We start from the raw sequence: 72089 nt of genomic DNA, 5'->3' as shown, positions 1-72089 counted from the left end.
CATTCATGAGCCCTTGATCAGGTGTGAATTCTTAAATACTGAGTAAAAGACAATAAATTAATGAGTGATAAGATAATAATCACCTATTCCTTCATACCTAGTAACCACACGCTTACCATTTTAAGACACATCTGTCCTCAGTTTCTGTGCCTCAAAGTCTGAGCCCATGCTTAGAATCTCCAACAGTTGCAGTCAAGGGATCCCAAGTGGATCATAACTGAATCTCTTCTGCAGACTCAACAGAAAATCAGCTTAAGGAGAGAGAACAAAAGGGAATGACCTGCTGCAGAGGCAGGGTGGGGTGGTGGGGGATGCGGTGGGGGTGGTGAGAGGGATACTGGGATCATTGGTGAAAGTGAATAGGCACTGGTGAAGGAATGGGCAAACGATCACTGTATCAGTGAAATGCAAACACAAAAGTTCATAAGTTTGTAACTATACATCACAGTGAATCTCTAATAAATTTTTTTTAAATAAAAAAAACTCACAAGATTGTTGTGAGAATTCAGTTGTTTATAGACTATTGGATGATCATCTGTGCCTTGGTGATTGTTAATTTAGTTCCCTGAAAATTAGTCTCTAAAAATATGGAAGGTTATTTCATTAAATATATCAAAGAATTGATCTACTTATCTAGCTAGGAATCATAGTCTTATAAGCCAAAGACGATATAGCTGAGTGTCACCCCCAAGCTCTAATTTATATGTTTAAACACTAAGATCAATAGGCAGGTGTATTAGAAGGGTGATTTGGGGACAGATGTTTAAGCCAGGAGAGTGGAGACTTCATAAATAAGATTATGTAATATCAGCAGAGACCATGATGAGAGATCCCTAGCCCTTCCACCACCCCATTTTGCCAAGTGAGGAAACAAGAACTCAGACTTAGAAGGAAGTTTACCTGACCATGCTGGCAACTTGATCTTAGACTTCCAGCTTCTGGAACTGTCAGAAGTAGAGTTTGTTAATAAGCAAGAGTCTGATATTTTTATATAACAACCAGAACTAAATCATAGAAAGTAATATCCTATTTTCTTAGCCATATTGTATTGATTAGAAGCAACTCATTAGATTAAACCAAACCCGAGGGAGGTAATTACCCCAAAATTTAAATGCCAAAAGTGGGAGCACTTATAAGTACATCTGAGAATTTTCCTGTCTCATGTAAAAACAAATGATATTCCCACATTTTTGTGTATATACATATAGTATTTCCAATGTAATCTCTGACATGTGCCCTAGCAAATAAGAAGCAACAGATAGCTGCCCCATATTCTTTGCATTACTCTACACTGAGTACTCATGGGAAACCTTAAGTATGAAATATAGGACCAGAGATATGTCTAGTAATGCTTTTAAGGCATTTGCATTGCGCATAACTGACTCAGGTTTGATCCCTGGCATTCTATATGATTCACTAAGTCCCTCTAAAAAGTGATTCCTGGGCACAGAACCAGGCTTAAGCCTGGTATACCACCCCAAAAGGGAAAAAAATAATAGCAGACTTTTCCGTATTCCTTACACTTGTAGGGGTTGTGTCCGGATAAGATCTTAGGCAATTCTCAAGATTTCCCATAAAGCTATTTATAAAGACTTCCCATTCTTACCACATTTTTTATTTTTACTCTAATAAAACTAATATTTAGTATGGTAAGATTTGAGATGAGGTTAAAGGTTATTCCATATTACTTACAGTTATTTCATTCAGTGAATCCTTTTGACTTTTTGACATTCTCTCTTCAAAAAGTCCTTGTGTTTAAACTTTAATGGCATGATATTCTCAGTTTTCTCCTAAAATGAAGAATCATAAGTCATTCTGATTCCTTCTCATTTCTGTACATTTGCCCTTTTTCTCCATGAATACCCTGTCAAAAAATTGATTCAAGAGTTCTAAGTGAATCACAATCTATTTAAGCCAGGCTCCTGAAGATTTTTTTCAAGTACTCATCTCTGTGGGTGTCCTTTCAGTAGAAATTAGCAAAGCCTATTATCTTTAGTTTAATTTCACAACCACATCCTCAAAGACCAGTAAGACAGTTTTCTGGCTCAAGTTTCTCGAGGTTTCTATGTATATCAGACATCTAATCCAAGGGGTAAGAGGAAATATAAAAGAATTGGGGACACCTGGTACAACTTGAAGCCAAATAAAAAATGTTTGGTTATTTAGCAGAAAATCTGAAGTTCTTATTTATAGTAATACACTTATATTCTCTTTAAACCATCAGATACAGAATTGTAAGATAGTACAGAGGTTAGAACACATATCAGGATCAAAGTCAATCCCTGACACTGCAGAGTCCAAACAGGACCACATCCTCAAATCCTAGCATTAAACCACTGTGTTGGCTGAGAATCACTGGTGGGGCCCATAGGCCCATAGGCCCCCTGAGCACCCTTCAGGAACCTCCATACCCATCAAATAAAATCAATTTTTTAACTGCAGCTTATTTTTTCCCTAACGATGCATGCTTCTTTTTCTACCACATTTCTAACTTCTATATATATTTATGCTTTTCATAACCCTTAAAATAATTCTGTTGAGCTATAAAAATTTAGTATATTAAAGAATCTGGGCAATATATTTCATTCTTTTTAGTAGGAACCTTCTTTTTATGAACCTTTTTTATATGATTTGCTTTGAGAGAATGGATATGTAAACGACAGTGGTAGAACCATATGAATCAGGAGAAGTGACCAAACCAAAAGCTTTGCAGCAATCATTCCAGTAAACTAATCTTAACTTCTCCATTGATTTGCCCATAACAGTCAGAATTGGTCAATGACTGGTTCTTTTGTTTTAATCTCTCTCCCTTTCCAATTCAAAATCAACCAAAAGAAAGCCAAAAATGCTCGCCAAGCTCATCAAATAGGTCCTACCTTTAGGAATTCTACTTCCATACTCCTCAAGCCAATGACCTCCTGTCAGACTACTTGAAGACATAATTCATTTATTTTTCACTCTGCAAATTATCTATTCCCAGAGAATTGATAGATGTCTTTCTTATAAGAAAGACTTGCAGAATTGTGTTTCTTATAAACTCAAGGCCTTGAGCCTAATCCCTAACATCTCTGTATACTACTATCTCTTCTATTTACAGGTGAGAAAATAGGAGCACAGAGAAGTTAAATCAGTTGGTTGGAGTCTTGCTTTGGAAGCAGAGAAGTAGGATAGGACCATGACAGTCACCCATCCTTGGAACTTTGCCTTATGCCACTTTCTGTGTCTCAGGCAAAAGGAATGCTGCCACTTATATACTGATGTTAAATTAATCTTTGTTGTGTCTGGGAGGAAATTTTTAGAAAAGAATAATTTTCTTTCCTAGGTTTTCATAGCCTCACTTCTAGACATAGCCCCAGTAACTCTTTATAATCAGTTACTCTCTTGGAGTTGTAGTAGAAATGTATTTCATCTACTACTGTGTCATCTCTCTCTCTCTCTCCCTTCACCTTCACCATTTCTCTTGCTCACATTGTGCCTATCTTCATATTTGTTTCCACGAAAATGACTGTTAAACCCTCTTATATGGAAATTTTTCAGTTATTCTATAATCCTCAGTGATTTCTAAAATCATCGACTAAAAAACTTGACTGAGTCTGTAAATGTCCCAGATAAAACACAAATGAAAATCTAATCATTTATGTTTATGGTTCTCTTAACATTTCCCAAACATTTTTGTTTGTCCTTAAAATGTTCATGCTCAGTGTTTTCCTCCTGACTCTATGTTGAGGGATCATTCCTACCTTAGAGAAACATAAAAGGTGTCAAGGATTGAATCAGAGTTGGCCACATGCAAATCAAGTGCCTTAACTCCTGCACTATTTCTCCAGCCCTCAGTTCCTATTTTGAAGCTATTTACAGTGACTATTTCTCCTTGTCCCAAGATACTTTTTTAGAGTAAGTTTTCAGTGACAGGGATAGGGATGAGAAGTTAGACCAAGAGTGAGGTTGTCTAGGTACAAATTATTATTGAGGGTATCAATTCCTCCAGCAGAGTAGGGCTTCAATAAGCAAATGTTTTGATAAATGTAAGTTTTACAAGAAAAGGAACGTTTTTACCTTGGATTGAACTTGGACTAAAGGAGCCCTTGGAATTAGGGGGTTGCCTGCCATTGAATAGAGCCCATCTGAGCATAGACTGGCATCTTTGCATCGTTTGTTAGGGCTAAGAATATCACAGGAGAGGCTATCTGTTGGACATGGGGTTCTCTGTGATCAAAGGAGCTTCAGAAGCTTTCCTTTTATGACTCAAACTAGGTTAGTTGCCAAACTAGTGGCTGGAATTGGCTGACTGCACTATGAAATTGGCTTAGAAAGCAGCTAGAGTTCTCACAGGTCCCCTGCAAGGTCTGGATGCATCACAATGGAACAGCTACGTCCTGCAGACACAGAAGTTCCAGAAGTGCATCCTTATGTCCCCAGCCTTCAAAGTGCCCTCAGTGAGTATGCAAGAGAGAAAGCAGAGAGTGATCGCCCCTCACCTGATCCAGCTGCACTAATCTTGCTGACAGAGAGCTTTGGTGCGAGGCAGGGCCAAGCAGGCAGTTAATTATACCTAGAGTTAATTGAATGGTCATATTAACTGCCTAATCTCAGGAGCTCTAAAGGAGGATTCCAGAAATTTAGGTGTCTAAGACCCTCAAGATGAAGTCGAATGAGACATCATGTTCTTTTTGACCTTCTCTTTCAATTTGGGATGATGATTTCATTAATCAGAATTCCTTCTCCCTGTCATTCGTTTTTAATTGACAGATGCTAATTAAAATAGCAAATGGGATCCTCACGGGCAGTTTCTAGTTTTTCTTCAGTGACCATTCTGTTCTTGACTGATTTAACTTGACTCTTTCCCCTCAATTAACAGGCAAGTTAAACTTTATATTCCCTTAAATTTTTATCACTAGTAATTAGGAAGTGAAAAAAATCATTTTGCAGTTTATAACTTTATAAAAGTAAAAGTAAATTGGGTAGTCAAATAACGTGGGGCTAATTGCCTAATATGCCATGAGCCAGTAAAGGGATGTGCCAACATCATTCACATCCTCAATATCTGCTGGCTGAGCCATTTGCCTCATCATCCTAATCCAAGCCAACTTTCACAACAGAAAAATATTCCCTACTCACTTTGAACATGCCTCACAGTAAAAGAAGATTCCATGCACAAAATCATTTCATGACAAAAACTTGGACTTCCATGGTGCATTATTTTTGTTCCTGCTACAGATCAACATAGATATACATTAAGCATCTTGGACCCAAGTTTTATTTAACTCAGTAATCCTGTGGAATCTGAAGGCAGTTTGTTGCAACCAGTGTACACTCAGTGACTGAATGAGTCAACTGCTTCACCTCTTTCTAGCACTTACCCTTAACTTTGTTCCATGCTTCTACATCTTTTTTATTAAACCTCATATACATTTCACATGAATAATTCAGTCCCTGAGGATGGGATTGTAGATAAACCCTTGTACTTGCTTTTTTAGAGGGGCCTCCCAGCTCTACAGAGGAGGGAAGGTGGACATGAGCTACCACAACTAGAGTGTAAGGGGAAAATGATACGGCCTGTAGCATGGGGGGTTGAGCAAGGCACACATTCCAATCCTGTCAACTATCTCTCCAGCCCCTGTAGTTGTCTTCCTTAAAATTGTCGAGTGAGTATTAAATTCTAATTATTACCTTATAGCAAAGTCAAGAGGAAAATAGCCCACAAATTAAAAAAAAATACATTAAAACAAAATATGTTCAGTAATTACCTTTAATGGTATTTTTAAAAGTTTTTATGTTAAAATTTTTACATAGATTCTGAATAGAAAAAACATTGGTTTCAACTAGTTATATCTTGACTCTTCATATAAAACATAATAATGTTATTTGTCTTAGAAGTGAGATTTTTCTAAAAATTGCCTTTGTGGGGCTGGAGATTAGCCTTGCACACAGTTGACCTAGGTTCAATCCTTGGCATCTCATAAGGTCTCCTGAGCACCGCAAAGAGTAACCCCTGAGTATCGCCAGGTGTGACACAAAAAGCCCCAATCCCCCCAAAACTGGCTTTAAGTTGGATCTAGGAAACCATTCTTTCTTACCTAATTCATAGACAAGCCAGAAGGGAGACTACATCAGAAATCCCTCCAGAAACAGATGGAATTTCAACGAGCATTTGTATCTCAGTTAGAAATAACTTCAAATAAATTGCAACAAGTATTTTCTCCTATCATGGAGCCCTTCTTCATTGGAGTCCCAGAATAAAAGAAGATGCTATAATGGGGTGACCAACAAATTCCCCGGACTTCCTGAGTTTGCCTCATATTGGGGTATTTATCAAGAAGTGCAATGTTCAGGGCTAAACTGCAAACCATGAACTACTCAGAGCATCCACCATCCTAACTGGTGATGAGAATTACCCATTCCTGACTACATCAAACTAAGAAGCTTCTGCACTTCAAAAGAAACAGTGACCAAAATACAGAGAGAGCCCACAGAATGGGAAAGTATTTACCCAATACCCATCTGATAAAGGATTAATATCCACTAGTAGAATTATATAAGAAAAAACTCCAAGCTCATCAAAAAATGGGGGAAAGAAATGAACAGAAGCTTTCTCAAAAAATAAATACAAATGGCCAAAAGGCACATGAAAAAATGCTCGTCACTAATCATCAGGGAGATGCAAATCAAAACAACAATGAGATATCATCTCACACTACAGAAACTGGCACACATTCAAAAGAACAAAAGGAACCAGTGCTGGCGTGGATGTGGAGAAAAAGGGAGACTCTTTCACTATTTGTTGGAATTCCGACTGGTCCAGCCTTTTATGGACAGTCCTTCAAAGACTAGAAATTGAGCTTCCATATGACCCTGCAATACCACTACTGGAAATATATCCCGAGGCTGCAAAAAAGCACAGTAGAAATGACATCTGTACTTATATGTTCATTGCAGCACTATTCACAATAGCAAAGTCTGGAAACAACCCAAGTGCCCAAGAACAGATGATTGGTCAAAGAAACTTTGGTACATCTACACAATGGAATACTATGCAGCTGTTAGGAGATATGAAGTCATGAAATTTGCTTATAAGTGGATAGACATGGATAGTATCATGCTATGTAAGAGAGGCGCAAATATAGAAGAACTGCACTAATTTGTGGAGTATAAAATAACAACACAAGACTGACACCCAAGAACAGTAGAGAGAAGGGTCAGGAAAATTGCTCCATTGTTGGAAGCCTTCCTCAAAAGCAGGTGAGGAGAGGACAGCTGGAATAGAGAAGGGATCACTAAGAAAATGATGGTTGGAGGAATCGTCAGGATGGGAGATGTGTGCCTAAAGTTGATAAAGGACCAGACATAATAACTTCTCAGTATCTGCATTGCAAACCATAATGCCCAAAAGTAGAGAGAGTATGGGGAATATTGTCTGCCATGGAGGCAGGGGGAGGGTGGAAAAGGAGGGGATATTGGTGGTGGGTAATAGGTGGTGAGTAATTTTCATCACTGGTGGAGGGATGCGTGTTTAATCATTGTGTGATTGTAACTCAGACATGAAAGCTTGCAACTATGTCTCACAGTGGATCAATAAAATTTTTAAAAATGCATGGCAAAGTTCAATTTTAATAAATAAATGAAATGTAAACTTATTATTAAGCTAATAAGTTATTCACTTGATAATATTTTCTCAAATAACAGTAAATTCTTCTATGCTGCTAAAAAAAAGAGAATTACCCATTTCTGATTACATATGTGCTGGTCCCTCACAGGCTTATGTAGACATAAAATAACTTCTAGTATAGAAAATGGGGAGCTGGAGCAATAGCACAATGGATAGGGCATTTGCCTTGCACGCGGTCGACCCAGGTTCGATTCTTCTGCCCCTCTCCAACAGCCCAGCAAACTACCGAGAGTATCTCGCCCGCACAGCAGAGCCTGGCAAGATACCTGTGGCGTATTAGATATGCCAAAAACAGTAACAGCAAGTCTCACAATGGAGACACTACTGGTGCCTGCCCAAGCAAATCAATGAGCAACAGAATGACAGTGACAGTGACACAGTGATAGAAAGTGGGGACATTTTAGGATCCCAAATCCAAAGTATGGTATTGGGATTAGAGCTGAAGAGTACAGTTTGGGGAAAGATAATAGTACTAGGCTCTATTTCTATAAGAAGAGGTAGTGCTCAGTTTAAAAACTCAAAAAGCTATTAAAGTGCAATCTGTCCTAATGCCCAGCAACCCACCCTCCTCTCTTTATTCCAAGAAAAAAGATAAACTCCTTTATTCCACTTACCTCTTTATTTTCTTTTTCCCATGAATTGTCCACCCTTTTCCTCCCATAGGCCTGATTTTAATGCCTTTTCCAACTAAGCTTTTTTTTTGTTTTTGCTGGGAAAAGGCAGCTTCCCTCAGCAATGCTGAGGGGACCTGGTGTCTCTCCTGGTGATACCTGGCCTGGCCATGTGTGCTGTTCAAGGCACAAGCCTGGTGATATATGATGCATGAGTCCAGCCATGAGTGGGTCAACAAGGAAGTACCTGAAAATTCTGGGGGCGTCATGTGGTGTAGGGGATTGAATTTGGGACCTCAGACATGGCAGATATATGCTATAGCCTTTTGGGATACTTCCCTAACCCCAAAACTAAATTTTAAATAACAATTTTGAAGAGGTGCATGAAGTGATTTAACTGGTACCCTATGGATGATTTTGGGGGTTCTCCCTAAGTGAACTTCTCTGAATTTAGTCGTCTGACACTGACCCGGTCATAATATACTAGGCAGATGGATTCAAAGCTCTTAGGTTAAGATGCTTTTCCTTTGTTATTTACATAAAGCAGTGACTGAGCCCATGGTCATCTTGTACTTCCATAACAAATCAAACAAAAGGGCTGGGAAAATAGTACAGAGGTTAGGTAACCTATCCTGGTTTTATCATATGGTCCCCTGAGCTAGCTCTGCTAGGAGTGATCCCTGAGTGCAGAGCTAAGAGGAAGCCCTGGAAACTTCCAGGTATAACCTTAAAACAAATAGATTTCCTTGTGGTCAAGACACTTACAGAAACCAGGATCTAGCCTTAAATATTCTAGTGCTCTGGTAGGTGCTGCATGCTACAGAATCATTAAAACTCAAAGGACTAATAAACAGAACAGAGATTAAATAATATAATAATTCACTGTCATCACTGTCATCCTATTGCTCATTGATTTGCTCGAGCGGCACCAGTAACGTCTCCATTGTGAGCCTTGTTGTTACTGTTTTTGGCATATTGAATTCGCCAGGGGTATTTTGCTAGGCTCTGCTGTGGGGGCGAAATACTCTTCAGTAGCTTGCCGGGGTCTTCAAGAGGAGCGGGTCGTCTGTGTGCAAGGCAAATACCCTACCTGCTGTGCTGTAGCTCCAGCCCAATATAATTAATAATTAATATTTAAATAATGTAATAATAGAATAGAGATTAAATTGCTTCTGTGTATCTTCCCACTCCTTGCTGTGTAGTGGAAAGATTTGGAAATTGTGAAATACTGCATTGAAGACAACTGATAATGTAAAAGTCTCATTTTAAATTTCTTTGGCAATAATCAGAAATATATATACATATGCATATGTATGCATATGTAGTACCATTGTCCCATTGTTCATCAATTTGCTCGAGAGGTCACTAGTAATGTCTCCATTGTGAGACTTTTAAATTTTTGTCATATTCAATACTCCATGGGTAGCTTGCCAGGCTCTGCTGTGCCGGTGGGATACTCTCCGTAGCTTGCGGGGCTCTCCAGAGGGACGGAGGAATCAACCCAGGTTGGCCACATGCAAGGCAAACGCCCTACCCGCTGTGCTATCTCTCCAGTCCATATGCATATGTATATGTATATATATATATACACACACACACATATACATATATATATATGTATATATATATATTTATGTTTTGAGATTTCAAGTTAGGCCACAGAAGATTCTAAGGTTCCCAGGCTATCTAGACAAGGTCAGAATTCTAGGATCACAGCATTCAATTTGACCCCACCTTGAGCTAAATTTTCCATGTGAACTTCCCAAAGCAGAGCACAAAGCTCTTTGAGCCCTGAAAAAAGAAAAAGTGGTTGCATTTAAGAATTGTCTTGGTTACTCTTCAAGAAGTTTTTCAGGTCTCCTTTTGGGAGACTTCTTCATTGGGATACATAAAATGGGGGTGCTAAATTTAGCATTCTGAAGTTGAGTTCAAACTGATTTACTTGTTCTCCCTAGACCATAAAGGAAAACACCAAATGAGACACCAACAATTAAGAAATCGAACCCAACTCAGCATATCTAACTATGAACAAAAGAACTCCTTTTTGATCTCCAAAAGGCAAAAATTGTTCTGATTTTTCTTATAAATTTACAAAACAACCTCTTAAAAGCTATCACATGGCTTCTGGGAGCTTATTTAGCTTTTATAGATTAATGTGGTTATTTGGATTGACATTAAGCTCTCACCAGCATGCTAAAGCAGTGGTATTTATTTAAGCAATTCTATGGACTTCGGTCTTTCCAACTTCAAAACAGGAATAGTAACACCTATCCCATACTTTCCTCAAAGGAAATTCCTGATGATAAACATAAAACTCGGGTTGAGCTTTTAGAAATAGGTGCACCTTAAAATCGGAATAATAGTGTTATAAGGAAAATACTGGAAAAAGTTCATATTTTTTACTGAATTACTGTCTTTCTGGGCAATGCACAAAGTTTCCTCAGCAGAGTTTTCTCTCAAGTATTATCCAGTAAATCCCAACATTCCATTGCTTCTAATGAACAACACGTAGAAACTTGCTGCCAAGACATATAAAGCACCCAACAATAGTAAGGCAATCAAAAAAACTTTATGTTAACCTTAAAATGAGCTCCAATCTGTTCCCTGACATGTTTAATAGTGTTTCTCGTCTCCTTCTCCGCTTTGAAGTAAATACCTCATTGAGGTGTGCTGTGTACATTTCGCACATTTGTGCTTGCTATTATTTTTTAGGCCACTGACACTTTTCTCCAAGGCTAGTTTAACAGCCTCATGGGGGTTTTGATTAAAGAAAATAATGTTGACTCTAGCCTTCCTAGCTGAATCTTAAATACCTTTTTCTTCTCCATAATGGATTGTCTCAGTATTAGTAAACCCCAACTATTTTTTTAGCTCTTTTCACATCTCTTTGAAATTCATTTTTTTCCTACTTTAGCTCACTATTTCTTTTAACTAATTCTTTTTTCCATAGACTCTTATTAGCATTTCAAACCTGATAATATATTACAGCTCTGAGGCACATAAGATCTTTTGTACAACCTGTCTCCTAAAATGTTTCTAAGAATTAAAATAGGAGAACAAACAATGCACTCTAATTTTTAAATTCCCTTCTACAAAATTTAGGTATGCAGTATGACATAAAGCTGCAGGGGCGGGAGAGGCAGAAGTGTGAGAGAGGGATGAAATGCAAGTGATTTTAAAGAAATAAGAACTCAGGTTGGTGAGAGATAGTAGGCAATCAAGTAATCTAAGTAAAAATTACTTGAACACAATGCTCTTTTAGTAGGATGATTAAAAGATTATCAGAGGCTGGAGCTGAAGTAGAGTGAATAAGAAGCTTACTTTGTATGTGGTCAACTTGGGTTCGATCTCTAGCACCACATATAGTCCACTGAGCACCCCTGGGAGTGATCTTTGAGCACAGAGCTGGGAGTAAGACCTGAGCACTTATTTCCAAGCATGGCACCTAAAATAAATAAATAAAAATAATATGATTATCAACTTCACCTTTAATGTAGGCTCATGTAAGCAGATGGCAATCCACTGATCTATACATTGCTCCTCTTTCCTTTTGCTTTTCTTTACAGTGTCCTAGTAAAAGGTTAATGGAATTGGCAGGTACTCTGTCCACTAGGATATATAAATTTCAAGGAATAGTAAATGGAAATCTTGTGTTCAGTTGCCAGTCATCCTTTGACAAGTTGTTCCAATTTTCTTCCAAAGACCTACTTATGTACTCACATGTTTGGGAGGGAGATGAGTGAAAATACTACATGTTCCAGGAATGGTGGTATATCCTAATAATAGACAAGGATATCATCACATTCTGTTGTATCTTTCATTTAGGATGCGTTGAGTCAGTGGTGCCATCTATAATGACAAGAGCTTTCCCTACAAAGAAACTAGAAACCAGAACTAAGATAGGGAAAGGATAATCTGGGACCTAGAACTCAGTCACTGGAACCCAATCAACCAGTACACTCAACTCTTAAGTTATAGGCACCACTATATTGAGTGTATGTTCAACTCACTTCACATTGAGACTTTGATAGCTCATGATGAAAAGAGGCCACCTATGGAGCTGGAGTGATAGCACAGCGGGTAGGACATTTGCCTTGCACTCAGCCAACCCGGGTTCGATTCCCAGCATCCCACATGGTCCCTTGAGCATGCCAGGAGTGATTCCTGAGTGCAGAGCCAGGAGTAACCCCTGAGCATCGCCGGGTGTGACCCAGAAAGCAAAGAGAAAAGAGGCCATCTAATATAGGCAAACCTGTGTTTTGTTTTCTCTCTTTGTCCAGACCTAACCTGGTAGCTAGCAAATCAAGGAAACTCAATAAATTCTGGGATTTCTTATTACAACCTGGTTCTGTTTTAATTTTCCAAACAATTAAATGAGAGAAAGAGCACGCATTTTAAAATAATAGAACATTTATTTCTGACTGGAATGGGAAAATGAACTCAAAATCAAAATGTGGACTTAGTTCTTGCCTTTGCCAATGACCTTCAGCATAACTTAGGAAAGTCATCATTTCATTTGGTTTTATTACCTTCCACACCCATCAAGTGTTGGAAAGACAAAGCTAGAAAGTTCAGAGTATGACAGTCACACAGAATCTGCAATGGGAGACTGCTACATGAAAAAAAGATTTAAATATTAGGACATATGATCTATTAAGTATGGTAGTGGAAGAATTGAAACTGATTTGTTTATTAAATCTTAGGGCCCCAGGAAACAAATATTAAATTTGTAAGGATACATTAGGTATAGAAAAAGTTATATTTTATTTGGCAAGAGTAAAGTTATTTTTTAAAATTCCTGAATATGAATCCATAAATGGATTAAGAGGAACTATGGTGATTTGTGCTATGTTTTGCTGAGGAAGAAAACTCTGGATTTTATTAATCTGGGTTTGACCCATAAAAATCTTTTATTTGTGCTCTTTATCTGACTATAAAATAAATTCAAGAAGTCTCCTAAGGATTTTGTTGCTGGTACCCTAAAATACTCAGCGTAAGGAAGACATAAATAGAAATGTTTTTATCTTAATGAACTGGCTTTGAGAGTTGCATGATATACTGCTACTTACTAGCAGCAAAGCATGGAAAAGTTCATTTTCTTATCTATGACTCAATTTCTCCATCTAAAAAATGGGAAGACAAAAGTGATCTACAATGTTAAATCACTATTGTTGCTTTAACAAATTACCATAAGCTCATGGGCTGAAAACAAAACGAATTTATCATTTTGCCATGTTAGAAATCAGAAAAAAGTTTGAAAGAGCTAAAATCAAATATCTGCAATGTGAATTTCTTCTGGAAGTTTAAGATAAGAATTTCATTTCCCTACATTTTCTACCTTCTAGAAACTGCTGGATGAATACCTTAACTGACAGCCCCCTTCTATCTTTAAAACACAACAAATACTTCTGACCCCTAGTTTTGCTTTTCCATCTTCTATTCAGTCTGACTTTCCTGCTTCTTTTATTACTAGACACCTGACATAACATGGGTCCACCCACATGGCTCAACAGAATTTCCCACATAGTCTCACCAAGAAGGTTCTTTTGACCCTCTATTTACAAGTTCCAGAGATTAAAGATATAGTCATCTTTGCTGGGATACATCCTGCTATTCACCATGTATTACGAGGGTAGGTAGAATAAATGAGAAAAGTTTATGGCAAATTTAGAACTATTTTTAATGCGATCTGTGTTATGTATTTTGGAAGTGCCTATTATTAGTCTCAGGATTTTTCATATATGAACAGATAACCCAGATTGTATGCTTGAAGTCAAAGTTCACTTGTTTTTTTTCTTTACAGTGGCAGGGGGGCTGCTTGGCCACACCTGGCAGTATTTTGCAGCCACTTCTCATTATGCTTAGAGCATCATATCTTACTGGGACCAAATTCAGGCCTCCAGTACAGACAATATGAACTCAGCCTTTTGAGCTATTTACTTGGCCCCAAAGTTCCCCTTTCTATATAATCTGTTGCGTTTTTTTCTTAGTGTTCAAATTTTCCAAAAATAATCCATAAATCTCATTCTCTGGCCAACCCAATCGCCATGATAACAAGAACCACATTAGTTGTTTGTTCTTCTATATTAGCTTCCTCATGAAGAGGCCCTCGGAGTGTGATAAGTCACACTTAGTTCTTTTCACTGAGGAATTGTTCTACATGTTAGACCTTGTAAAAAATACAAAGGCAAGCGTGCACAGGAGGGGTTGATGTGTGTTGTGTTTTTCTGGGGCTATCGGGGCGGCGCTCTCTTGAGTTCATGCTCTTGAGCCGCTGTGTATGGACCGGATTGGGATGGCTCCTCCTTTTGCTCTGCTTCTGTGTGTGCCGCTGTGCTCTTTTATATCTGTCTCTCTATCTCTGACTCTGTCTCTGTAGTCTCTCCTCTGGTCTCTTCCAACCTCTATTTTTCTGTCATCTTTCCCCTGGTCTCTTCCGATCTCTCTTCTGATCTCTCTCTCCAGAGCCCTTCTGCTTCAGTCTCTGGAGCCTCATTGGCTCTCACTTCTCACTCACTTTGTGCTTTTTCTTTCCCCTGCTTCTAGCTCCAATGATTCTCTTTCGATCTATGCTCTGCTTCTGACTCTGCTCCCTGCTTCTGTGTCTTCTCTCCCGCTTCTGTGTCTTCTCCCTATTCTGTTACAGTCTAAGTTTATATAGCAATCACATAGGGTGGTGACACAAAAGTGGGTTGAACATTAACAAATCAACAAAGAGGGGTAAGACCACTTCTCCAGGAGATTAACAAAATCTCATCTAAGAAGATTACTCCAGATTACTAGGAGATCCGCTCAAGGGTGGGATCCCATTCAGGGTGTGTCACTTTCTTCTTTCCTCAACTAGTAATCCACTTAAATAGTTGTAGTAAATCTACTTCAAATATTTCTAGCAATGTCATTCTCTTTGAGCACAGTAAGAGATATATCAAACTTACAGTTTGGTTGGGCTGGAGTGATAGCACAGTGGTAGGGCATTTGCCTTTCACTCCGCCGACCCATGTTCGATTCCTCCGCCCCTCTTGGAGAGCTTGGCAAGCTACCGAGAGTATCGAGCCCACACTGCCGAGTCTGGCAAGCTACCCATGGCGTATTGGATATGCCAGAAACAGAAACAATAAGTCTCACAATGAGAGACGTTACTGGTGCCCACTCGAACAAATCAATGAGCAACGGGATGACAGTGACATTGACAGTGACAGTTTGGTTCTTCCTGAGGACATTCACTATATATTCCAGACTACAGTCCTCAGGTCAGGTTAGTCTTCCTAGCCCCAGCAGGGTCCTAGGTTCGTTGTTACTTTTGGATCATGACAGCATTTGTCTATGACCATGCTCTCAACTTATAGTTGAGTATTGTGGTGCTTTGGCCTGGCCCATTTTGATAACAGGGTAGTTTGCCCTGGGCCCATTCCGTCTCTTGTCAGGACCCAGCTTTTGGGGTGCTAGGGACTAAGGGCAACTGAGTTAAGAAAGCAAATGCCTGGGAGTAAATATTATTGGAATCAATCAGCTCCCAAGTTACAAAGCATAATATTAACTGTCTTCCTGTGTCCATACAGAAAGGACATTGCTTTAAGGTAAAATAAGTTTCCTGCAGCAAGGCTGAAAGACAAACCCAATGTTATCCTACAAGACCTCTCTTGAATTTGAACCCAGTTAATCTCAATGTAATTTTTCTACAGGTTCAGGATCTGCAGCCTTGCCAGATTCACTTACAATCTAAGGACTGTGTCATGTCCTGACTCAGCCTCCTCTTTTCTAGGCTAAGCATACTCAGGGCCTCATTAGTACATACTTGTTATTGAAAATTTGAACTTAGAAATGCTTGTGATACTCCAGTTTTTCTTAACTAGTCACCAGTATCTCACTTCCTTCATACTTCCCTTAGCTTCACTCCCTAAATTTATGAGCAATCTTCTTACTAAAATAACCTCTTCTTAAATAATGCTTATCAAAGTGCTGTTATGATATTAGTAACCACCATTAAATGCCTGACTCTTGTTTCTTTAAAAAAGAGTTTTAAAAATATTATTTTTGCAGTATTTTCTACCAACATGAGAAAGTCAGGTTAATGTATTCTAGCAAGTTTGAAAATAAAAGTGACTAAAAACAGAAACTCAGACACATTGCTGGTAAAAGTATAGCAAGACACAACCTTTCTAAATGGCAACAGAAGAAGAGTCTTTAAAATGTCATAACTTTTCTCATAAATTCTATTTCCCAGAATTTATCCCAAGAATATGACAAAAAGGCACACATATATTTATGGGAAAGGATGTTTTTTATAACATTATTTATATAGCAAAAGGATGAGCGGAAATAACCCAAATGTCCAACAACAGCGAATTGCTTAAGTAAATTATACCATGTCATATGAACAAGCACTGCTTTTAAGTATGTTGAAGAACACTAAAATAGTCACAGTATTAAATGAAAATGGAAGGATGTAAAAGAGAATGCACAGACTGACCACAATTTATAAAAAATTGAAGAAAAAAAAAACCACCACGAACAAGAAGTGTGTGTGTGTGTGTGTGTGTGTGTGTGTGTGTGTGTGTGTGTGCATGTATGCACAAATACAACAGCACGGGTGTGGGGGTGGTGAAGGGGAACCAAATAGCTTTAGGTTATAACCCAGTGGTAGAATGTTCACTTTGCATGCATGAGGCTTGGAGTCAGAGTTATTCCGAGTGTGACTGTGATCATCAGCACTGACTTTGTGATCCCTGGCGCCACAAGGGTAATCCCTAATACACTGTAACCAAGTATATGATTTCACACACTGCAAAAGCGGCAGCAAAATAAGTGTGGGGATGAGGGAAAAAAATAAGATAATGGGTATCACCCAGGATATTCACAGTAATTATCTCTACCTAGCTTCTATTGTATGACTTTTAAGTCTACATAATGATTTTTATTTACGTAAGTTATTTTTAATACCATTTTAGGCTCATAATAAAGTTGAGTGGCAAGTAGAGAAAGTTCTCATATTCTTCATGTTCATAGCAGTAGCTACATTATAAGCATCTGTACCTGGAAGGACAAAATGGAGAAGAGATGGGAGAAGAGCCCTAAGAGGATATATAACTATGGTCACAAGAATGGCACCACAAGAGGAAAACTCAGGTACAGAGCTATGGAAAATACTACTGGGAGGCTATATCCTCAGAGTAACTGTCAGTCCTGGGGGTCTGCAGACAAGCACCTGGTGGAGGTTCATGAGACCATTGGCAGTATTTCCAGGGGTCAGATGATGAAAGGCATACAGAATCAAGAAGTCAGGGCCCACTTTGTACCTTTTGTTTGATGAGCACAGTTTTCTGATCAAGAGGAGTTTTCTGGAGGATTAGCTTCCGCTTCTTTTTTGCTTCCCATAGATCATGCAATATCCTTTTTTGGTCAACCTGGAATTCTATAAGAAAGGGAGTTTTGATAAACCTAGTCTTGTCCAAGTTATTTAGAATCCATTATACAAAATAAGAGAGGTCTATCTTTTATTTATTTATTTTTGATTTGTTGGTGTTTGTTATACATAGACGTCATACAAATAACAGTTGAGCTCAAGAAGCTTCTAGAATTCCCTGGTCACTATTTGGACTCAATTCTATGAGACAATGGGAGCTACTTTTAAAATTCTCATAACTGAAGTCAACGTTAAAATGGGTTTTCAGAGTCCGAGAGCTACACATATACACCTTCATCTTTTTCCTTGGCAGATATTTCCCTCCAAATAAGGCCCTGTCCTCTATTGGAGCACGCATTTCCACACATGAATTTCCTGAACAAGGAAATTATTTTTGTCTCTTCTGTTCAAAAATTTTCCTCAGGTTCTAGTGACATCCTGAGTGGATTCTTGCAGAATATTCCTTTTACTTCATAGAATAATACATGAATACAAATCTTGGAAGTCATGATTTTATACCTGACCAATTTTCCCACCCTCTTTGACTCATTGTACTACTCAAGCCCAGACAGGGAAGTTAAACATTCGGAAAATACTTAGTCTTTGAAGAACTGCTTTTGTAATTTTACACTCACTCCTTCTGAATCACATAATTTTCATTTGTAAAATGAAGTTTGGATTTAACTCTTAAAAACTCTTCCAGCTCTGAAATTATGTAAACTAAGCTGGGAACCTTGTATTAGAGACAGTCGGGTTTCATTTCTGATAAGTTACAGAGTGGGAGAATTCTTAAATGTCTTTAAATCTTAGGTGACTTGTACATTATTAAAGAATAACGCACAGGTTTAATAAAAAAAAAATATGCAAGCAACACTACTCTGCCATGCAGACTCACAGAGAAACTAGGTGCTTCAAAGATTAGAAAAAGGAGGGTTAACGCTGCTCTTTTGTGACTGACAGTGCCGTAGGCTATGACAGGCAATCTTTCATGACAAGAATAGATAACAATGGAAATAAGACATCTATTTTTTATATCAAATACAATATTTGCCATCACTTGTTAGGGAACATGATACAATTAAACTACCAATCTTACCCTCAATGTTCCTCTCTCATTCACAACTTAAACTAAATGTTGGCTGATACTGGAGAATCTCTCAGGCAACAAAGTTAAAAATGTTTGCCTTATTTATTCTGTTTTGTGTCCAACTTCCAGTTTAAAAAAAACAGATTAAAAGAAAAATCAAGTTCTTCTTGATTGCAAATTCATATGGGAGGTTTTAAATTTTTTGCAGACAAATTTCTCTGGGTACATTGACTTCATAATTTGTGTGTGGCTAATTGGATTGCTTGATTATAAGACATGGCCAGTGTTCCAAGATAGAAATTACTTGTCTGGGGTCCTCTGGTGGCTGGAAGTGTCTCTGGTGTGTAACCCTATACCTCTGACTTTAAATGACTAGTGGTCTCTAAAGTCAAAGGAAAACCTTGAGACCTTTCAAAGTGTGAGTGGACCGGTGTGGACCTGTCCTGATGAGTAAAGTCTCCCTGCAGGATTCTCAAGAGTTCAGCAAGCTTAGATCTAAAGTCTTCCACATGGCTTCCCAGGGTGTTCTTCCTTCATGCAAAGGATCCCACTCTATACAATACTAGGAGCTAGTTAACCCTGTCATGCTGGAGCTATAGCACAGTGGGTAGGGCGTTTGCTTTGCACACAGCTGTCCCGGGTTCGATTCCTCCATCCCTCTCGGAGTGTCCGGCAAGCTACTGAGAGTATCCTGCCCCAATGGCAGAGCCTGGAAAGCTATCCATGGCATATTCAATATGCCAAAAACAGTAGCAACAAGTCTCCTAATGGAGACATTACTGGTGCCCGCTGGAGCAAATCGATGAACAACTGGAGGACAGTGCTACAGTGCTATGATTAGGCTATATGCTTAGCCACTAGGGGTCCCAATTGCCTTGAGGATGTGGCTACAATCATTGTACACCAGCCTCTATTAATTGGACCATCATCATGAAACTTTAAAGTGTTGAATATATTGAATATATTGAAACTTTAAAGTGTTAAATATACTGTTTTACTAACAGTTTCACCACTCATGCTTCCGCATGGCAGAGCGTGGCAAGCTCTCCGTGGCATATTCGATATGCCAAATACAGTAACAATGATGGGTCTCATTCCCCTTACCCTGAAAGAGCCTCCAATGCAGCACCATTGGGAAGAACGAGTAAAGAGAGGCTGCTAAAATCTCAGAGCTAGGAGGAAAGGAGACATTACTGGCACCTGCTAGAGCAAATCGATGATCAATGGGATGATAGTGATACAGTGATAGTGATGCTTGGATAGTATGGAATGGCTTCTCATCCTAGATCTGTTTTAGGCCTTCAATATACCACACAAAAGAAAAGGTAATAATCTATCTCTAAATAACAGCTCAATGCATCTGATTTTGAATTTATCCTATTTTTACCCTAATTTCTGGGGATACCAAGTTAAAGTCAAGGAGATACAAAAATATTACCTAAAGCAAAGATAAAATTGAATGTTTTAAATTTTTATGTCAAGAAATGCAAAATTAATACTCTCCTTGCAATATTGCTCATTAATACTGTACTTAGGCTAAGCTATAGTTTTAATGGCCTGATTCAAAGGAGTGGAAAATCTTATTTTACTTAATTTAAATCATTTAGATAGATGAGCTCTTTTATTTCCACTGGCACCTTTTCACATTAAGTGTATTAGTGAAGAAGTCGATCTCAAACTCTTCTCATAGAACATAAACTCCTGATGGACTGAATCGAAGTTGAGCTTCTGAATACTTATGACATAGTGAACTGCTATATCAGAAGATCATACTGTTTCGGACTCTAGAAATTGAGACAGTGTTTCAGACTCTACACATTGAGAAGGTGGCAATGTGATTGGGCCAGAGAGAATAGCCAAAGTGAGTTAGATATTTTTCAATGGGACATAGTCATTTAAAGTAGCTGTGAAATGGACCATAGTTTGTTAAACTATGATTTTCATTTTGACTAAAAATATAAATTACATTTTACAAATTCCAGGAGTCTCATGGTGATCACATTATTCAGACTTTCCATTAAGTTTGGCAACACAATAGATGGACTAGCACATGAGACAAGGCCCTGCAAGCAGCAAGCCAAACTTCTGATCAAAGGTAATCCATAATGCCACAATACAGCAAGTCCTTGTCTTAGGGATTCAGGACTCTCCTCCCAGTATTACCGCCAGCTGTCCTCACTCATTTATTATGAGTACACTGGGCTCACTCTTCACTTTGTTACATTTCAGTTTTAAAGTCTAGGGCCAAGGGATTGCAATTATTAGCTAGATTCCATTCCCTATAGTTAACTGTTCTTAAATTTTCTAATGAATACTCTGTCCCACTTTTAGTGCCAATGAAACAGGTCTCACTTGGTGTCAGAGCAATAATACTGTATGCTTATTATAATACAGTGGGTAGGGGGCCTGCCTTGCACCTGGCTGACCTGTGGTCCATCCCTGTTACCACAAATGATTCTGCAAGCCGCACCAGGAATGATCCCTGAAAGGAGAGCAGAAATAAGCCCTGAACACCAATCACCAATGCATACAGCTCTAAAACAAATGCAAACACACACACACACACACATATTGCAGAATTTTAAGGCAGTCCAGAAATATCACTATCACTATCATCCCATTGGTCCTCGATTTGCTCGAGCAGGCCCAGTAACATCTCTATTCGTCCTAGCCCTGAGATTTTAGCAGCCTCTCTTTGCTCGTTCTTCCCAACAGTACCTCATTAGAGGTTCTTTCAGGGTCAGGAGAATGAGACCCATCATTGTTACTATATTTGGCATATGAATATGTCCACCGGGAGCTTGCCAGGCTCTCCCGTGTGGGCAGAAAAACTCTCAGTAGTTTGCATCTTCTCCGAGAGGGAGAGCTAGACTTAAAGATGTTTGCTTCTGGGAGCTTGGTTTTACAGTTCAGAAATAAAGGATAAATATTTATGATTAACTTGTTGAGATATTCTTCTCTTTATTCTTTCTTTTCAGTGTTATTCTATTGTCTGAATGTACCAGTTTATCTACTCACCAAGAGCCACCTTGTTGCTTTCAAGTTTTGGCAATTCTGAAACAATCTACTGAAAACACTCATGTTAGTTTCTTGTTTACTTGGGTAAATACCAAGGAATGTTTTATTTTGCTATATTATATAAGAGTAATAAGCCACCAAAGTCTTTTCAAGGTGCCTACACCAATTTTCAGTCCTACCATAAGTGAATGAGAGTTTTTATTGCTTCCCATACTCATCAGCTTTTAACATTATCAATGTTTTGGATGTGGGCCATTTTAGAAAGAGATAGTAGTATCTCATTGTTATTTGTGTTGCTTCAGTTTACACAGTGCAAATATATTCAGTGTAGCAGAGTCCAAGAGGATGCATTATATAATCATTGTAAGCTCTTCATACTATTTTAAGATAAAATTATTCCAACAGTACATCAGCAATGAGAAGAGAGAACAAATATCCTAAGATATTCTATTACTCACCCTACTCTAGCCATACTGACCACCTTGCAATTATAAAGACAATTCAACAAAACTATTCAAAATGCCCTACTTTTCTAGAGATGTTTATAGGCAAATTATTTTTTCAAAATTTTGCTCAGATATCACCTTTTATTTTATTTTATTTTTTCCTTTTTTGGGGGAGTCACACCAGGCAATGCACAGGGATTACCTCCTGACTCTGCATTCAGGAATAACTCCTGGCGGTGCTCAGAGGACCATGTGGGATGCTGGGAATCGAACCCGGGTCAGCCGCATGCAAGGCAAACGCCCTACCCGCTGTGCTATTGCTGCAGCCCCAAATATCACCTTTTAGAGAGGCTTCCTCAACTCTGCTATATAAAACACTACCCCACTCTCTTAGCTTATCCCATCACTTCTTTCTATACATCTTATCACATTATCTGATGCATGCACATTTATTATCTACCTATAATCCTTCACTAAGAAGGTTTATCTCCATGAGCATAGGAACTTATTAGATTAGTTCACCGCTATTCCCCAGTACATAGAATGGTAACTTTTCACTATGTTTCAGTGATTGAATATATAAATATCAAATAATAGAATAAGATTATTAAAATATGAAATATCAAAATACCTACAACATAGGGTTTTATGCATTGTGAACAAGAAAAAGATGTAAAATTATCAGAATTAAAGCCAAAATATTAGCAATATATATTTGTAAGTGAATTTGTTACACTATGTAAGAGGTCTAGAGGTAGGGGCAAATCTTAGAGTAGTAGGAAACTCAATGGCATTTGGGTCATAGGAAATTATCTTATGAGGAATTAATCAAAGATGCAGCAATACTAAGTAGGTGAATAGGAAAGTGCTGAAATTGATTTCAGACAGAGAAATCTATCAACAGACTATGTTTGTGTGGTTGGAAGGGGTTGAAGTCTAGCATTAGGAAGAAGGTAGGTACAGTGGTGATGGGTGTGGTATTTATGTATATATGAAATCATAATTTAAAGTACTATAAATCACAATATATCAATAAAAAACTAAAATAATTAAGACTTTATGGTGGTTGGAGCCCAGCAAAGGCGACAGGTTTCAAGATTGAACTCCAGAGCCACTGTAATTTTTTTAATATGATGAGATAATTGAGTCTTGCTTCACACACCAGAGAGCACTGAAGTGTTTCCTTTTTTATTTTCTTTCTCCCTCACTCTCTGGGAAGAGGAAGGACAAAAGCTGCAGAGATTCTCTCCAGGACATGGGCCAGATGCCAGACTGGTCATCTTGGAACGTTGCATCTAAAGGTACAGCACAGAGGGAAATGGATGAGTGGAAAAGCAGGGAGGATGGCCAACTTTCTCTATTCAACAGTAGAGAATGCTATTGGAAAAAGGAACTCTTCTCATTCATCTCAGAATCTTTTTTTAAAAAGAATTTTATTTTATTGAATCACCATGTGGAAAATTACAATGCTTTCAGGCTTAAGTCGCAGTTACACAATGCTGAAACAACCATCCCTTCACCAGTGCCCATATCCCACCACCAAACAAACAAACAAACAAAAAACACAGTACACCTCCCATCCCGCCCCCCCTCACCAACTCCCCTGCCATGTAACTGATAAATTTCACTTTACTTTATATTTACATTGGTTATATTCAATATTTCAACACAAACCTCACTATTATTGTTAGGAGTACCCCACTAGTCAGACCTGTTGTGAAGAGGTATAAGGTCACTCAGCCGCTACTGCGGCTGCGCGGTTTTGGATTTCTGTACTTTAGCAACTAAGTCCAGGGAGATTTCTTCCAGATATTGGATCATTGCAAGCTTGTAAACCCCATCTATGGTTGTCATAATATGGTGGTCACCATGTCCTTCACCCCCGGCAAGGAAGAGGCGCGCGAGAGAAATACATTTCCCCTCCTGGGCAGGCATCAGGCCACGGCTTAGTTCTCAGTCTGGAGACATTCTGCCAGGAGCTGCCCATGCCGAAAAATTTAGCTGGCATCTGGAGTCATGCTCGTGCAGCTGCGGAGAAGCCGCACACATGTGCGGCCCCCGGGATCACATCTTGGCAGCAGCTCATCTCAGAATCTTGAGGGGGTCTCAAGCTATGGCACCTCTCTTAGGACAATGTTGGGCAAGTGTATTGGTTTGCAAGGGCTGCTAGAACACAGTTTTACAAATCAGATGGTTTGAAGAATAAAAAGTCTTTTTTTTTTTTTTTTCAGAATTCTGCGGTCTAGGAGTCTTAGATCAATACATGACCAGGATTGGTTCCTTTTGAAATCCTAAGGGAAACTCTGTGCTTCTAATTTAGAATCTGATGGTTAACTAGCAATCTTCAAATCTCCTTGGCCAAGAGTGTAGACTCTGCCTTCATCTTCACAAGGCATTTTCCATGTACACATGTACATATGAAAATATGTCATGTATATGAGGTTTTGGAGATTGTCTCAAGTGGTGGAGTACAGTCCGAGCATGTGTGAGGCCCTGAGTTATAGACCCAATATAAAATAACTTCCTGAGAACTACCAGGTGGAGCCCATGACCCCAAAGCACCACAGGGGGCTAAAGGCCAAACACAGAATGTGCATACTAAGAATGGTCCCATTCTATCTATCGCCAACTGGGATTGGCTGTTTAAAGAAAATAAATTGCAAAAAATGTATATTCTTTTTATAGGAACATTAATGTTACTAGATTTGGGCCTATCCTAATGATTTCATTTTAACTTAACTCTCTCTGTAAAGACCCCTATCTCTAAATATGATTACATTCTAAGGTACTAGGCATTAGGACTTTTACAAGTAAATATTTGGAGGGAAGAATTCAACTTACAATAAGAAAAAGCTGACCACAACACACATATACATGTAAAAGAGAGGTAATGCATATAGACAAATAAGGGATATTGGATACCCAAAGTTCATTAGTCACTGACTCAAGAGATAAAATAATTTTAAATGTTTCAAGATGTGGCGAATAGAGTTTGAGCAGAGACGGAGTAGGAATAGAGCATGATTGTCGACACTGAAGTGTTCCTAGGTGGGAACGATAGAGAAACAGAATCAGATAATCCAGGATGAAGGGAAGTATTCTCTGGGGTACAGTAGGATAGGCTTTGGAGACTCCAGCCTTGATTTGAATCCCGGTTCTACCGCTTGCACTTAAACTGTAATCAAGTGATATAAACTATAGCTTTGCATAGAACTGAAAAAAAAATGAACGAAGTTTTGCCATTCTCATTAGATGGCTGAGATATTTCAACTGGAGGGAGCATGTAAACTGTCTTTCACTATTCCCTACACACAGTTAGTGCTCAAACTGCACTAGAATTTATGTGAACTTTATCCCAGGAGCATATCCAATGTAGGACTTTTCCCATACATAAATAAGAGAAAGTGATTTTCAGGGTATCTAAGTGAAGACAAGTGACCCAAAACAAGAATATTTATCTTAAGGAAAGAGAAAGATATTCATCCCAGTTATGTTTCTAAAATTCATCTCCATATGGTTTTGTTTTATTACTATTTCATTATTTAAGTCAGATTATACTCTTTCTTAACTAAAAGATAAATTCTCCTTTATTTAAAAAATTTTGCTCTTTTTCATTCTTGACAATGAGAAGTAACCCTATGTTACATGAAAAACGAATTAGTTATATGTTGCATCATAGATTTAATAGCATTTTAAGAGGATTTATGGTCTATTTTCTATTTTGTCTTATGAAAATGAATAAAACTGACTTTTTACCTTTGAATTTTATTTCTTTCTACATCAAGCAAGGATTCACCTAAGTTTCTGTTCTTCTGATATGTGCAAAATTTAAAATGTGATGTAAAATTTTTTACTATGCAGAGCAATCAGTTCATACACATAAAGAACAAGTTACTATAAAGATGAGTCTTGGAATCTAATCACTTTATTTGTTAAGGGTGTTACTTTTAATTATGCCTCCACTTAAATAGAAAATAGAAAATATGGTAATTACCATATGGAATGTCCAGTGAAGATTTATCATGGAAGTAATTTGACCATACAAACCCAGATTTCCAAGTGATTTTTGGCCTTAAATTTTCTGTTAATCTTTCAGAATTATATAAAACTCTTTGAGCCTGTGCTTCTGAAGTATGCAGAAGATTTGTGGAAATGTCATATAAACTCTTTTTTCCTTCCTCTTTATGCAACAATTTTTGGCACATAAGCAGAAATGGATCATGAATTAGAAACACAACTATCTAAATCCTGTTATTTACATAGAGCTTAACAATTTTTAAAGAAATTTCAAAAATACTTATCCATTTTTTTCTTCTTGCTCCAATTTACATTACACTAGGACTTGACTCACCAAGGACTCAATGATATTAAATCTAATAGACCGTTTACAGACTTTTTCTGAATATATCAGTACCATTCTGTGTAAATATGCTCTCTTCTTGATTTCCAGAGGACCAGTTTTTGTCCAATTTTAATGACTTCTACCTGGCAATTATTTTTTCAGTCCCATTTCATTTGTTTCATTTTTATTTATATAAAATTATATCCTAAGAGCATATGATGGAAAAACCAGCCTCCAATTCTACGTTTAATTTCTTCTGCCCCCTCTTAATGGGGTTTGTTCTCATATTTGTCTATTTCTAAATTACATGCTATCATATTTTAAATTTCCAACTTAGAAAAATCAGTTTTTAAGTCTTTTATACTTTCTTCTTTCATAATTCCTCTTCATCTATGTTTCTTCTTTCTCTTTTGTACCTCACCTCCTGAAAAATAATAGCATAAATTTTGGAGTGATTCAGAGACCTATTTAGTGCTCTTGTATCTGCTGGGTCCTAGGAACCCCCGTGGGCAAGATTATCTAAGGTGAAGCAAGGCTAGACAACTTAGAATTTCAGCTCCTGAGTATTAGTATTTGGCTTTGACAAAACTTTTGTTCTATTTTCCCTAAATTACCTCAATCGTTATCTTCTACACTGGCTTCTGAACCTGCCCTCTGAGAAAGTTCTTCCTGCTCTATTATTTCTCAATGACAAATCTAAAGTGGATGTTCATGGCATGTCTACCTGTGAAACTGTATAGGTTTTACAGAAACTTTCTATGTGAGGGTTGTTTCATGACTTATAAATCTAGTCTGAAAAGGGCTATGACTTTTTGATATCTTTGACACTGTAATTGCCTCCAAAAATGTATTAGATGTCTAATCTATTTGCTGCCAGTCATTTCCACGTGTTTTTAAAGTGTATTCCTAGCTCTAGTTCTCAGTTGTGAGTTTTTTTGTATCTTGCCTTTCATTCTTTCTCTCAGCTCATCATGGTCAACTGGAAGTCATCTGAAACCAGAGGTTGAGGTGGGATGAAACACCTTTAAAGCTGTCTTTTGTTTTTACCCTTTAACACTAAAACTTCAGCTGGGAATTCTTAATCTCATGAAATTTTAAATACTTTCTCCTCAAACTACCCATTGAAAGTGTAAATCTCCTGTAGGAATAAGCACATCCTGAACCTTTTTTTTTCGTAAAGACATCAGCCATGAAACCATGTTCTCTCACTTCATTTGAAACAGATTATTCCCTGGACTGCCCGGAGCACACTAATAGAACCCTCATACCCACACTGGAAACCTTCATTTCTTGTTGGTGTTTTGAATTCTCTGTGTATCAGATTTCTTTGAAAATTTGCTGCATTCATTTTCCTTGTCAAGTCCCTCATATTCCAGTCTCCAAACCTCTCATTTAACAGACTCTTTGACTCAGTGAAATAAGTTTATTTTGGAACCCAGTTTGCCTCACTACAAAATCGATGTGCCTTTTTAACCACATCATTTTGTCTATTGTCACATTTTGAATGACAAACTACTAAACCTTTTTAATTTCTAGAATAGTCCTAATGATCTAATATAGTATGTCACAAATAAGTAATTTTGTCCCTCTGCCTCCATTTCCTCATCCCCATAATGGGACACTTGGCAATGTCTGGAAATGTATTTGGTTGTCACAATATGGAAGGCAGGTGTTACTAGAAACTAGTGGGTAAAGGTCAAGGATGCTGTGAAACATTCTACACACATGGCAAAGCCCCTGCTAACACAGAAGCACCGAGTCTAAAGTATGAATAATTCCAAGCTTGAGAAGATCTGCTCCATGTGTGGCTGGGAGGAGCTTTTTTCATACCTGAAAAGGTACAGAAAAATTATTATGCCAAATGTATAAAGATCTGTTTATTTTCCCAATTTCCCCCCTTAATTTAGTATTTAAAAACTTAAATTTCTTTTATTTAAATATAATATCATTGGGGGCTGGAGTGATAGCACAGCGGGTAGGGCGTTTGCCTTGCACGTGGCCAACCCGGGTTCGAATCCCAGCATCCCATATGGTCCCCTGAGCACCACCAGGGGTGATTCCTGAGTGCATGAGCCAGGAGTGACCCCTGTGCATCACCGGGTGTGACCCAAAAAGAAAAAATAAATAAATAAATATAATATCATTGTCATTGTAAATAACTTTTTTTTGTTGTTTGGGGGCCATACTGCGCAATGTTCAGGATTTATTTTTGGCTGTGCACCTGGGTATCATTCCTAGCAGGCTTGGCCAACCACATGTTGTTCTGGGGATCACATCTGAGTCAGACATGTAAAAGGCAAATGCCCTTCTTACCTTGTAAATGACATTTTTATCATTATTTAGAAAAAAATTATAAAAGAATATAACTCTTTTTTCACTTGAGGCCTGTAGTCAGGGATGCTTAAAGACTACTTCTGCTGCAGTGCTCAGGATCACTCCTGGTGTTGTTTGGGGACCATGAAGGAAAGATTGAACCAAGGACTTCTTCATTCATTCCAAACCTTTGAGTGATTCTCCCTGAATTAGAGGTTCATTACTATCCACAGATCCCTGTGACCATCTTATTCCTGCCATTTAGCCACACCTCACTGTGTGGTCTGATGTATTTCTCTCTGATATTTGAGTAACAAAAGCACAATAAGTTTTATATGTCTAGAGTAGAGAAACAAAATCTGCAATTATTTTCAATGAGAGCTAGCCCGCAAATTTTTACCCTTTCCCCAAATACTGGCTCTAGTTGAGCCCAAAGTCCTTAGAAATTTAGAAGAGCTAACCAAAGTAATTTGATTAAATATTTCTGGATATATATATATATATATTATATATATGGGCTGGAGCAATAGCATAGTGGGTAGGGCATTCGCCTTGCACATAGCCGACCAGGGTTCAATTCCTCCGCCCCTCTCGGAGAGCCTGGCAAGCTACCGAGAATACCTACCTGCACAGCAAAGCCTGGCATGCTACCCGTGGCGTGTTCAATATGCCAAAAACAGTAACAACATGTCTCACAATGGAGACGTTACTGATGCCCACTCGAGCAAATCTATGAGCAATGGGATGACAGTGATAGTGACAGTAATTTATATATATGTGTATAATATATATATGTATATATATACATATATATATAAATCTGTCACCAGATAACTTTGCACAGCAATCTGACCTGACCTAAATCTAAATAAGGATGAAATAGGTAAATCAATACAGGGAAGTCTGGTGTGGACTTAATTTCCAGACTAAAGAGATTAAAGATGAGTTTAGAAAGACACAGGCCTATAAATGTCTACAGATTGCTTTCAACCCACCCCACAGATAGAATTTCTTTGCCCTATCAGCTTATTTGCTTGCCTGACAACCGAAAGATTGCAGTTTGCAGCATCTCCTGATTTAAAAGCATTATAACCCTGGAATTTTCAACTTATCAATAATATTGGAAATTAAACAGCTACATAGATGGCTGGAGGTTCTCTCCCAGAGCAATCTAAATCTCTTCTGACTTACTTCTCTCCATGTTGCTTACATATTCTTCCCTTGGCTCCATTACATTTCTGCTTTTCTTAAACACTGTTCTGGCACATATTTCTAGCAAACCTTCTCCTTCCTTGCAGCTGCCAACTTTGTTCTCCTACTACCACCCTGATTCCTGGCTCCAAAGTGATCTATTCAGCAGTGATCTAGGCTCAAAATTCAAGGGTGTAACTCTGCATCCAGCAGTAATGAACTGTTTTTCCATGAAAGAATAATTAGTTCTGGATACTGTGTCTTCTATTACGGGAAATTGCATCAAGCATTAATTTAACTTACAGGATCTCCAAAGTTTTTAAGGGGAAAAGGAAAAGGGAGGTGTGAGAAGAGAAAAAGAATCACAAATAGATTTTTGTTTAAACATACCAGAAGTAGAGCCTGAAGTGCCAGCAGGAATGTTCCAAACACCATTTTTTAATGATTTTCCATGAATGTAAAGAGTGAATGCAGCACAGTTTATTATTAGAGTTGACGTTTGTCTGATGCCATAGTTAAAAGGCTACAATTGCTTCTCATAACTCAAGTGGCTAAAGTCTAAATGAATGGAATGGGAAACTGATGGAAAGTTGAGGGAATGGGTTTCTCTAGGCAGCAAGAGATTTCTCAAAGCTCTGAGATAGATAGGAAGTGAAGATAAATTGAAGATTGAACCTGGAAGTAAAACAATCACCTTCTTTAAGGAAAGAAGATCTATTTTTAATGTACTCATCTTCAACGGGAAGAGGTAAAGGATAACAAAAATTGAAAATTGTAGTTAAAAGGCGCTGTAACAGCTTGTACTCATTTGGCTTAATTTAGTCCAACAGATTAAGTACCATGTCCAGCTCTCATCCAAATGCTGTCATGAGACATTTGTTATATTAAGTCTCAACTCTTTTTTTCCTCTCAGAATGTATATTGAGCCTTCGCCCTCAGTCTCTTTATCCTCCTCTTCATCGTGGCTCTCCTCTTCCTCCTCCTTTCCTGGTTACCACATCCAAAGCAAAGGAAAATAGATTGTTTTTAAAAGGAGCATACCAAATAACTGAAGCCATTCCAGTGAAGGATTATGAAAGTGGCTACTTATGAAATGGTCCTTGGGGTCTCACTGGTATAAAGAATGACTCTTCATCACCTCTCCTCCCAGCCCGTCCACCCTCCAGGTTTCCCTGGAAAGACATTAGAAGCAGAGTAAACAATAATAACTGTTTGACAATATTTGAAAAATAAAACTTCTGAAATCTTGGGGAGGGATATGTGAATCAGGATTAGACAAACTCGGGGAAATAGAACATGTATCTGTTGACCTAGAAGGACTCCCACACTATGTTGCTGACTAGGGCTGCAGGAATAACTGCAGATGGGAGAACTGCACACTCTTTAATTGGAACCATCCCTAGGCTTCTACATATCATAAAATATACCTAACCATCCTTATGTCTGAACTAGTGAGAAAAAATATAAGAAAAGTGAGAGAACAAATACTTTTTGAGTTTGTTTGAAGATTTATTATCATGAATAAATGATAAAAAGGTAAAAATCTGGTTATTATTTATACAATATACACATATTTGTTTTATTTTAAACGTTTTTGCTTTGGTCTGTTTCGGGGGCACAGCTGGCAGTGCTTGGAACTTACTCCTGCTCTGTGCTTAAAATTCACCCCTGGCAACAGTGCCAGGGATCAAACCCAGGTTTACCACATGCAAGGTTAGTACCCTACCCTGTGGACTTTCTCTCCGTGACCACATTTTTGTTTTACACAGAATAAACTCAGAGGTAATAGTAAAAGAGCCAGTGTCCACTGGCTACCAACCACAGGTAACTAAGTAATCTTTGGTCACTCATTGTTCTTTAAATCTCTAATTATCTTCACTTAAATCTCATTTAGGTTTTCTACACCTGAAAGTACTTATTAATATTTTTGTCTTGTTAATAACTATAAGCTTTATAAAGAAAAAAACTTTTTGCTATATAACTGCTTGATTTAACAGGGACTTTCAAATGTTGATTAAATGAGTAAATAAATGAATAAAATTTCTGCATTTAATTCCCCTTTCTTATTCCTTGTTAAAGAGTCACTGTGAAAATAAAATTAATGAAGGTAGGTAAAGTGTCATTAAAATGCAATTTATCACCAGTAATCACTCAAAGTAAAATGACAAGATAAATATGGAATGTGAACAAATGAAGGAAAGAAATATTTTAAAGAAATATCTGACAACCCATTGGTACTCACTTCAGCTATCTTATAAAGCTCTAATAATACCTGAGGAAGACCCTATTTGAAGCTACCAAAAGCAAAACGCATAAGTGATTATTATTCACTGCACTAGTTCTCCCTGTTGTCCAATTTATGAAACCAAACTTGTGTTGATTTTGGAAAATTCTTCCTATCCTGATGATCCCAGTGGATGTGCGGGAGCATATACCTCTCTTTTTGACTTCCACTTGAGGTTGATCTAATCCAGATGGAAAATTTTTCATAGACATTGTAAAGTATTCCATCTGTGAAGCAAATAAAAGAAAGTGAAAGATAATGAACTATATGAAAGCTGAATTACCCATTAAGGGGTTATGCTGAGGTCTGATAATGAATTAACTCAGTGTTGTGTGAATGCCACGGACAATGCTGAGAAAATACCTCTTTCCTTTGCTCATGCTTTAGAAATTATGTGTTTCTCAGTTAGTTGAAAATATACTATTATTATCTATACTGTAAGTTAAAGAATATTTAAAGCTTACCTCTTAATCCTTTCTTTCTTAGACATTAGGCAAACTCTGGTAGCATTGTGACCAAAGTGATATCTTTACTTAGTATTTTTTTCAGTGTTTTCATCTATAATAAAAGCATTATTCCTTCACAAGATCACTGAAGAAAGATGACAAAAATTTCCACCAGGAACTCAGCAGAGTCATGGCAAAAGGTTTTTTTTCTATATGTAGTAGCCTCTAGTATTATAAATATTTTAGATAATTTATTGATATTGCCATGATTTGCTTATATGTATTATATATTTAATTTTTCACTATGTCTATCACCTCAGTAACAATAAACAAGATAAAAACAAAGCTAACAGGTCATTGTTTCTCCAAAGTGCTAAAGGATAGTCAGAAGTTTTGAGCGTTGATAGTATGATGTTTGGTTAGTGGGGGGTGGGGGGATATTAAAATACAGTGATAGCACAGCGGTAGGGCATTCGCCTTGCATGCCGCTGACCCAGGTTCAATTATTCCACCCCTCTTTGAGAGCCCGGCAAGCTACCGAGAGTATTTCACCCCCACGGCAGAGCTTGGCAAGTTACCCCTGGCATATTCGATATGTCAAAAGGAGTAACAAGTCTCAAGATAGAGACGTTACTGGTGCCCACTCAGGCAAATCCAATAGCAACGGGATGACAGTGACAGTGACACTCTCAAGGAAATAACCCGAATTAAGAGGAATGACAATTCCCAGTGGTGCTCAGAAATTGGTCCTGTCTCTACACTCAGGAATCACTCCTGACAGGGTGCAGGGGATCATCTGTGATGTTGAAGATCAAACCACAATTGGGATCATGCAAGGCAAGCACCCTACCCACTGTACCATCCTTCTGGTCCCCAAAACTCAATTATTTCCTTGCTGAGGATGTAAAATATTTGCATCCACTTTACATCACAGTCATAGTCCTGTAGTTTCTTATTAAACATACCTTTCCTGTGACCCAGGGTCTCTCTAGATATCTACAAATAAAATAAAACTGTATAATTACAAAATGCAAGAATATTCGTAACAACTTTATAGTAGCAAAAAACTGGAAATAGCCCTTGTATCTATAATAGAAGAATGTATAAAAAGAGTCATATAATGAACTAATTGCAACAATAAAAAGAAAATACCAGATTTAGCAGAGATATCAAACCCACAATATACTGTAAAAGAAGTCCTACTCAAGAGAATTGCTACATAAATCATTTTATATGATACTTTACAATAAGCAAAATCTGATTAAAGAGCACAAAAATGTATAAATCTGTAACTGTACCCTCACGATGATTCACTAATTAAAAAATAATAAATAAATTAAAAAAAAAACACATGAGGATAATAGTTTCTTCAGACAGAGGCAGAACAGGATTTGTGAAATGACATTTCTTACATCTCAATAGGAGTTGGGGTTTAATAAGTTTATTCATTTACAATAATCTACAAATTTACATTTTAAAATTAGACATTTTATATACATTTTATAGAAAACAAGTAAAACTCATAGAAAAGTCTATAAGCAGGCTAAATTATTTAGGAGAAATATATTGATACATAAATTTTTTTAAAAATACATCACAAAAACAGTAAATAGAAGCTTAAATGGATAAAGATAGAGTAAGTGTTAGTAGAAAATTAAGTGGTAGAGACACTCTTATTCTTCCAGGTTGGAAGCCACGGAGTACAGATGGGGGTTAATATGGAACAATCCAACTCCTAAAAATCCTCGACTCTCCTGGGACTCTATTTGAAGCTCCAAAGCCAGCAAGAAGTGACCGGAATGACTCAATGCCCTATCACCTGATTGCAACCAGGGTTTCACCTTTGAAAGAGGGAATTAAAAGAGAAATTTCAGTTTCTCCTTGCCAGCATCTGTGAGCAGTCCCATTTTTGACTGCCCCATCCTACATTTCTCAACACTCCTTAGAATTCTTGGGCTCTTTTAATAAACAAGAAACTAGCATTTCCTCAATATCATAATGGATTCTGCCCCAGAATTTAGGCTCACAGAGACTGAGACAATGGATAATCCTGAAGGCCTGAAATTAGCCAGGCCACCCTGTATGATCTTTGCATTTCTGTAAACATTCTTGTTACTTCATAAGTAGTAACATAAAGACACAAAGACTTAGTTTTTCTATTAAAAAGCACACAAAATGAGTCATATATACCTATATTAACTTCCCCATCTATAAATTTTCGTTCTTTCTTTTCTACTATCCAAAAACTTTTCTATTTATAAATTAAGAATTCATTTCAACCTTAATAAACATTTGCTAACTTTTATGAATATGAAATATGAATGCATTTAATATTTTGAATGTTAAAGTACAGTTGTTGCAAAGTTCTTTCATGTCCTGAGGGATAATCATTTAACTTTATTTTATAGTTTTGCTCTCACAAACAAAATTATTCCATATGGTATAAAAGAAAGGAATGTGTCCAGTGTGCAGTAGCTTAAAGGTAGAGTAAAGGTAAGCAATGATAACCTTAACTATGTCTTCAAATACAGAACTCATTGATATTCTTTTACTATCTATTCTGTAGCCCTCTCATTTCTACTGGTTTTATGGTTCCCATTGGTGAAGTCTTGTCTAAAGAGAATTGTGGGATGTTAGTATTGAGATGCAGCTATTTCTTAACAACTTGAATACAAAGAAGACAGAAATAATATAAATTTGGTTCTGTAGAGGCCAAATTATGAATGAAATGAGCATTTTAATACAATTGCTCCCTTACTTAAAAAACCAACTACCTCTATAACTAACATATTGATGTAATACGTAATAAGGGAAGGAAAGTATTTGATTTTCATTGGACCAGGTATAATAACAGGAGTGTATATAAAAAGTGAAATTTTCCTTTGGTTAACAAGACCTGGTTTTACCTTTCCAACATAAGATCTAGCTGGCATGGTTATTTTATAAAGCCCAGAACCAGACATGCCTTTTTTTTGCACTGATTTTGATATGTTTTTGTTTATCTAAAATTTATAGCAAAATTTTAAAAAGCATTATTTTAAAAAATAAATTTAATCTCAAGAACGGCTCTATCACAGCAGTATAATTTGTTCTTTTCAAGTTATCACAGATTTTTGCTTTTTATAGATGAGCATGTGATCTGCTTATTTTGGCACAAAGGAAAGGAAATTTAGGCAGAATCAAAGGAAACAACCATATCAGGGTTATGACTCCATAATAATAAATGGGCTGACAATACTTGATTTTAATGAACACATGAGTGAAAACAATTAGGCATAATTGTTAATTTTGCCTTATATAATTTCTGGAATAACTATTTCCAGGAGATGGGACCTCTGCTAAAGGCTTTAAGGAGGCAGCCAATGAGTATTTTCAAGCTTCAGCGGCGTTCCCACAGGCTTTTCTTGGAAAGTGATAGGAAACCTTATTCAAAAGATAAGCCAGTATGGCCATCAGAAGTCTCCTCATCTTTACAGCCCAGCACTCACTGGAAATTTTTTTTCTTTTTTAACTTCTTCACAAGCTCAGCTATCACACTTGATTAACATTTCTTAGTAAGAGTTAAGTTGGTAAATCCAAAAATAATTTTTCTAAGGGAAACTGAGTCCAAAGTTTCCATTTTTGTGTCCACTGAGAAAGAGAAAAATTTTATTAAAATACATTCTTTAATTTTCTTGGCAATGGAAATAAAATCATGAATTTAGTCTTCTATTGCTACCGTTTGCTTTTCCTTATTTTGAAGAAAAGACAGTTAAGAATAAGAATAATCATCACGAGCCAGAGAGAAAATGGCAAAGTTAAGGCTCTTGCCTTGTAAAGAGATGTATGGCTCAAAAATTAAAATAAAAACAAAGAGTTATCACAAAAATACCTGGCCAAGATAATTTTTAAATGTTGTTCTCATGTGGTAATTAAAATATTATAAATTAAATGCACTTTTCTTATCTACCAAATTGCCTTAAATTAAAAACATAGATAAGAACATGGTCAGGCATTTATCTAAGTAACATATATGTAAGGATGTACTCATCCTTAAATCTGCTCCAAAATTTTGCTGGTGGAAAATTGACAATGTTAATAAAGAGTTTTAAAATAATAATCATAGATATACACAAGACTTATATTTTAAAAATTTATTGCAGAATCTTTATAAGAACTTTGCAAAATTGGAAATAACACTAAAGCCACCCATGGGGATTAAACAGTAGTATATCCATATGTGTAAAAATCATGATTTTAATTCTACTTAGAATATTTTAATGCTAGGGGCTGGAGCGATAGCACAGCGGGTAGGGCGTTTGCCTTGCACGCGGTCGACCCGGGTTCTAATCTCAGCATCCCATATGGTCCCCTGAGCACCGCCAGGGGTAATTCCTGAGTGAAAAGCCAGGAGTAACCCCTGTGCATCGCCGGGTGTGACCCCCCCCCCAAAAAAAACCCAAAACAAAACAAAACAAAAAAGAATATTTTAATGCTATTAAGCAAACAGAAACAGAATCCCTATAAAATCACAGAATAGCATTCCTATTTTTGAAAACATATTTGCACAGAAAATTCTGCAAAACTATATATCAATATTTATGTATTCTAGGACTTCGGGTGATTTGTTTTCTTGTATTTTTTGTATTATCTGTTTCTCTACAATGTACTTATTCTATCAGAGGACAATGAATCAATACTTTGAACTACACAAAACGGAATTTATTCTTTGTTTGAATCTCACAGGCCATTGTCAGTCAATTCAGTTGAATGATGGGACAATTTAGTAGAGAAAAAAATATCAGGCAACCTGGTTGGTTGGCAATTTGTCGACAAAAGGGTTGGCTAGTTTCCCATACTTGTAATTTTTCAACTAGTTGGTTTGGCATCACATAAATACAGCATGAGTTGGAACATTTTAAGCTGAAAAAGTTTTTATGCCAAAAATCTCATAGACCCAAATTGAAAAAAGATGAATACTTGATTTTTTTCTACTAGTTTCTCTCATACATAAAAATGAACTAATAAACCAAATCCCCCATCACCACCAGCTATATTTTGAACATTTAATGTTTTAAGTGCAATTTTTCCTCATCTGGCTGCAAAACAGTCTTTTGTCAATGCAAAAGTGGGGGACATAGAGGAGTGAAGAGCTGGTCCAGAGAGAAAAGTTGTCTGCCTGGGGTATGTCTGAACTTCTTTGTTTTCTTAATTTTTGACTCATTATGTTATATTAGATTTTCTTTATTAGTCACCTAGGAAATGGTCAAATTAACCATCATAGCTATTACCTCAGAGGTTAGCAAAAAGACCAGCAGAAATTTTCATCTGTTTCATTCACTAAAATGTTCCCAGGAGCTAAAACATTCTCTGTACGTTGTAGGTTCCCAAAATTTTTATATTGAAAGAATATATAGTGCGGTGCCTGTCATTTTACACTGCTTTAGCTTAAAACTCTGGGAGAAATATTTGACACATTTGATTAAGTATATAAAAAATTTATAGATTGTCTAGAATGTATACATAAAAACATTGTATACATCTGTAGCTGTTGTCATCAATCTTAATTTCAAATCCTTAAGAGTGGGTTCTGACTGGAAAAGGAAGCCCAAGAGTAAAGTTTAAGGGAGTTTAAAAGAAAAAAGAAGGCAAAGAATATCTTCAAATAGAAATTGCATACCTTTACATAATAGAAGTTTCAGTAAACACACATGAAGAAAGATTAGCAAAAAAGTAACCTAAAATCTTTCTAAGTACTCTCATATGCTGTTATTTAATTCCTACAATAATCTTTAGTTGTATCAGAGAGTCTCTTGCCCGCATGCCAGGCTGTCTTCGCTGGGGCCCCTCTGAGGGGATGGGCTCCAGCTTCCCTCCCCGCCCCGAGCAAAGCTCTCGGCAGCCAAAGACCACCAGAACCTAACCAGAGCTGTGCTCCAGGCCCCTCTCCACACATTCGACATGCCTCACGCATGAAGGTACTGGCAGAAGAACCCAGGTGTGTGTAATCCCATCAATGGCCAACATCCAGAGACTTAAAAGCAAGCTCCTAGGAGCACGCGGCCACAAAGCATTCACGCGATATCTTGTAACATACCTTTCCCTCTGGGAGAAACTACCAACCTACTGAGAGCTTCCTGCCCACATGGGACAGCCTCACAAGCTTCCCATGGTGTATCTATATGCCAAAGCCAGTAACCAGCTGATCTCATTCTCCTGACCTTGTGGATAGGACGAATGTAGAGGTTACTGAGACCGCTCGAGCAACTCGATGATCAATGGGATTTTGTGATTCATGATTCTTGAATCTTTCCTGAAAGATAGGTCTTATTCCCATTTTGCAGAGAGGAAATTGAAGTTCGGTTAACTTCCCCAAGTTTAAACAGCTATAAAGCTGAAGAGTTTAGATTTGTTTGACTCTAACACTCTACAGAGAAAAATAAACAGGTAAAAGTAAAATTGGTGGGTCATTTGCCTTGCATGTGGTTGGGTTTCATCCCTGGGATTCACAGCCAGAAGTATATTCCTCAGGGCAAGAGCCAGAAAAGAGTAACCAGTGAGCATTGCAGCGGGTGGCCTGGGGAAAAAAGATGTAAAAATGGGGCAGAGTGCTGTAAAGGAAATCTGGTTTCTTATCAGTTCTTGCAAAGCAGCCAACTCAGCCAGCCTCAATGGTGATAATCACGCAACAAAGTTAAGCAACTTGGGTGGGTTCGTGGTAGGAGAAATGTAGAGAATTACTTCTCTAGTCAAAGTAAGACTGTTGTAAACCTTCTGCCACATTATCTTTATAAATGCTACAACATAGCTGTACCAGCCTCTTGGGCAGTAAAAAATCCTCCCCAAGTATTTCTAATATCCTTAGATAAATAATAGGAAGTTCCAAGTAAATATCCAGAAAGCAAAGGTTGAACACGAGCTAAACAACCTTAAATTATTTAAATTCCTGAATACCAAATATAAGAGCCAGACACTTAGGTAAATTAGCAGGATGTTTATACACCAACTGAATAATTTCTAGTCTACTCTGCTGTGGTATCTGGAAGACCACTGACCATTTGAAATAAATAATATGTTGCCTTCGATTCAGATGATTAGAATATTTTGCAAGGATCTGCTTTATTGTACAATATTGCCTAGCAAAAGGATATTGCTTCAGGAGATATCTATTGCCAAACTAGTAGTTATTTGCAAAATATACATAACAAAGGGTAATTGTGTGTCATATGCATCTTATCATTACCCTGGACACTTAAGCTTTTTTGGATAGTAGTTGAAAATGAAATAAATATGATTTAGTGTATGTTGATTCCAGGAAGGAATTGTTCACCCTGGCCAGCAGTTGTGAACTATAAACAATGTTTGGGGAAGTCAGAAACAAATGTTTTCATTTTAGTGTATAAAAAGTTTGTGAAATAACATCTTAGTACAAGATTGTTCTTCAAATCAAGGCTAAAACCTGGCCATTCCTTCAGAAGGGCAGCTGTCCAGACAAAAGCTTTGAGATTTGGAGAGTTGGACTCACTTCATCCAAGCTCTTTAATTTCTGGGGCTCTCGTGTCCTCTTCTGCCAACAAAAAAAGCAAGGCCCACATTAGAAAGGAAATCTGCACTTTTCATCCAGGCTTGCCTGTTGGCTTGCTGTATCCTATGTCTCCAAGAAAAAGGGCAGTTTCATGCCATCAAGGGAGGAAATTATAGTCTATCACGTCAAAATAATATTTAACTTTAAGCACCAATGAGTGGGGTAAGATTAATTTTTGTAGCTATAGATTATGATACTAAATGTCATAATTTCAAAATATTGATTTAGTGTATAATCTCTGGGCGGCCAGGGGAGGCCCCGATGGCTCTCCCCCTCACCACCTGGGTTGGGTGGTCTCGGGCCGCTGCCCCAGCCAGGGCAGCCATGGGGCAGTAGGAGGTGGAAACGAGGGCCAAGCCAGTTGGTTGATCAGTTGCCTCATATTCCATTCTACCCACATGCCTGTTCCAGTCTCTCTGAGCCCCCCATTCTAATCTCACACTACTGTCCCTCATTCCCGTCTTCTCCTGTCTCTCCCGCTCTTCTTTCCATGCTCCATCTTGCTCCCTGGTCTCTCTCCCAACTCCTCTAACTCTCTCATCTCTCCATGCCTAGCACTCTGGGCCAATGCTACACCCAGTCCAGTCCCAAAGCAATATCAGCATAAGAAAGCCCTTCCTGACTGCCCATCAGGCTCAAGGGTAGAAACACCACCTAGGGGTATTCATCATCTCCTTAGTCCAATAACTTAATTAACATCTTAATATTAATTATTTTTGTATGGACATAGTAAGAGATACATTGATGCTTGTAGGGCAGCTCTCCTGGGAACATCTTGCCACAGACTCAGACTACAGTGCTCATGCCAGATTAATTATTCCTAACCCTAGCAGGGTCCAAATCTAGTTATTACTTTTTGAATCATGACAGAATTTGTCCATGACCATGCTCTTAACTTAAAATTAAGCATTATGGCACTTTGGCCAGACCCATCTCGATGCCAGGGTAGCACATAGCTCACCACTTTCCCTGGGTCCATCCAGTCCCTCATTGGAACCCTGCTTTTGGGGATGCTAGGAAGTAAAGGCAGCTGAGGCGTAAGTCGAGAGAACAGATGCCCAGGAGGTAAATATCATTGCAAGTCCAATAACTTCTAAGTTACAAAAGCATAGCATTAACTATCTTCTTGCGCCCACACAAAACGAACATTGTTCTGAATTAACTATGCAAAGGACTTAAGGAGAATAGAAAAAAACAATATTTACAAGTCAACAGAGCACAAGGAAAGAAGTTACAAATAAACACAAAGGAATGGGAGCACTGTCATGGGATTAACCCAGTAAACCTAAACTTCCTGTGGCAAGGCAGAAAGGACAAACCCATGTTATCCTACAATTTAGGAATATAGTAATATTATTAATCAAAAGTACTTAAATATACATATTGAGATCAAATTCAGGGCCAACCATGTTCTGGTCAATAAATGTTGACTTGTAACTAATATATGATACACATATTTATATTTCATATATCCAGTAATTTCTCTGAGGGAAAATATGACCAGATAGAACTCTAGCTCTCGATAAAAGGGAAGAATACAGAAATGTATCAAGTAAACGCTACACTAAATACAGTTCAATAACTTACTCTTAGAGTGCCTATCCTTCAAGGAAGATATTAGGTCTTCTTTTATTAGCAAAATGAAAATGCAAAAACAATATCAAAATTATGTAAGGTATATAAGTCTTACATTGAATATCATGAGGTACTATACTTTGTGAGTCTTGAGAACAAAAGCAACCAGTGCTGGCCTGGATGTGGGGAAAAGGGACGCTCTTTCACTGTTGGTGGGAATGCCAACTGGTCGAGCCTTTCTGGAAAACAATATGTACAGTCCTTCAAAAACTAGAAATTGAGCTTCCATATGACCCCGCAATACCACTTCTGGGAATATATCCTGATGATGCAAAAAAGCACAGTAGAAATGACATCAGTACCTATATATTCATCGCATATATAAGTCATGTTCACAATAGCCAAAATATGGACAACCTGAGTGCCCTAAAACAGATGACTGATTAAAGAAACTTTGGTACATCTACACAACAGAATACTACACAGCTGTTAGGAGAGATGAAGTCATGAAATTTGATTATAAGTGGATAGACATGGAGAGTATCATGCTAAGTAAAATGAGTCAGAAAGAGAGGGAAAGACATAGAAGGACTGCACTCATTTGGGGAGTATAGAATAACATCACATGAAGCTGACACCCAAGGACAGAAGGTACAAGGGCCAGGAGGATTGCCCCATAACTGGAAGACTGCTTCTTGAGCGGAGGATAGAATGCAGATGGAATAGAGAAGGGATCACATGATGGCTGGAGGAATCAGTTGGGATGGGAGATTCATGCCGGAAGTAGATAATGGACCAAATATGATGACCTCTCAGTGTCTGTGTTGCAAGCCATAATGCCCAAAAGTAGAGAGAGATTATGGGGAATATTGTCTGTCATGGAGGCATGGGGAGGGTGGGAAAAAAGGGGGGGGTATACCCGGGATATCGGTGGTGAAGTGTATAAAAATAAAAAGAAAAGGCGCGGGCGAGGAAAGGGACGCCTCACTGCACCGAGCCAGGCACAGGGCCTAGGGCAGCAGCCGTCTCTCCCGCCACCCGAGTTCGGTAGCCTCCAGCCGCTTCCCCCACCCCGGGGAGGTTGATGGCGAAGATGTGGCAGGCAAAGGAAGGAACGGAGCCAAGATGGTTGGTCTCACTTGCAGTTTATTCCAATCTTCCCTCTATACACTCTCCGTCCTCTCTACACCTTTCCGCCCTCTATACACTTTCCGCCCCTCACCTTCTCTCCGAACCCCTTTTATTGATCATGGTCCTTCCAAAGGACGCAATACATTGACGTCACCAAAAGCACCAAAAGATCTTACAGAAAGAACATTGAGGCAACATAATTCTCTTGTATCTGCAGGCCCTTAATCTAGCCCCCCCCCCCAAAGAAGATACAAAAACAAAACCGAAGCCTCCTTTGGGCTGAAAGCACTCGGATTTACATCCCAAAGACCAGGCTGGGCTGCAGCAAGAAATCTACATGTCAATTACAAACTAGACAGCACCTGAAATGTACATTCCAAAGACTAGGCCGGGCCAGAGCCTGGAATCTACAAAGTCAAATCAAGCCTGGCTAGCACCTTAGATCTGCGGGTCAAAGATCAGCTAGGTTTCTGTGACAAAACTCCAGAAGGCAGCTGGAAAAGGGGAAATATTCCAACAGTGAAGAATGTGCACTGGTGGAGGGATGGGTGTTTGATCATTGTGAGATTGTAACCCAAACATGAAAGTTTGTAACTATCTCATGGTGATTGAATAAATTAAAAAAAAAGAAGTAATTGCTAAAATATCAGAAGTGATAATATTGTCATTGATTAGACTAACCACAAATGACACCATAAAGGTTTTGATGTCTAGAATACATAGGTTTAAAATATAGGTTAAGGCTAGAATAGGTGAAGCAATACTTTCATGGAAGGGTTGGAGATTGGGAGCAGAAACTATATTATCAAAAGCAAAAATTCATAAATAATAAAAATAGTGCAAGGTGCAGAGGTGACTAGTCTAAATGAAAGAAAGGGAGCACTGGGGATAACACAGGAAATAAAATTCAATAGACATTATACAATTTTATATTCCAGATGATTCAAAAATCAAGGGGGAACAATTGCATTTCTTGAGAATTAAAGATAGATGATTCAAATAATAAACCGTACTAGAAGCAAATTCCTGGACATGGAGGCAGTCCAATTTTGGTGGAATTCAGAACACATCTGCATAGAAAATTCTATAACAACACAGATGTTTTACGAATACATCGCTAATACCCAGAGATCAGTGAAGAAGTGAAACCTGAAACAGGGGGGTTGCTACATTTTTTTATTGTAGGAACACTATCCTGAACTAGGTTGTAATAGCAAATGTACAAAATAAGGAAATCCAGTCTACTAGTTTAAAGGAAGAATTTATGAAGTTTCACTGTAGATGGGGAGAGCAGAAATAAGACCATGACAGTGATTCTCAAATATCTTGGTAGGCAAAGACAAAACCTCTAGAAATGTGAACATAGGTTACAAAGAACACACATAAAGTTCAGCTACTAGACTAAGCTAATATCAATCACTTTGCTAATCAGCTTGTTTCTCCACAAAACACTTTTATCTTTATTCAGAGGTATAGGATAGACAGAGGAAGAAATGATTAGCAGCATTCAACTTTCAGTCCAAATATATAAGAATTTGACAATGGGAATAGAGGGGATTGCAATTTGACCACACCAAATGGTCAAATATAAGTGTAGTAAATCCTAGGTCCACTGACCATCAGAAATCCTCACATCTACCTCAGCCTTCACCATAACACCTCTCTGCTTTTTCATCATCATTTCAAATATCAGAGTATTGCATTTGAGGGCAATAGGGCCATTACAAACTATTCCTAGAAAATGAAGCTTAAAGCAAGAAAGCCAACCCAAATAAAGATTGTCATTTTCAATAGCATGCCATGTATCTTTGGATCAGATGCTCAGATAATGGCTTAGCACTGAGTACAATATCTGGCAGAAAAAAAAGCAAGATGAGTGAAAAAATGATACATGAATAAACAAATATTCTTCTGTCAATTGCCTTTGATGGTTTTTATGGTGCCTTAGCTTGAAAGCAAGTAAGGGTCCTAATCATCACAGAACTTTGAAAAATGGTAGATGGTAGATAAACTGGTGGCTCTGAAACGTTTGTGGTATAGTGACATGGAAGAAGCATTTTGTTCAGAGGACATCAGTCTGGTCTGAGGATTTGGCCTTGACTATGTGACTTTTGGACAAACTATTTCCCCCCCTATAGGTCACTGTCATCTTAGTGATAGAAGAGGGGGACTAGCTAAGAAGGAAACTCAGACTTCTACTGGCCTACACCCTAGTCTCAAAACTAGCTCTAAAGCCATCTTCAGGTCCTTCCCTTCCCAGCTAGCTAAAATGTCTGCTCTGACCTTAAAATGTGACTTAGTGAATATTCTTTCCATCACCTGTCATTTCTTATGGAAAGGGTCTTCTGTGATACACAGAACAGATGTGACTTTAAACCCTTTCAAGGCTCTTAAGAACATGACAGTTGTTTTGTGACTTCTATGTGTCACTTATGATTCTTACTACCCTGGGTATAAGATTGAGCAATATTATCTGCAAGGTCCTTTCACAGGAAGCACCTGTTGTAATGTAGGTTAGCCCAGTGAATCTAAATGTGAAACTCTTTTATACATGCCTCAGAAGAGATAAAGATAAGCAGACCCAGACTGGCAAAACCTCAAAGCTTCCTCTTTACCTTACTTTGCTTCTACTACTCATACACCTTCTCGCCTAAAGACCTCACATAACAAAGTTAAGTCACCACCATGAGAATGTAAACTTTTACTAAAAATCCATATCTAATGATCCATTGTCATATCGTTTTTTTTCACCCTTTAAGCAACATGTTAGTAATGATTAGTCTTGGTGGGAAAGTGGTGAGGATAAGGAATGGAGGAGACAATACCAGATCTCAAGCTCATTGTCCCTGCATCACACTTAACTCTGCTCTATGTGCAGGTCCAGGACCAGAATCATGTTCTAACAACCCTAATTTCCTTCCCCCACTCCTGGATTATCCTCTCATTTTTTGTTTTGATTCAAGACCTACACTCGTCAGTCTTCTCACCCCCTACCCCAGCACTTTCCCTATTCTCTCATAACTCCATCATTGCCCATGATGGAGCCTCATAGGGGAACTTCTTTCCAAATGCAATAGAATTATCAACTCTCCTATTTAGGGAAAGAATCTCAGGCTTGAAGAATATTTCAGATCAGGGATCTTAGAAAGCATTTTCTTGAACATAATTCTTTTAATGAATATTTATGACATTTATAAATATTAATCAATGAGTATGTGTAGAACCATGGCAGCAGATCAAGTGGGAAATAGAAGCAGAAGGATCAAGGACCTCTCAGGAAGGGGGATGAAGTAGGGCTGGGGTATGTATTAAATATGTTCCTCAAAAAAGTTTGTCTACCCAGAATATAACTGTGATCTCAATGAAAAATACGTGCAAACTAGTTAAGACAAGTTAATTCTGATGAATATGGAATATAAATTCAATATATGTTATCCATATAACAAGTGAGAAATCTGGACATAAAGATAGGTGGAGTGAAAATGGTGGAATGATTGAGGTGATACAAGCTAATGGGCATTAATAAGCTAATAAGAAGCAAAGAAATGTAGCCAAAGAGAGCTTAAAAGTCTAAGTTCATGCTTCATGTGTAGTAGCCTCAGATTGGTCCTAGCGTGACTTGATCAATTCTGGGCATAAGCACAAAGCTAGGAGTAGCTCCAGGGTACCACCAGGTGTGGCCCAAAAAATCCTAAAAGAAAGAAGAAAAGAAAAGAAAGTTTAGTTTGGGTAGAGCATTCATCTTGCACTCGGCTGACCCAGGTTCGATTCCTCCAACCCTCTAGAAGAGCCTGCCAAGCTACCGAGAGTATCTCACCCGCAAGATAGGCCCAAGTTCAATTCCTCCACCCCTCTCGGTAGAGCCTGGCAAGCTACTCGTGGTGTATTCGATATGCCAAAAACAGTGACAACAAGTCTCACAATGGAGATGTTTCTGGTGCCCGCTCGAGCAAATCTATGAGCAACGGGATGACAGTGACAGAGATGACAGTGACAGTGACCCTCCTAAAGAAGCAAACAAAGATCATTTCCTAGAGTCTTCTTTATGATTTGTTATAGTAGCTCGAGGAAATTAATATGAATTACATGTTGATTATAAGCAACTAAGTTCTGAGAAAGAATTTCCCAGTGCTGGGAATCAGATTCAAAGCTTTCCACTTCTATCTAGCACATGGTGGATATCAGAGTATGTTAATATGAACAGGGAAGATGATAATGGTAACAGTGATGCCAACAGTTTTTCCGGTGACAAAGAAAAAAAGAAACAGAAGACAGAGCATGCAAAAAGGAGATATGGATAAAAGTCTGTTAATATTGCTAATGGCTCCATATTAATAAATAGAATCAAAGAAGCAAAATCCCCAAATCTTGCTCTGTTGGATAAAATAAAATTAATTATGCAAGGTGCTTACCATTTATGTCTAGTAATGTTGTAGCTCAATAACAATTATGTGTACCATTAAAATCTAGATTTATATTATTGTAAACTTTATTTGCTCAGAGTAGTAAACTCGGTGAATAGCCCTTATAAATAGCAATTCTTAGTGAGTGGTCTAATTAGCTCACAACCTAAAACAAATAAACAAATAAAATATAAACACCAAAACTATAGGTGACAGTATGTTACAGGACTCAAATAATTACAGAAAATTTGATGAGATACTAATTTGCCTTTTTGGAGTTTATAACCCAGGCACAGACTTGATAATGAGGATTAAGAGAAACAAAAGCATGTTATGATGTCTGGCATCATAACATTGAAAGAGTACAGTAATACCAGAGTGGCTATATATTCCTTTGAATATCTTACTCCTGGACCAAAATAAGTGTGCTAATGTATTCAACAAAGGACTGTTGAGCTTTCCTTGGCCTGTGTCTTATAGTCTGCAGCCTGCATTTTAACAAAGACTGTTTGTCACTAAAGTGTGCTTGCTGGTTTGTCTATCAGCCCCACAGACAAAATAAGGTCTCTTTTCATGCTCCCACCAAGACTTAAAAAAAATATCCTGCAAGTGTGAAAGCACAATCATACATAATTGTTGGAATTCAGCTGAACTTTTTTCTCTTTCATTTTGAGGCCATGAACACCGTCTCATGGTTTTCCTCTCCCCAATAGCCAGATTTTTTTGTTTAATGATCAGTCTGGGTTTAAACAAAATGCAATTTGTTTTTGAGGATATTTGAAACTAAAATAGGAAGTCTCGTTATTGGTTTATTGGTCTATAACTAGGTTCTTTCCTGTAGAGCTGTTTTCAGCATTCATTGTGAAAAATAGTCTACAGCTCCTTTCTGGGGATGGGGTGTTGGTGCCCTCTTGAGGAAGAAGAAACAAGGACATGGAAAAAGAGAAGGAAGCATTTGGAAGCTGGGATAAGAATGTATCTTACCTGGGCTGGAGCAATAGTACAGCGGGTAGAACGTTTACCTTGCACGCAGCTGACCTGGGTTTGATTTCCAGAATCCCATATGTTCCTGTGAGCAATTCCAGGGGTGATTCCTGAGTGCAGAGCCAAGAGTAACCCCTGTGCATTGCCAGGTGTGACCCAAAAAGCAAGAAAAAAAAAAGAATGTATCTTACCTTAACTGCTCCTGACAGTGGGCAACTGGTTAATGATTAATGGCAGAGCAGAGCAGGACTCTACGGCTGGGTGTATATGCTGGGGGTTGGGGGAGGGTCATGTGGAAACCCTTTAGAACAAGCCTTGGCTGTGGCCTGGCCCTTCTGAAGGCACATGGCACATACTGGAACATTATATGGCTGGAAGAAGGCACAACAGGTATTGGAACACCATATGACTGAAACCTAGTGAGGAACAAGTTTGTAACTGTGATTCAATTTAAAACATTAATTAGGTTGTTTTTTTTTTTTTTAAGAATATATAGGTGGCTCTGTGCTTTAACAAAGTCTCAAAAGAGAACTGAAGCGATAGCACAGTGGGTAGGACATTTGCCTTGCTCGCCATCAACCCAGGTTTGATTCTCAGCATTCCATATGGTCCCCTGAGCACTGCCAGGAGTAATTCCTGAGTGCCAAGCCAGGAGTAACCCCTGAGCATCGCCGGGTGTGACCCAAAAAGCAAAAAATATAAAAGTAAAAAAAAAGGTCTCAAAGGACAATTTGATTCTGCCTAGGTCCACCAACATTATTTCAATTCTTTTCCAAAACAAACTTATATAATTTAATTTATATTTTCTTCTGCATTTATGAACTGTTTCTTCCAAGGTCATGCCTTTGGGGGGTGGGAGGGATGTTTAAGGTTTAGGCCACATCCAGTGGCAGTACTCGGGGGACTGGATATGCTAGGGATAAAAATGGGCTTGGCACATGCAAGTGCCTTACTCCTGTACTCTCTCTTCAGCTCCATGGTTATGCCACAAAAAAAAAAAAAAAAAACACCAACGCTGGAGTGACTGTAATATAGGAATACAGGTAGGGCTAACCTCATGCAAGGGATCGATCACCAGCACATGTATTCCCAGGAGCTCCCCATGAGTGATTCCTAAGGGCAAAGCCAGGACTAAACCCTGAGCACTGCCGTGTGTGGCCGTCGCTAAAGAAAAAAAAATGATGATGATATTAATTTAAAAATCCTAATATCATGCTATCTTGGTGAAGCACTTTTCCCTCTTTCACAAAGTTCACAGTCAGGGATTATTACCTGTTTTGTTTGGGGGGCTAGATTGCTCAGTACTATACCAGACTTGGTGCTTGAAAATCGTTCCTGGCAGTACTTAGGGGACCATGTGGTGCAGGGGATCAAAACCTGCAAGCAAAGGGGCTGGAGCAATAGCACAGCGGGTAGGGCATTTGCCTTGCATGGGGCCGACCCAGGTTTGATTCCCAGCATCTCATATGGTCCCCTGAGCACTGCCAGGAGTAATTCCTGAGTGCATGAACCAGAAGTAACCCCTGTGCAACTCTGGGTGTGACAGAAAAAGAAAAAAAGAAAAAACTGCAAGCAAAGCATTCACTCTGGTCCTTGAGTTAACTTCCCAGACCTTGGCTATGGCTCTTGACTATTAAATCCCTAACAGAGAATTTGCCATGCAATCCCTTCTAGTCATACTCAAGGATCACAAATCTCACAAAACTCCATCTATCTTTCCCCCATTCCTCATCTTGTTCTCTGACTTAATCTAACTATACACATTTAGTAATTTTACTCATTTCTCGTTATTCATATCTGCCAGGTTTCTAATCATTTGTCTTACAATTCTTTGAACTCAGCCCAATTTTCTGCCTAATTCTGATTCCAAGAGCGTGGGCTTTAAGAATATTTTTTAAAAATATATGACAAGTAATATTTTACTTAGCATCTCACTCTCAACCCCAAAATTAAAAATCTTTTTTAGTTTCCTTGAGAGAAAATTAATTGACTAATGAACAATCCCAGAAAAACGGAAAAGAGCTTTCAGAGCATTTCACCTGATTCATTCCAATAGTGTATTGGCAACAAATTCTCCAGGGTTCTGGTTTAATATTTCAGAATGAAATTTGACTTTTCCTGGATTTCTAACACAGCTACAGTATAAACTCACCACATCTTATTTAATTTATTATTTTTGGACAGGTATTACTATTATTATTATTATTGTTGACTTTTGGGGTCACACCTGATAATGCTCAAGGGTTACTCCTGGCTCTGAACTCAGGAATCACTCCTGGCAGTGTTCGGGGACCATATGGGATGCTGGGGACCAAACCTGGGTCAGCCACATGCAAGACAAACTTCCTGCCCACTGTACTATTTCTCCAGCCCCAGGACAATTATTATTATCTGGTCAGTGTAGTGTAGCACATATAGATAATCTCTTTTTAAAATGCACAAACTGAGTTTAAACGTCCTTCTTTCCACCTTTGAATGTTGTAAATCTTGTTCAAATTGCTAAACTTTGGGGCCTTACAGGGTTTTTCCCTGGTTCAATCCTATTGACTCAGCCTAGGCTAACCCTGGTCATTTGTTAAGGGACAAATGTTCCCACATCGTTGAACATATTGAATTTACAAAATTACCATGTGTAAAGCAGGGCTTCAACCATCCCATTTCAACAGCAGCAACAAAAATAAATTGTCAAAGAATGGGAAGTAAAATTAAAAATAATAAGGGAACTAGAATAGAGCCTAGGGGTAAAACAGGATATTCTTTGGCTTTGTTTGCAAATTTTCAGTAGATCATGAATTTGTTTTGGCATCCTGGCTATTCTAAGAACCTCTCACTAACCCCAAGGAAGAAACTACTGCAAAAATCCCCCATTTGCAGCTGTTTTAGTTGTCAGTGGGAAGTAGGCCCTCAGGGGGACCTTAGGATAGTGTTGTATGGACAGTGCTTCTACGTGAACAATTTCTTCAGATCTACCTAAGAGAGAGCAATGGCTAGGGGAAGAGGCAGGGCCAGACTGTTACTATTCAAGCTTTGAAAGCTTTTATCAATTTAGCAGAGATATCTGCATATATGAGAGCTAAAAGGCAAAACTAAAACAAATATGCTCTTTTATATGATTCTTATAAAATATGGCCATATATGATTCTCAGTCACAAATAAAGGAAGTTTATTGGGGGAGAGGGGCAGTATATTCTCAACACTATATGTCTCAAATTTGAAAACTCATGTTTGTTGGCATACCAAAAAAATTGATTTCTGACCTCGGAATATCTATTATGTCTAATTTTCTGTTATTTTTCCCACAGGGCCAGATGGATAAAATACCTCTTTAAATGTGTCAGAATGTCCTTTCCCACCAAACTATTGACTTACACCTAGAGAATGGTGCATGCTGTTATTTGCAAATGTGGCTAATTAGTGATTTTTTTTGATTTATACAAATCAGGATTCTAAGAGGAGAAGCTTTCTAGAAATTAGATGTTTTCCCTTTTAAATAAGGAAAAGAGGGGCTGGAGAATTAGCACAGAGGGTAGGGCGTTTCCCTTGCTCACAGAGGCCAACCCAGGTTCGATCCTTGGCATCTCATATAGTCCCCAAGCACCACCAGGAGTAATCCCTGAGTGCATGAGCCAGAAGTAACCCCCATCAGGAGTAATTCCTGAGTTCATGAGCCAGGAGCAACACCTGCGCATCACCGGGTGTGACCAAAAAAGCCAATAAATAAACAAACAATCAAATAAATAAATAAATAAATAAATAAATACGGAGAAGAACACCCCCCAACCCCTTCTCCGCCACACAAGTCATCAAGGAATAAACCTTTCAAACCTTCCACTGTTGTATAAACTGTGTTTGGATACAGCAAAGCCCTAACTTTGTTCATATGTGTGTGTGTGTGTGTGTGTGTGTCTGTGTGTGTCTGTGTGTGTGAGTGTGTGTTTTCAGTGGCTCATGATACCTGGAAGTTTAAAAAGTATGTTATTTGATTTTGTTGACAATAAGATGTCTATTTTTTCCATGTTTGACCTCTCATATCTCAGTATCTATTAGTCTACAGCAAATCTGACTCATTCTGTGGGTTAGGATAGGATAATAATATATCAAAACCAATGAGTTTATCCAAAGGTTACTTTTTTTTTCTTCTTTTCCTATGTGCCCATGACACTTGAGGCAGGTAGCAAGAAGGGCATGACAATGTCCATCCAGAACATCCCAAGTCTAACTGCTCTGTTTCTTATAAAACCTACAGAAGCAGCAAGATTTCCTTTCTACTCAAGTGACTCATTAGCTTACAAAGGTATCCATGAGATTTAAAATAAAATAAAGTGCAGGCTGGAGCAATAGCACAGAGGGTAGGGCATTTGCCTTGCATGCGACCAACCAGAGTTCGATTCCTAGCATCCCATATGGTCCCCTGAGCACCGCCAGGAGTAATTCCTGAGTGCAGAGCCAGGAATAACCCCTGTGCATCACTGGGTGTGACCCAAAAATGTTTGAAAATTAAGAATAAATAAATAAATAAATAAATAAAATAAAGTACAATTGAAAGTTTAACATCTACAATATGTGCAGATCAATCTACAGCAATGACTTTGGCTATTTTTAAGTATATGGTGTTACTCTTCAATTTTCTCTCACTTCTGTTATGTTCAAAGTTCCAATGTCTCTATTCTAAATAATAGTGCTTTATTTTTTGACTCAATACCTTTGGAGTTTCTTTACTCTGAACTATGAGACTAGAGTTTCATCACTAAAAGCCAGAGATTACTTATCTTCCTTCTGTTGGGCTACTTTGAGATAAGTCTTGTGTTTCTTCATGCTGTGTAGCCAGAAAATAAAACTGCCTAATCAGAATCATTTAGATGCCAACAGTCATAAAGATTAACCAAGGCTAAAGAATTCCATTTTAATATTTTTAAAACTGAGTCCCAAATAGATTGTTCAGCCTGCAGTCACTGATTCCAAAATATGAGCTGAATATGAAAACATTTTAACTTTCATGTTTTAATGATAAGATTGTTGTTGGCTTTAGTATTTGAACATTTCAGCATACCTACTTCTGAAAGCTATGTCATGGCATACTCAAAATCTACTGTAGACTATAAATAAAATCCTTCTATAAATATACTTTATGCCAAACTACCAGCAGAATACATTTTTCATCTTCTAAACAGATGGTATAAGAAAAAATATGCATGTATATGATTAATCAAATGTGCTTTTGCTGATAGGACTTTCATTACCGTTACCAGCATGAGTTTAGTGAAATTTTTACATGTTTTATTTTCTTTTGAGAATAAGTTTATTTAAGGAAATGATTGATATAAGTGAAGACAGAAAGATGATAGAACTTTTATATGTTTGGATTTTTCTGAGGCCCAGCGGACCTGAAATTTAAGGCTTTTTTTTTTTTTTTCACAAGGACATAGCCAGGCAGCTCTTTTAGGTCTTGTGGTTAAACCACATGCTTAGGCTCTCACCTTACTATTCCGGATTCCACTCCAAGTTTTCACTGGACATCTGTCATGGTTGTCATTTTATTCTGCATAAATATTTACCCTTTCCCCTGGTTATCATTAGCATGTAAGACATGGACACAAGAAAAAGACTTTAGTTGGGAAAAATGTCATGGCAAAAACTTTTGGCATACCATAATGTAGCAGCAACAATGACTATAGGATGATACTATATTGTTTGGGTACCTCTAAATTTAGAACATCTGGTTCAAACTCAGTAAATCACTGAACCAAAAGATGGCAGTTGTCCTACACTATATCCACCCCTCTATTTCTCCTTGCACAGAACACTACATGTCTTTATCTGGGCATATTTATATCTAGAAAAATAATTTTCTAAATCTAAGCCATCCTCTGGCTAAGTCATGGAACTAGGTTGTTCATGAGATTAAATTTTACTCAAGATATGTTTGATAGGTGTCTTATGTTTTGCTCCTTTGCCTTTTGTCCTGTTCTAGATCACAATGTGTTTGTAAAGCCGAGAGCTCCATCAATTATTTTGATCTTGAAACAATTATAAGAATAAAAGTTATATATATACATATATACAGGTAGTTTGCAGAAATAAGAGCTGAAGAGCTACCATATCATCTATGGGCTGTCCCCTGACAGACAACTTTTATGTGAAAAATAAAGAGGGCTAGGAAGATAGCTAAAAGGGTTGCACACATTTGCTTTATAAAGACCCAGGTATTATTCCTAGCATCACATGGTGCTCCAAATATTGGAAGCAAGGAAGGAAGGAAGGAAGGAAGGAGGGAAGGAAGGAAGGAAGGAAGGAAGGAAGGAAGGAAGGAAGGAAGGAAGGAAGGAAGGAAGGAAGGAAGGAAGGAAGGAAGGAAGGAAGGAGGGAGGGAGGGAGGGAGGAAGGGAGGGAGGGAGGGAGGGAGGGAGGGAGAAAGGGAGGGAGGAAGGGAGGGAGTGAAGGAGGGTGGGCAGTATTACATATGATATTGGTTGTGGACTGTTAATAAATTTTGTAATCTCTAATACCTATTAAATAATTAAATGTCAATATAATAGTACCCAAGTCATAAGGTCGTGTTATATAAAATGATATATAAAAAATACTTGAGTTGGAGCCTGTGCGCAGTAAGTTCTTCACAAATAAAAATGATTTATCTGATTGAAGATGCCTGATATTCAAGAACTTAACAGTTTTAATAACTGAAAATTGTCTGAAAACTTTCTCAGCGTGTTATTATTTTTAAGTGTCCCTAAGTGTGAACTTGAATCATGCCTTCTGAAAAGCAGTGAGTCATTTAACTCACTGGGGAAGTGGGATCTGCCTTTCAATATTGCGTTTCTCTTCTGTGCTTATGTGGCAACACACTCTTGGTATGACTAAAACATTGTTTCTTAATGAAAACAACCTAAAAAACACCAAATGTCACTGCCAATGACAGTAATACAGAAAATATCTAAAGCCCAATAAGGAAATTTGGTGAAATTTCCTATAGAAAGTCAATATTTTGTCAATGGTTTTAAAAACCTGCCAAGACTATCTCAACCCTATGTTCCATACAGAGTACTATAGATAGAAATGATTGCATATGATCCATGAGCAAAATCAGCAAGTAACAAAAGATAAAACAACTAAAGGGGGATCAAATCTATAAAAGCATAATACAAGGCAGATATTTTGCTTCAGAAGAGCCTCAAGAGTGAAGAAATTTTTGTATTCATAGCCACTTACTCTCTCCAAAAGACTTCAGACTTTTCACAGTAAAAGGCACAGAATCAAAATCATTGACAAGGGAAAGTAATTGTGAAAGGGAGTAGTTGAGAAGGAAGAATAATTCCAATCAGACAGCCTACTTCCTGCTTTACAGATGTTACCTTCAGTGATTTCACTTAGATCAGAAGGAATGTCCAGGGAAGACCACACGGAGTAGAAGGAGGATTGCCCTCTGGGCTGGATCTCTTCCTTCAGATGATCTTGCCTCTGAATATGTTCTGTGCCCATAGAGACTAACCTAATGGTTTGTGGAGCTTATAAGCGCTTGTCTTTTGAACCCAACCAGTGAGGAGTCCAGCTGGAAGATGGAAAAAGAGAAGAGATGAAAAGTGTGCTTTATTCTCTGGTTCCCTCTCTGTGAGATTGCCTAAAACATCTGCATCCCTAGACACCAGTTTACTACTCAGAACAGCTTGCATTATATGACTCTCTTTGCAGGTCTCTAATCTTCCTTCTTGCTTCCCTTTGAAACCTAAAATAAGTATGCCACACCAGTTTAGGAAAGACAAATATAACTTGGTCAGATAAATATTAATTTCAGATGAACAATGAAGCTTTCAATATAATATGCCCCCATGCAATACTCAAGGCCACATTTGTGCTAAGAGATTATTCATTGTTTATCTGAAATTTAAATTTAACCAGGCATGTAATTTTTCTGGCAGTCCTACCCTAAGGGTACTGTCAGCTGCTAATCTGGGGTTCCTGCTGATTTTCCTACAACCTGCCCAAACCTTTGGAATGAATCCCCTTGTCTATAAGCCATCCTTGAATTATTCTGATGTGAGTGTGCCATCTGTTTTCCCTCAGGATCTTGATACAGCCATCATATTCCTTAGTTTGTTACCGTCAAGGTCACTTCCTCTCAACTATTTCTGATATGTTATTTCTTTCAGAGGAATTGCACAAGTTTTCTATGGAGAAGAGTCCAATCAGACTAAAAGGAATTCTTTACTTTCCAGAAAATAGATACACAGATGACAAAACTGCTATCTTAGCATAACACTTAAGGATCCTGATTTAGGTCCTTGTATTAATATATCTTAACATGGATTTCCCTTAAAGTAGAGCCTGAAACAAATGCTTATTTGTAGGTAGTCTATTTCTGAAATTGATCAGCCGAAGTAGGGGTACATGATGATAAGCAGATAAAACAGGAAAGGGAGGTCAAATTGTAAGAGAGTGCTATTAAATTGACTTTAGGAAATTGGAGTTCAATTCTCCCCAGGTTCTTCTAGAGACACTCTTTAATGCCACTCAGATCATTTCTGCAGAGACTAGTAGGGGAGAATTTATGTACCTGTGTAATTCAGTGGACAAGAGTAGATTCATGCATACCCAGTATTTCCATTAAATATACAGAAGTACAGGGCCAGTTCTCAGTACATCTACTCCACAACATCTCAAGGCTTAACTCAAAAAGTACTGGAAGAATCCTGGAGTGAAGAATTCCCCAATAATATACATTTGTCACTCTGAAGATGATCAAAGCACTGGCTATAATCAAGAGAATTTTGAAGAAAAATATTTTCCATGCCCAATGGAAGACCACTCACTGTATAGAGGTGAGCATAAGTTTACACAGATCACTGCTAAGTTATTAATGAAGATATTAAGGAGCTCACACCATTGTGGAAATATGTCTTCACTAAGATGAGCTATAAGGAGTAATTGATATAATTAGCAGCTACTGAAAGTCAGATACTCTACAGCACAGAAGCTGCTTGGGTGACGCTTACTTAAGAAGAGCAAATAGAGCTCTTTTTTTATGACTTCTATGTATCTTTGAACTGTCATGCTGGGCTATGCCTGAGGTTTTCCAAGTAGACATAGGAAAACTCTATAAGTAGACATAAATGGGAAATTTCTGGCCTCACCACGTTAGTTGCAGTTCAGAGGCAATTTCTCTAGTTCAGTATAAGAATTTCAAAGTCCAGTGTCTATTAAGTCTGAGTATCAAAATTATTGTTTTGTGTGGGAATATAAATTCTTTCTGGGTAGAAGTATGGCAAAGTCCACCAGGCATTTTACTTTTCTCACACAGCCAAACTATCGACCTCAGCTCAGGTAGGTTTCCATAATAAACATGAGTGGAATAAAAAAATCATAGTGAATATCTTTGATCTTCCCTTGTTTCTGTAAAATTACATAAGACAATAAAGACTCCAACTCAATTTATTATTGTTCACCCTTAAGCTCAAACCACTCACTATGGTATGGTTTATAGGAAAACCAAGGTACTAAGTAGGTGGACAGTAGATCCAGTGAGTAGATATGGTTCAATTATTGAGAATTACTAGCATAATAATTTAGTCATGAATCATATTATGACTTACAGACTTGTCTGGTTGTTTTCAGTAGTGAATAAGCAAGTTCTAGTCTGATTCACTTTTTAGTTAGTGATGGTAGATAACTCTCATATCTTAACTGAACATATGACTTCTCCTACACAATGAGCCAGAACAGAGCTTCTGATCAATTACTGTGGAAACTGTGTTAGCTCAAATTATTATCATCATTGCATAATTTAGCTTTACATTTTCTGGCAAATAAATAAACCTGAATAGTATTTTCAGTACTTTTCTTCTCCATATAAAAATAAAATATAGTCACAATAATTTAAATTATGTAGTGCCCTTAAGCTCATAATTTCAAATTTCATTCTTATACAGATATAAAAATATCCTTGAAAAACTATTGCAATTAACATTTTAAATAAGAGAGGAACATAGTGCTCTAGGACTTAAAAAATAATGATTCTCCTCTACTTTTTCCATTCTTCCTGTATTTAGAAATGTTAGAAATTATATTGCCCATCAACTCAATTATTTGGGAAATTATTTGGGTCTCAATTATTTGGGAAAAACTTAAGGCCCCACTTTATAATTTTCTCCAGATAGTAGGAGTCTATCCTACCAATAGGATAATGTTTACATTATATACATTGAGGGGGCTGAAGAGATTGTACAGTGGGTATAGCAACTTGTTTTGCATGAAGCCAAACTGAGTTTGATCCCCAGAATCCACTTGTTACCCCATACCCAAACAGGAGTAATAGCTATGTACAGAGTCAGGAGAGAACCCTGAGTACTGCTGGGTGTGGATTCACAAAATCGAACAAAAACCCCAACAAATCATATACATTGAATTTCATTTAAGCCACTGTAGTTGTAAAAGACTACAATGATTGTACTTTACATGCAGGAAATTTTCTAGTTTGCGTTTGCTTTCTTTGATATATAAGCAATTAGTGTTCCTTCAGAATCTTTATAATAAATCATTATGATGTTATAATAAAATCATGAGGATGCTGGAGAGATGTTACAGATGTCAAGGTGCTGGTCTTGCACATGTTAGGTTAAATTACAGTTAAATTCCTGGCACTTCATATTTTCTCTTGAGTATTTCCCAGGGCTACCCCTTAGCACAGATCAAGGAGTTGCCTCTGAGCACTACCAGGTGAGTCCCATCAAAAAACATTCCTATAAAAAGAATAAATCACGATTAGAGACACCAATAAGGTCAAATTATTTATATATCCTTGAATGTGATTGACAGTTCATATGATTTTAAAGTATCCCAAGCATAATTTTTCTTGGATTATATTTTCTCCAAATTCTCTTAGATTATATATAGTTGTTAAGCAATCATAAAGGTAAAATAGTCACATAATTTTAAACCTCTGTGAACTGAGCTGCTGTCATCTTTTTTAAGCCTAGAACTACATAAATGGCTTAAAAGTATAATAGACTGACTGTGAAAAATGAGGACAGAGAAGAGCAAAGAGATGAGGGAGATGAGGGCAGAGAGAGACAGAAAGAGAAAGAGAGAGACAGAGATCAAGTATATCAATAACTCACAGTACTCAACAATGATAGCCAAAAGCAGTCAACCCAATTAAATAATGAAGAAAGGAACTCAAATAAACACTTTGTCGAAGAACTATATAGATGGCTTACTGATACATGAAAAAAATGATCAGTGTAATTTGCTATTAAAGAAATAAAATCAAAACCACAATGGGATGTCACCTCACACTAGTTAGACTGACCTATATAAAAATGTTTGGAAATAATGGTTGTCAAAAAGGTAGAGTAAATGAAACCTTGTCATATTGTTGGTAGGAATGTAAATTAATACAGCATTGATAGAGAATAGCACAGAGGAATATATTTTTTTAAAACTAAAATACCATATGATCCAACAATACCATTCTTAGTCATTTATCTGATGAATAGGAAAACAGTAATTCAAAACACTGAACTCAACCTAAACACCAAATGTCAGATGGTTGAATAAAAATGCTGTGATATATGTACACAGTTGAATACTAGTGCCATTTCAAAAGATGAAATTGTATTCTTTGTAACAAAATGGATAGAATTTGAAATGATTTTAGATAAATGAGATAAGAGAGAAATTTATATAATCATTGGATGGTTTTACTCATATGGAATATAAAAAATGAAAGCAAATTCACCTCTTCTGGACAAAAAAACAACAATAAAACGAATAAAAATTATGGTGGCACTGAAAGGTGGATGGTATGGATTTAAAGCTCTCTTTGGTGATGGGATAACACTGAAACTTTGAGTCCGGTTTACTTGTAGAGATATTAAACTATGCATCCAATACTAAATTAATGCAAAAGTGGAGTGGTAAATTGTGATAGAGGGAAGGCAGAGCCATTCTCGACCATCTCATCTGTTTCTAGTCTCCTAAGTAGACCAGGGATTTTCTGGTATAAAGATGTGAGACTCAAAGTTGTTGACATCAGTGTAAAAGCTTTGTATGGTATTAGCAGACTTGCTTAGGTGAGTTGTTAAAAAACCTTCTCTCTTAGTTATCAGAACTCACTGTTAGTTTCAGGAGGATTCTTAATAAAATTAATCACTCTTCAGCCATTTGAATGATTCAATAGGTGGTTTCAGTTATTGAATTGTCCATTCCAAACCTGGTTATTTTAGAAGGCTCTAAAGTGTCCTTTTTTGTGTTACATGAGCTAGTTCTGCCAGTTTAGCACAAGTTAATTGCCACATGTACTACTCAGGTAGGGCAACTATCTGCTTTACATCCTGAGTAGCTGTAAATGGTACTTCCAACACAAAGAAAGTTTTGCTGAGGTCTTTTGTAAGTCTTGAAGAAAAGAAATCCAGAATTCATATGCAGAATGGACAATTCCAGTTAGAATCCTCTCATTTTGGAGCAACAGAAATTCAGTCCAAATCATGAGAAAAGAAAAGAGGTAATGATTTAGTGACCTGAGTAACAATGAAGGTAGGATAGAAATGGTTTCAAGAATGAGTAGAACTGGGGCTGAAGCAATGGTACAGCAGGTAGGGCGTTTGCCTTTTTTTGCATGTGGCAGATCAGGATTCGGTCCTCGGCAACTAATATAATTTCCTGAACACCGCCAAGAGTAATTCCTGAGTGCAGAACCAGGAATAACCTCTGAGCATCACTAGGTGTGGCCCCAAAAAACAAAAAATTAAAAAAATAAAAAACAGAGTGAGTAGGACTTACATTATTATGTCCAGGAATGTCTTATTTTCTAGATATTCTCCCTTAATTTGGTGATCGAATAATTCACTGTAATCCTGGCCTCAGAACATTGTGCTACAAAAAATTCCAGCAGAAAAAATTCATTTCTCCCAGAGTCCATGGGGAAATACTTGGTCACGTGCCCACTTCAGATTAATCACTATATCCAGAATGAGGACTACAGTGATGATAGAATTCTATAACCTAAGCAAAATTAGAACTTTACCCAAGAAAGAGAGAGAACTTGAAACAAAATACAAGAGAAAAAAAAAAGAAATGGCAAAATAGGTATTCACTATCCATCATCCTTTGGCTTTCTAGAATGCACATTTAATCTTTACCTATATATTTTTCAAATATATCTTCACATATTTCACAAAAAATTTCACCATTTTCTCCCATACTAATAGGCAATCAAAAGAGCACATCCAAGTGCAGCACTTAAAATTTTGTACATTGCCTGACTAGATCCAGATACAGCTTCTCTTGGCAATGCTACCAAAGGATAAATAAAAATATAACCACATAAAATATATCTAAGTAAAATACTACAGAATAACAGCAATTGAAATTCACATTTGATAAATGAAAGAGAAAATGATAATTAACATATGCTTAGGGTGCTTCAGAAACATGTATATCTGTAAAACTAGAGGGATTCTATGGGATTCCAGTCCTATCCCTAGTCCTATTAACAAGGATAATTTCTTTGGCCATTGAACGCAAAAGCTCTTTTTGAGATGGATATAGAGAAAACTCTAGTCTCATTAGCATATTAAATCTCAAGACCCTATTATGGTGGTCTGGGAATTGCCTTTGGGATTGAGCATCACAAATTCCTTTCTTGATCCTTTTTATTTTTATTTTTGAGGGAGTGGATAATTCCTTAAAACTTTCCTAAACTGTTAGTGGAATCAGTTCTGGAGAAACTTCATTAGCTTCTAATCAAAGCCAAAAACTTTGGCCAGTAACAATTTGTAAATCTGAATCCTGACTTTCAATTTCTGTCTCTTAGCAACAAACCTTGGTCTTCTGCCCATGCTTCTTAGCTCTTTTTTTTAATGTATCTATCTTGTTTCTTTTCAAGAATCATATGAGAAAATAAACAGAGTGTGACAGCAAATTTGTCTCTGACTACCAAGCCAGTGGATAAAGTCTTTCTTGAGTGATAATTATTATCTTTATTTAGCAGGTAAATACAGAATACATGAAATACTACATGAATAATAGTACTTAGTAGAGATTTTTGTATTCCATGCACTTTCCTTGTTCTAAATTGAGAATTGGGCAGATATTTTGGCATTTATAATTGTGCAAATACACAATTATCTGACCTGTGGTAGTTTTAGAGTTCTGAGCTCACAGGGCAAACCATCAGAAAGCATTTTACAACTTAATTATCATAACGTTTAATTGCATCCATTACTTTCCTCTTGCTTTACATAAGAAAGAATATCACAAATTGCCCATCTTTCTCTTTATGTAAAAATATCTTCCCACATTTGCCTTTTATATTCTTTTACTTCAGGTAGAAGAATGTGCTCTCTTTTTGTCTTTTTTTTTTTTTTGGTATGCCTTTTATACTACCGGTTTACTTCTTGAAGGAGATCTGTGGGTGGATGAGGGTAGAGTTAAACTGGTGGAATTAAGAAAGCAAACAATGGCTCTTAAGGTGTAGCAGGGCTAAGAGGTACAGAAATATAACTATGATAAGTTTATCGGAAAAGAAGACCTAAAAATTAAAGTTCCAGTGAAGATAGTCACGCTGCAAGTTCTTACTGGGTAACTAAAGTGAGGGCATGAAAGAGCACTGTTCATAGGGGCTCAGTTGTAGAGGACTTGGGAAGACTGAAATGGTTTTCTGTAATACTATTTTGTGAGAATGCATTTTCATGAGAATTCCTTGTTTTGACATCATTATGGTCAAAGATCTGCAATTGGTCAAGTTTGAAACCAACCTGACATTAAAGTGAACTATTTGGCAATTCAGATTAGCTTAGTATCTACCATGTGGCAGGTACTATGACATTCATTGAAGCACAACAGAACTAAGAGGTATGGCCTTGCTAACCAGAAACACTATCTGGAGATGAATTTCTGTAAGCATACAAAGATGTCACCGATTTATTTGTTGATCAATCTGTACATAGTGCTTATTGTGTCAGGCACTGGGCTGGGCAATTAGAAATATGGGCCAGCAACAACAAACTTTTCTTCAAGTCTTGGCATTTCTGGTACAAGAGAGAGTCTGCCAATCAGATAATCACACAAGCAATTAAATAATTGCCTCTGTTCCAGGGCTATGAGGGCTCAGGGAGCTTTGGAGCCAAGCATTTGATACAGCCAAGGAACTCTGCTTTGTTGGGATGTAAAAGATTAGGAATTGAGTCAGAGAGATAGTACAGTGGGTTAAGGCACTTGTCTTGTATGTGCTGACCTGGGTTTAATCCCTAGCAGCTCAGGATAAGCACTGAACACTGCTGGATGTGACCCAGACAAAACAAAAAGATGACTATTAATCATTAGGGATTGACTAGGAATAGGGTCTTAAAGAATCCTCTGAGCAAAAGAAATAACTCCTTCAAGGTCAGGGTGCAATGAGAACAAGTTGATACTAAATTGGTAGGGTGAAATAGCACCTATGCCATAACTCATAAGGCACACAGAAGGGTTTGTCTTTTTCTTAGGATCATGCACTGCACTGCACTGTAGTCCTGTTGTTCATCGATTTGCTTGAGTGGGCACCAGTAACATCTCCATTGTGAGACTTGTTACTGTTTTTGGCATATCGAATACACCATGGGTAGCTTGTCAGGCTCTGCCGTGGGGTTTAAGATAATGAAGATGCACATATTTGATATAAAAATTCTCCATGAGGAGAGCTATGGAAACAGGCAAGATGTAATTCTTTCCAAGGGGTGGAGAACTTTCTAGTTTTTCATAATTGTATAAAGCGATTCCTGGTGATGCAAATTATATTTAAAAAATAAATGGGAGAAAGGGAACTTGGCTATATTTTGAAAACATGAAACAAAGCATATGATGTCTTAGTTGTGTGGGTGATGAGGGTTTGAAGATTGCCCAAGGAAGAGTAAAAGATAGTGTCGATAACTGAAACTTTAGCAGTTTAGGCATCTCTTAAGAAATATGGAAGTGCAATCCCATTTGCTTATCTTTGCTTTCTCTTGCTTGGTCAGTGGCCTTTAATTTTTAAAGATGCCTTTAGTTTCAATGCCATGGAGGGCTCTGCCTACATTTTCCTCCAATTTTCTTATGTATTCAGGTCTGATATTGAGGTCTTTGATCCATTTTGTTCTGACTTTTGTGCCCAGCACTAGACAGAGGTCTGAGTTCATTTAGCAAGTAGTCATCCAGTTTTCCCAGTACCACTTGTTGAACAGGTTTTCCTTGCTCCACTTCATAATTCTTTCTCCTTTGTCAAAGATTAAGTGAACATTTATTTGAAGGTCTGTGTAAGGATATACAACTCTATTCCATTGATCTGTGGGTCTGTCTCTATTCTTAATACCATGTTGTTTTAATTACTATTGCTTTGTAGTACAGTTTGAAGTCGGGGAAGGTGATGCCTAGCTTTTGCACCTCAAAAGAAATGGTGACCAAAATGCAGAGACGGCCCATGGAATGAGAAAAAATATTCATCCAATACGCATCAGATAAGAGGTTGTTATTCAATATATAAGGCATAAACTTATATCCAATATATAATATATACAAGTTTCTTAGAACTTTATAAGAAAAAGATCCTCCAACTCCATCAAAAAATGGGGAGAAGAAATAAACAGAAACTTTCTCAAAGAAGTAAAAATGACCAAAAGATACACGAAAAAGTGCTTTACATCACTAATCATCAGGGAGACGCAAATCAAAACAATAATGAGATTTCACCTTACACCATAAAGACTGACACACATCAAAAAGGATAATAACAACCAGTTCTGGCTCGGATGCAGGGAGAATGGGATTCTCATTCATTGTTGGTGGGAAGCCGGTTGGTTCAGCCTTTTTGGAAAACAATATGGGCATTCCTCACAGAACTAGAAATTGAACTAGAAATATGACCCAACAGTACCACTTCTGGGAATATACTCCGAGGCTTCAAAAATGCACAGCAGAAATGGCATCTGCACTTGTATGTTCATTGCAGCACTGTTCACAATAATCAGAATTTGGAAACAATCTGAATGTCCCAGGACAGATGGCTGGTTAAAGAAACTATGGCATACTTACACAATGGAATATCATACTGCTGTTAGAAAAAATGAAGTAATGAAATTCGCTTATTAATGGATAAGAATGGAGTGTATCATGCTTAGTGAAATAAGTCAGAAGGAGAAAGACAGTCATAAAATGACTGCACTCATCTGTGGGATATAAAAAAAGAGAAAAGAAACAAAACATAGTGAGAGACTAACATGCAAGGATAGTAAAAACAAGGGTCAGGACAGATGGTTGGAATCTTGCTTCAAGGGCTGGGGGAGAGAACAGTTGAGACAGAGAAAGGACCATTATGACAATAAAGGTTGGAAGGGGGTTGCTCTAGGATGGGTGATGTGTGCTGAAAATGGGCAATCTACCAAATGTGATGACCCCTCAGTATCTTAGTATCTGTACTGCAAATGATAATGCCCAAAAGGAGGAGGGGGGAAAGAGAGGGGGGGAGAGGGAGAGAGAGAGAGAGAGAGAGAGAGAGAGAGAGATAGATAGATAGAGAGAGAGAGAGAGAGAGAGAAGAGCCTGCCATAGAAGCAGGCTGGGGGAGGGGGGAAGAAGGGATATGCAGGGGATATTGGTGGTGGGAAATGTACACTGGTAGAGGACAGGTGTTGGAAAATTGTATGACTGAAACTTAATCAGTATAGCTTTATAACTGTATCTCATGGTGACACGGTGATTCCATTAAAAATAAATTAAAATAAATGTTAATTTTTTAAAGAAATATGGAGAAGTAACGGAAAAGAAGGCATGGAGTGAAGAACAAAATCTGTTAGCGTAAAAAGGCATTGAATTAGAGTTTTGGTTTCCCTGTATTTGCCAAGAATTGTCTTCTCTCTACTCTCTAGGTATTAAGGTAGGCAAAATTGCCTCTATCAGCAGAATTTTTTTTTCGTCTCTGAGAATCTGGTTCTGGGAAGGAAATAGAGGAATATATGCACTGTAGCACTGTCGTCCCCTTGTTCATCAATTTGCTCGAGCAGACACCAGTAACGTCTTCACTGTGAGAATTATTGTTACTGTTTCTGGCATATCGAATATGCCACGGGTAGCTTGCCAGGCTCTGCCGTGCGGGCTGGATACTCTCAGCAGCTTGCCAGGCTCTCCGAGAGGGACGGAATAATCAAATCTTGGTCAGCCGTGTGCAAGGCAAATGTCCTACCTGCTGTGCTATATTGAGCAGCAATTTATCTGCAAGTTGTTCCCATTTCTGCTCTTCATAGATATTGTCTCAGAACCTTTCATTTGTTCCCAATATTCAATTACCAAGCATTACCTAGAGATCTTGGTCCTAAACCACATGAAATAAACATCATTTTTAAGTTTCTTGTTTTGGGTTTTTTGATTCTCCCCAGGATTATGCCCAAAGTCCTTCACATGTCATTTACTTATTAGCAAATCAGACATCTTTTGACTCTTGGGATCAGTCAGTATAGGTCCTTCCATTAATCTCTCCACTGTTTCTCGAGGCAGTTTTCCAATTTGGGTCTTCCTTGTGATTTTTATACCCTTGTGTCTCCAAAGATCCACCCACATGATAGCACAAAACCCACCTAACATGAGAATCATGACTAATTGTTTCAAGAAACCCTAATACTGCTATCTTTACTGGTCCACAGTAACCAATTCACCTTTTCTCTTGAGAGTATGAGAAAATGAAACACACAAACCTTTAAAATATAAATTAAGAAAATGTACCAGTATCCGCAGCGTTCATTTAATAGCTGACTCAGACAAATAAAAAGCTAATGCTGGTGTGTGTTTTTCCAATCAACTTCAAAATTCTTAAAAATAAAATTAAGTCTTTCTTTTTCAAGTAAAACAGGACCTTGTTAGGATTTCACTAAATAACATAGATAACATCTAAGCTGAAGAGTTAATGCAGAGCAAGTGCTCATTGGAGATTATTATTAAATCTGGTAGTGAAAACACATCTTTGTATTACTTTTAATTTCATATTATTGGGAGATTTGCTTGCATGGCAACTGTCTAATAAGCCAATAAAAATACAGTACTCAAATCAAAGTTTGGGAATTTTTTAGTAAAAGGTCAAATTATGTATTAGACTTTGTAGGCACCATGGCCTCTATTACAATTATTCAAAATTATATTTGTGTTGTTAAGTAACTCATAGTGATCAAATGAGTCTATCTTATCCCATCTAAATATTATTTTAAAATATAGGAAACAGACTAGGTGATCAAATTTTGTGAATGTTTGCATGTTATACAATATTAACTATGAATTAATGAATTTATTTATTTCATAGATACTCATAGTATCTAACTACTTTGTTGGATACTGGGCATACAATGGTAATACAAAGAAACAGTTCGTGATTTATTGAGAAAACTGTTAAACAAAGGAGATGGGAATTACAAAAGCACTCAAATAAATAAGTTATTAGCATGACTAGGTTATTAAAAATATCGATAATGTTATAGAATACTTGACAAAGAGGCATTTGTCTACATGTATGTCTGATGGACATTAGTTTGAGAAGTTTCTCTAAAGAAATTCTACTTTAACGGAGATCTGAATAATGAAAAAAAATGACTTAACTTGAAGAAGTTGTGGAGATGTTTCCTAGGCAAAAGACTCAATTCCTATGATTAAATAATAAAAAAATCAAATATTAAGATAACTGAGATAAGACTAGAGTGGCTAATGTATATACAACAATAGGAATGAGTTAAGGGAAAGATAAAACTTGTTGGTCCAAAGAGGCATTGAATTGGTTTACGATGTGACTAGGAGTTTTATTGAGGATTATGATCTTCAGCTCAGGGACAATGATTAGTTAATCACCAGCTTTAAAGCATGAGCAGGTTTACATACTAAAAAAATTATCCTTTCTGCTAAGGTGTTGAAAATAGAGTGGAACAGGGTGTCTGGGACGTACCATATTTCGATGAGAAAATTTTCAATTTAGAGCTAGATCATTCTGTTGAAAGTGGGAGAATGGGTGGTTAATGATTTGCAAGTAAAATTTCTTCTCTGCATCACAGAAAAATAATCTAAACTCTGGTGTACAAAAAAAATGAAAAGAATGAGTGTATTTAATCAATGTCAACTTTTTTTTTGCCTTCTCAATGTTTCTCTTTCCGCAGCAAAATGCAGATGAAGTTACATAAAAGTTTACTCACACACAATTCTGCTGACCTGCCGACTCATCTTGTTTTCAACCTGACTTAATTCCACATTTGAAATAATTTGCCACAAAACCATATAGTTTAAACAAGAGAGAAGCTTTTCTACAACCTAAAATACAATGAATCAAGCAAAAATATTTTCAAAGATTAAAAATAGATAACTGAAGAGCTAGTTTGTTTAACCATAAAATGAGTTTTAAATAAATCATTTTTAGATTACTTAAATTATCTGTGTTATCCTTGATGACAGCAAAAACTTCCAAGGCCTAAAACAATAGTGTTCAACAGGCTGGCTCTGACCTTGAGGAAACATTTGGCTTTTTTAGGGATGTTTTAAACTATCACAGCTGGAAAAGTTGACATTGCTACTGACATCTAGCTTAAAGAAGCCAGGGATTTGATCTACAACATACACCAGATCTTCTTCCAACAAAAAGTTAGCCAAGCAAAGATGTTAATCATGTTAATAGGGTAGAAAATCCTTAGTTTCCAACAATGTTACTCTCAAATTCCCTTAAACTTTGTCTACTTCAAGCGATGCTTTCTTATTCCATTGTTTTCCTCTTTTCTTCCTTCTTCCCTTCAGTCTCCTCTCTTCTCCTTTCCTTCCACTCCTTATTTCTTATACTAATGTCAATTTTGTATAATCTAACACTTATGGATATTCACTTCTCTTTATATAACTCAAGTATTCACTGCTTTTGCTCCTATTTCATTATTGAAGCATGCCTTTATTTTTTTTTTTTGAGCAGGAAACAAATGTAATCTCTCAAGAATTTTTCAAGAATTTCATTATTGGTTTTTGTTTGATTATTTTTTAATTTTTTTTATTTTTTATTAGTGAATCACCGTGAGGGTACAGTTACAGATTTACATATTTTTGTGCTTGTGTTTCGGTCATACAATGCTCCAGTACCCATCCCTCCACCAGTGCCCATTCTCCACCACCAATGATCCCAGTATCCTTCCCACTCCCCCATCCCATCCCCCCCCTCCTTTGTGGCAGGGCATTCCCTTTTGTTCTCTCTCTCCTTTTGGGTGTTGTGGTTTGCAAAAGAGGTATTGAGTGGCCATCGTGTTCAATCAATAATCTACTTTCAGCACATACTTGGTGTTCCCTTCTCTATCTGAGCTGTCTTTTCCCCCAGTATGTGAGGCCGGCTTCCAAGCCATGGAACAAACCTCCTGGTACTTATTTCTATTTTTTTTTGGTGTTAGTCTCCCATTCTGCTGAGGTTTATATACATATATATATATACTTATATTTATACATGTATATATATGTATATATATATAAATGAGAGTCATAGAGTCATTGGGCTAAAGTGATAGCACAGCAGGTAGGGTGTTTGCCTTGCACATGGCCAACCCGGGTTCAATTCCTCTGTCCCTCTAGGAGAGCCCGGCAAGCTACCAAGAGTATCCCGCCCACACAGCAGATCCTGGCAAGCTACCCATGGCGTATTCGATATGCCAAAAACAATAACAACAAGTCTCACAATGGAGACATTACTGGTGCCCACTCGAGCAAATTGATGAGCAATGGGATGACAGTGATACAGTGATATATAGGAGAATATATCCTAGAAATATCCTCCAGAAGGACCTGAGATTCTAATGCAAAATTACCTTCTATTATATTCAGTCAACCAGTATCTTTTTTGAATACTTTCAAGGGTATTCAATATGAATCTATTTCAATAGATTCAATATGAATCTATTTAGCCCACACAGAGCCAGTTACAATTGGTGAAAAGTTCTTGTGTATTTGAGCCAACATATATTGTCTTAGTGGCATGTTTATCTTTGAGATATTTTGTCTTTTGCAAAACCTGAGATGTCTTCTTTCTGCTAATTTACAATGGGTGGATCAGTAAAGACAACTTACAATGGGTGGATCAGTAAAGACAACTTCCTGCTACAACTTAGAATCCATAAATGACTCAGAGCCTATGACAATTATTTGTAGCCACAGTACACTTTCAAAAACGTTTGCTTATCTACCTACATCAATTTCTATTCTCTCGTTTACCAAAATGCAAATTCAACATGCAAGTTCATTTTTGTCAATCTTTTTTTATTGAAGACTTCAATGACTTCCTAAAATGAAGCTCAATTTTGTTTTTTAAATCTTCAGAGTCCCTGATTAATCTCTCTCTATTTCAATGTCTTCCACTCTGTCATTTTTATATTGTGCACTAGTGACTCCAGACGAGATGCATTCTTAGGGTTGAGCATAATATGAGTATAGTAGCCCTTTGAGTTCTCATGGACTCTTCATCTTCCCACATGCTATTCCCTTTTTTAACTTGTTGAACTCCTGCATTGTATTTAATCTAATCTAAATCAGATTTCAAGGAAAACTTCCCAAACTAAGTATGTAACGTATTAAACACATAAGAAAACTCATTTATTTTTGTAGCATTTGGGTTTTAATACCAATGTTGACCTTATCTCCCAGATATAAAGAAAACCATGAGTTGGGTGTTCAAAAAAAGCTTGCATTTCAGGCTGTTTGAAACAAAATGTTTAATCTATATGTAACTGAATGTCGTGTACCTAACATTTTCTCTTAAAAAGTAGAGGTTTCATTAAATATATTGACAATTAAGTAGTGACAAAATGGCTAGATCATGAAGTAGATAAGGAAAATGTCTTTAACAAATGGTGCTGGGGAAACTGATTTTCTTCATGCAAAGCTTATTTCAAAATGAATTAAAGACCTGTATGTTTTTAATTGTATCTGTAACTATAGTATTTGTAAGATAAATTAAGGAAAACATAGACAGAACTCTTCATGACACTTATTTCAGTGGTTGCTTCAGACCTATAAACAAGGTGCCCAAGAACAATTGAGTATAAAATATGGTATATATACACAGTTCAGTTATGAGAAAAGACAAAATTTTCAAATTTTCTGAAACTTAGATGGAATTGAAGGATGCATGCTAAGTCAGAAACAGAAAGACAAATATGAGATGATCTCACACAAATTGAGAGTACAAGAAACAAAGAAAAGGATTAGATAATCCCCAGCTGAAATAAATTGTCCACAAAACTGTGAATTGAGGATGAAAATGGTAAGAGGGGGAAGGATCCTTGGATTCTTGGTAAAATAGTAGAAGAATATTGACATTAGGATAATGAAGGCAATATATAGAAGTACTGCAAGTATAAAGCAGCAAGTATACAGCAGTAATAATAATATGTGTAAACCATGCTGTCATCATCAGCATCATCATCACTGTCATCCCATTGCTCATATATTTGCTCAAGTGGGCACCAGTAATGTCTCCATTGTGAGATTTGCTGTTACTGCTTTTGGCATATCAAATATGTTATGGGTAGCTTGCCAGGCTTTGCTGTGCAGGCAGGATACTCTCAGTAGCTTGCCGTGCTCTCCGAGAGGGACAGAGGAATCGAACCTGGGTTGACCACGTGCAAGGCA

The sequence above is a fragment of the Sorex araneus genome, chromosome X, assembly GCF_027595985.1.
Source record: "Sorex araneus isolate mSorAra2 chromosome X, mSorAra2.pri, whole genome shotgun sequence".
NCBI classification, from domain to species: domain Eukaryota; kingdom Metazoa; phylum Chordata; class Mammalia; order Eulipotyphla; family Soricidae; genus Sorex; species Sorex araneus.
The sequence above is the reverse complement of the archived record's forward strand: the minus strand, read 5'-3'. Positions refer to the sequence as shown.